A 62,480-nucleotide genomic window follows, 5' to 3' on the forward strand; every position below is an offset into this window, starting at 1 on the left:
TGTATATATACATACATATGTATATATACATACATATGTATATATACATACATATATATATATATATATATATATATATATATATATATATATAACATTGAGTGGTGTATTTCGTAACATTGAGTGGTGTGTGACCGCACGGTCGCACGGGAGAGCACGGTCGCACCTGAAACTATTTCAAATGCGGCGGTGAGCTCCAGTGCGGTTATGCGGCCTAATCTGCGCCGTCCAATTTCATTAATCCTACTGAAATTCCCGTATATTTAAGTAGGGTTATTATGGTAATTTTAGTATTTATATTACGGGAATTAGAATGGTGCATTTTAGTACATAGTGTGGTGAGTTTGAACCCACCTACCAAACACACCCTAATAATAATTTATGTTTTTTAAGGTTTAGATAGTTTATATAAAGTTTGTTAAGCATATCTCAAAATTAATAAGTGTATATGAATATTATACCTTTTATTTATGTCCTTTTTTTTTTAATAAATTTTTAATACATCTAATCTAATCTAAAAATATAATAAGTCTCAATCAAAATTATATCCCTAATTTATGTCCATGTTTATAATGCTAATCATTTTGTACATTGTGCTTTTAGAGTTGTATTATATAATTTTTTGGACAAAAATACCCTTACCGTTATAACTTCCGTTGTCTTTTTCATTATTGTTACTATGCACATGCATCCACCATATATTTTCTTATATTCTTTAATGATAATAATATTTGTAGACATTATATATGGAATAATATAATAAATAAAATTGATTTCATATAGATTTTAATTAATATGCATTTATTAGTTATTTTTAAAAATATAAATATTGGGCATATGTGTTTGCGCATAGCGTATAGAAAAAATCTAGTTATATTATAAGAGTTGTACTATATAATATTTTGGTAAAAAATACTCATATTGTTACAATTTCTGTTGTCTTTTTCAATTATTTTGACCATGCACACACATCCACTATATATTTTCTTATCTTCTTCAATGGTACTAATATATAGAAATTATATATTGCAGTGCTATATAAGTTATTTCTTAATATAAATATCAAATTTATAAAAATAATTTGTATTATTGTTATTGTTATTCTTAATAATAATAATAATAATAATAATAATAATAATATTATTATTATTATTATTATTATTATTATTATTATTATTATTATTATACAATTAATATAAATATTTGAAATCTAAATAATTCTAAAATTTTAATATAGAGTACTAATTAATATTTGACATCTATTTTTGCGCACCACACATAGAAAATTCTTGTATATATAATATATAAACATGAATGTGCAATACAATTATGTGTTTAACCTTTTAATTGAGATGGAACTTATGTTCAATTTTGAAATTAGAATCAACATCATGTCAAAGGCCAATGGTTCAAATCTCTACAACACCTAATAAAATAGACAAAATCGACTTGCACATGTAAAGAGATGTAATGAGTATATAATATATAAATATAAATGTGCAATCCAACAATCCATGTATGAACTGAATATTACAAATATTTGATTGTACTCAATAATATCGAAAATCTATGTTTGGTTCAAACATTAGAATGGGGGTTAACACTTGTGTGAGACCGTCTCACGAGTCTCAATTCATGCGACGGATCGGATATTTGATTAATAATGAGTCAAATATTTGATTAATGGGTCAGATTTTTGACCTCATTAATCAAAGATCCAACACGTCTTATTGAGTGAGACTCGTGATATAGCCTCACACAAATTTTTGCCTAGAATTGGGATGATAATTGAAATTAAATACTTAATAATGGGAAATTGGTAATGGGTTTAAGTAAAAAACAAAAAATCTTTTTTCTTTGATAGTAAATAGGAATTAATCAAAATAAATTAATTAAAAAAGTGAAGAGTAATTTGATTTATCCATCTGAATAAATCAAAGGTTGAGGTTTATTGCAAAATAAAGGGAATGGGTGAATTTCATTTTAAAAATATTTCAAACTAATTTAAAAGTTAAGGTTAAATTTACCAGGCGTTATTGTTTTACTAAAGCCTTTAATCATTGATAAATTTTTATGCGCGACTGAGATCATTCTTCACTTTTTTATAGTAGAACTATGTTCTCATTTGATCATGTCCATACATATGTAATACATATATATACACATATGCATATGTATATACATGTTAAAGTTATTTCATATTTAATGTATGAACAATAATTTTATTATTTTAAAATAAAAATATTTTATTATTTTTATTACATTGTTCAAAAGTAAGGAACGGTACAGAAACTGTAATGAATTTTATAATTGCAAAAGAAAGAGAATATAATAATATAATAACAAAAATAGGTAGTAAACATAAGTAATGTCTTAAAGTCTCCGATCAAATGCCCAGTCGTTATACTGTGGACCATGGTCCACAATGTATTGTGAACCATGGGTTATGGATGATACTGCAGTTGTGTAGAACTGATACTGCAGTTGTGTTGAACTGATACTGCAGTTGTGTTAAAGGAAATTGCAGTTGCGTGGAATAGAGGCCGTGTCATCCGTCTGGAACTGCAATTGTGTTGAACTGATACTGCAGTTGTGTTGAAAGGATACTGCAGTTGTGTTGAACGGATGAACGGCTTCTGTTCCGCGCAACTACAGTTTCCTTTCAACACAACTGTAATATCTTTTCAACACAACTGCAATATCAGTCATGATCATGGTCCATAATATAATTTGCGTCAAATGCCACCGCAATACATTGGTTCAAATAATTTATGTAATGTATAAAATGAAGTTACCTTCATCTAAATTAGACCCTACTCTCACGTTCTCACCTCCTGACTCTACTCTCACGGTCTCCTAGATATTTTTTTGAGGAATACAAGTTGATTATGATGATGGGACGTGGGAGAATATTTTGTAATAAATCATTTAATTTGGTCTTTGGACTCTTCATTACAATACTGAAGACTTTTCATGGCAGCCATCCAGACCATAGTTTCTGACCCGGTCTTCTTATTTACTTCCTAATCACTCCGAACCAAACCGCTTATCATTCATTCTTCTTAACTATACCATTATAAATACCCATCTTCATCATTCTCCCATTCATAATTCCAATTAATTAAAAAATGTATTCATCAGCTTCAAGCAACTATAATAAATCTCCGGCGCCCCACAAAGAGCCTCCGACTGGCATCCCGGTAGGTGGGCCACCACCGAATCAAGCCCCCGCCGTTTGGTCCTCCGGTCTATGTGACTGCTGTGACGATGCCTCAAATTGTACGTAAATTAGTTTCAATGTTTACTTCATATTATGACAATTATTATATCGATAACAACCTATACTTAATTTCGATTTCTCTCTTCCTCTCTATATACACACATATATGCGAGCATGCAAGCAACCAATTTTTTATTTTATTTTTTCAAAATATTTCATGTAGTATTAAATTTTTGCAGGTTGCATAACATGGTGTTGCCCGTGCATCACATTTGGACGGATTGCTCACATTACGGACAAAGGGGCAACTTGTAAGTAAATAACTCTTGCCAATACTATGGTCATAATATAAATCAATGAATATATATACCAAGTTATAAAATAAGATATAATAAGAATTTAGACAATGAACACCGCCAGAAAATGAAGATTTCTAGTCATATATATATATAGAATCATAATCAGGTGTGAATCAACCTTAACCGGTGACCGGTGAATTTGTGAAGGATTGCATCGTTATCTCGGTGTAGTGCAATCATATAGTAAGTGCAGTGCAATCTTTTAGAAGTTTGGATTTTCACACGTTAAAGTCAATTCGCACTTGATTATATATATATATGTTTGTATTCAAATGAGAATACCTACTTAGGTGAGAACGTGCGAACATGGATGAATGCACAAACTTTACTATATGAGTGCATACAATCTACTTCAGAGTCTTCATTGTCATCTAGACATACTTGAGAGTAGATTGTGTGCACTCATACTTGTTTGTATGTCTTCATTATAAACACTTTCTCACCGTATAAAATATAAATTGTATGAGGAAAAAAAATCTTAATTTTTAGCTTTTACTTATTTTGTTTATGTGGAATAATGCAGCTTGTTGCGCAAGTGGGGCCCTGTATTGTCTCATAGCAGCTTTTATTGGATGCCCTTGTTTGTATTCATGCTTCTATCGTTCAAAGCTTAGGAAGGACTATATGTTGCCTGAAAGCCCCTGCGGAGATTGCCTTGTTCATTGTTGCTGTGAAAGCTGCGCTCTGTGCCAAGAGTACCGTGAACTCAAACACCGTGGATTCAACATGTCACTTGGTATATATCTCTATCTCACTTTCACAACTTATTTTTTTATTTCATTAAATTACTAAATTAAACGTTAATTGATAGACCTAAATTGCACTTTTTTGCGTTATTCTGTTTGGTAAATAATCAGCCTATACAATTTTGGCTTATTTGACCACTATTAGTTGTTTGGTTAATAAGCTTTTTGTAGCCCCAAAATACTAAAATTGAAAAGGCTACTCAAAGTAGCCTTTTCAATTAGCTTTTTGAGAGAAGAAATTATACCAAACAGCTATCAGCTAACAACTAATCTATCAAACAACTTTCTACAATCAGCTAATATTATCAACAAATCATACCTTCTAACCCAAACAGCCAATCCAATCAGCCAACAGCTATTTACCAAACAGGGCCTTAGTGTACTAACGTATCATTTCTGTTTTTGAAGGATGGGAAGGAAATATGGAGAGACAAAATATGGGAGTTGGAATGACGGCTCCTGGAGTTCAAGGAGGAATGAACCGATAATTCAGTTTGCATACTAGGGTGGTTAAACTACATACTTTGTTCCAACAATTGTCAAACACATTTCATAATCTGTCTTAGTTTTAACTATGTGTGTGTCTGTCTGTCATAAGTTTTACATTTGCTTTGTGTGTACGTTCCAATGCGATAAGTTTTTAAGTTTAATGAATGTCCGCCAGGAGGACGAATCATATGGTAGGTGGAAGCTGGTTTTCCTTTACATGTTATGGAACATTTGGAAGGCTGGCCGGTGATTTGTTTGTGTTCATTAATAAATTTAAATTTTCTTCTAGTAAAACTTTAAAAATTTTAAGATTGTGTGTGAGCGTATGGCACTGCCCCAGAAAATTTATGTCTAAGGGTCAAAATTATATAAGAAATTTATCATGTCAATCAATATCACTACAGATTATACAACATGATATCATTATATATACTATACATAGTTATACTATGTATTATTGATAATAATTTTTACAATGCCAATTAATACTTTATAATTTTTCACATATTACAAAATACATACAACAATAATTTTGTATTACTTGTCACTCTTTTATCAAATTAAATAAAAGTTGTCATTTATTTTGTTGACAACATTTTTTTTTACATAATTAACTGATATTCAGTTTACTAATTAACTTAGTATTCTAAAATCTGAGGGACGAGGACGAAACTGTAAATCACAAATTAAAGAGCCAATATTAAAATTAGTTTTTTCAATTTCAAACTAGTCTTTTGAATTAGCAAATGTACATTCTAAAAGGAGCAAATACCAATTTTGGTCCCACGACTATTAGCAAAATGACAATTTTGGTCCACATGTTTAATTTCTACAAATTTTGGTCTCACGACTATTGTTTAGTACCAATTTTCATCCACGACTACTGTTTTAGTGCCAAAATTTATCGCGCCAGTCACTCATCCGTTTAAAACGTGCAAAAATTTAAAATTTATAAGGGTATTTTTGTCATTTTCAACTTAATATCCCAGTTTGAGCATGAACAAATGAATTTAAACCCTAAGATCGATCAAAATTTGTAGTTTTTCTACTCATTTTACCTTAATAACTAACTAATTTATTTATTTATTTTTATTTGGTGAATTTAGACTTCAATATATGTTTTGGGCTTATTTAATATATACATAGTGGAATTTAAAAAAAAAGGAGGGGGGGGGGGGGCAAAGGCCAATTTCCTCCCCATAAAAAAAGAATAGAGTATTGAACCGTAGTAACACACTCCATTAAAAACTAACCCATTCTACAGAGAAAGCTAAATTGTAATTCAATGGGAGATGAATAATGTAAGAATAAAGTGTTAATTTAATTCTAGTGTTTGGTTTACAGAAATAAATTATTGGAAATTTCAATTCCAACGTTGTATACATGGGAATTGAAAGGGAGTAAGTAGTATAAAGTGAAAATGACCATATTTTGTTGTTGTTGTTGTTATAAATACTAAATGACCAAATTAAATTTAAATTTCTCTTTTAAATTTCCTCCCCATAAAAAAGAATAGAGTATTGAACCGTAGTAACACACTCCATTAACAAACTAACCCATTCTACAGAGAAGCTAAATTGTAATTCAATGGGAGATGAATAATGTAAGAATAAAGTGTTAATTTAAATTCTAGTGTTTGGTTTACAGAAATAAAATTATTGGAAATTTCAATTCCAACGTTTGGTATACATGGGAATTGAAAGGGAGTAAGTAGTATAAAGTGAAAAATGACCATATTTGTTGTTGTTGTTGTTATAAATACTAAATGACCAAATAATTTAAATTTCTCTTTTAAAAATTTATGTAATACGTTGTAAATAAACTTAAGAATTGCATAACGAAAGCAATAAAATAGATAAAGAAATTTTGAGAAAACATATTTGATTGAGGTTGGCATACTGATTGGCATTCTATGTTGAGAGTAGAAGAAGAAGAGACACTATAGTTGAAAGAGAGAGGTCAAACATCAATTTTAGGTTAAAAAGATAGGGATAGTTTTGTCTCAAAGTTGTTTTTACTTCCTAAAATCCATGGAATTGAAATACCAAGGGGGGACATATGATTCTAATTCCATGAAATGAAAGGCTAGAATTTCAATTTCACACATAAAAAAGAATAGAGTATTGAACCGTAGTAACACACTCCATTAACAAACTAACCCATTCTACAGAGAAGCTAAATTGTAATTCAATGGGAGATGAATAATGTAAGAATAAAGTGTTAATTTAAATTCTAGTGTTTGGTTTACAGAAATAAAATTATTGGAAATTTCAATTCCAACGTTTGGTATACATGGGAATTGAAAGGGAGTAAGTAGTATAAAGTGAAAAATGACCATATTTGTTGTTGTTGTTGTTATAAATACTAAATGACCAAATTAAATTTAAATTTCTCTTTTAAATTTCCTCCCCATAAAAAAGAATAGAGTATTGAACCGTAGTAACACACTCCATTAACAAACTAACCCATTCTACAGAGAAGCTAAATTGTAATTCAATGGGAGATGAATAATGTAAGAATAAAGTGTTAATTTAAATTCTAGTGTTTGGTTTACAGAAATAAAATTATTGGAAATTTCAATTCCAACGTTTGGTATACATGGGAATTGAAAGGGAGTAAGTAGTATAAAGTGAAAAATGACCATATTTGTTGAGGGAGTAAGTAGTATAAAGTGAAAAATGACCATATTTGTTGTTGTTGTTGTTATAAATACTAAATGACCAAATTAAATTTAAATTTCTCTTTTAAATTTCCTCCCCATAAAAAAGAATAGAGTATTGAACCGTAGTAACACACTCCATTAACAAACTAACCCATTCTACAGAGAAGCTAAATTGTAATTCAATGGGAGATGAATAATGTAAGAATAAAGTGTTAATTTAAATTCTAGTGTTTGGTTTACAGAAATAAAATTATTGGAAATTTCAATTCCAACGTTTGGTATACATGGGAATTGAAAGGGAGTAAGTAGTATAAAGTGAAAAATGACCATATTTGTTGAGGGAGTAAGTAGTATAAAGTGAAAAATGACCATATTTGTTGTTGTTGTTGTTATAAATACTAAATGACCAAATTAAATTTAAATTTCTCTTTTAAAAATTTATGTAATACGTTGTAAATAAACTTAAGAATTGCATAACGAAAGCAATAAAATAGATAAAGAAATTTTGAGAAAACATATTTGATTGAGGTTGGCATACTGATTGGCATTCTATGTTGAGAGTAGAAGAAGAAGAGACACTATAGTTGAAAGAGAGAGGTCAAACATCAATTTTAGGTTAAAAAAGATAGGGATAGTTTTGTCTCAAAGTTGTTTTTTACTTCCTAAAATCCATGGAATTGAAATACCAAGGGGGGACATATGATTCTAATTCCATGAAAATGAAAGGCTAGAATTTCAATTTCACAGAATTGCAATTCCCTCCAACCAAACGCCCCGTAATAGTATAGGAGTGTTTTAGGTGTAAATTTAAATGGAAGATTTTATTTTTATTAATGGTATATATTAGTAATTTTAATGTATAATTGTATTTATGAATATGAAACTAAGAAAGAATATATTGTATTAGGAATTGTATTACCATATTTTAATATACAATTGTAGTATGAATAAGAATTGTATTACCATATTTTACAATATTACGCAACTTTAATAGTATAGGACTGTTTTGGACATGAAGTTAAAATGGAGGATTTTGTTATTTATTAATAGTATGGATTACATTGAAGGAAAGTATATGTATTGTTTTATTACGATTAGTAATTTTAATCTACAATTTTGTTACAAATATGAAAGTAGGAAAAAAATATTATATTAGGAATTGTATTACCATATTTTAATGTACAATTGTAGTATGAATAGGAATTGTTTTACCATATTTTACAATATTAGGCACACCTTTATAGTCTAGGAGTGTTTTAGGCGAGAAGTTAAAATGGAGGATTTTGTTTTTATTTATTAATTGGGTTAATTATCTCGTTGTCTAGTAACTCAGTTATAGAAATTATTTGTACAAATGATATATTTTCTATGTAGATATATAACAATTTTGTCATCTTTGTATAAAAAGAAAACATAATATAACTGTTTTGAATTACACATTATTGAAAACCTTTTTGTAGACGGCATTGGTAGTATATTATATATTGTTATTGTAAATTTTTATACGTATTTTACATCACTAATGAAGTAAATTATCCAGAATTATAGCTTTTTAGTGCTCTATTTCAGAATTATTGGAGTAAATTATCTTGGACCTTAGTACTTCATTGATTATAAGATATTTCTAAAGTAGGTATGTATATATTAGCTTTGTTTTCTTTTAAGTGTATAGATTAACCTTATTTCATTAATGTTACGTTTGATTTTTAGGCATGTTTTATTTGTTGTGTATTTTTGTCTAACAGTTGGACTGCATAATATATTAAGAGCTATAATTTTACCTAAACATGTAAAACTTAATTTGGCTCTTTAGGGTATACTTTATTTATCCTTACGATTTTATCTGTGTAATTAATTTGGTTAATTTTTTTAACATGTTATAGTTAGAGTTCTTAGAGTAAGATAATGATGTTTGCAAATAATATGGTAATTAGATGAAAACTGTATAACTTAGAATAATTGGATAAGCTAATTTATTTATTAACATTTTAAAAAAATACATTTAATTCCTACATACAAAACCTACATAAAACATATAAAAAATCTTTATAATTGTGCTCTATACAATTACAGCTTTCATGTTTTATAGTGTCTATCAATCTATGGTTATCAACTTTTTCCAAAATACTTGTTGTCCTATTACTTATGAATTCATACACAACTGGGAAAAAAATTCGTAAAGCACCTAAGTAAAAATCATATATTCGTTTATTAATATGTATGCAAGAATATTATTTAAACATTTAACAACAAATAAAGTACCAATTGCCTAAAATTTTACTTGTGATGTTGTCAAACACAACAGTTCAGTACATTCTCTGTCCAAAATTATGAATGAAATTATAGATTACTTGAGCTTAAGTCAAGAAGTAGATAAGTGACTCCCAATTATTAAACCTAATTGCTAGATTCATTAGATGACACTTAACAACAATGTGACTTGGTGCAGTGAGTAGTTCAATATGTGTCGAAGTGCAGTAAAGGATAAAGAAGATGTCAAAGCAGTAAAGGCACCAGAACTTGGTAGCCCAGTTCGGAATCTCAATTCCTACATCTGGGAGGCATCACTCTGATTGCCCAACTCTTCATTGATAAACACTTTGAAATGTACCACCAATTACAGTCGTGTATCTCACGGCAACTCTAGAAACACATCACAACACCATTCTAGAGTTCAACCTTGAAGAGTTGACAAGAACTTGATCTTCTGATCTTCTTGAATTGAGGCTCCCCCTCAATGAATTCATGAACGGCTTTCAGAGTGGATACTTGCCCATATGACTTCTTGGAGAAGATGTATCTTGAATCAAAGGTAAGCTTTGTCAAGATTTCTTGTAGTAACGTGTATGAGAATCTAAGTCTAGACTTTCAGAGTAATTTTCTCAACACCATCATAATGAGGTTCTTGCTCATATTTATCCTTGGTGAATCTGGTAGGCGGTTGAAGTTTCAGTAACCAACTCTGAACATCTTTTTCTGCCCTTGTTCAACACTTCGTTCAGTAAGTTGTCTTCAGAGTCTTTTCAACCTTCTGCACTACTACCTGTGCTAAACTACTGCTGGTCTAAGACATATTAGAAAACCTGGTTTCTTTGAACTATCTACTGAACTAAATATATTGTCACAAAAACTTGGTACAATTCAGGGAGTTCAAGAAAAACTCTTACTTAGTATTTTTATTAACAATGAATGGTGCATTACCTTTCACATAAAAAAACCCTTAATTTCATCCTATATCTCCAAACACCCTCCTTCCAACTCCTAGTACATTCATTACATCTATGCAAACCATCTTTTGGTATAAGTGTTTGGTTACAACCTGTAAACTTGCAAAAAAGATTACACCAATCCTGATCGTTTGCTATACCAACAATCATTGCAAGAACCTAATAATCACTATAGTACAGAAAATAGTGTATGAATAGTGTAAAAAAAAAAAGAGAAGGAAATAGTTTGCAGGGTATAGGATAAATCACTGTGTATATAAAAAAAAATAGGTTAAAGTGTCATTCCGCACCATGAACTATTACGGATTCTTCATGCCGCACCCTGATCTTTCATAACTGTTGTTTCGATCCATAAATCATTAAATTTTTTTCACCTAGAACTTTTTGCAGGTATCCTTCAAGTTATAGGTAATAATATGCTGATGTGGAGGTGCTTTGTTATTAACATGTTTAAATATATATTAAAATATTACATGGCAACCATTTCATCATTTCACTTAATAAACAAATGCACTAAATTCCTAAAATATCCAAATTGACCAACTCTGCACGGCCTACTTCGGAAACGACAGGGATCTGCTTCGAAGACGAACATGGCGTACTTCGAAGACGAACATGCCATTCCTCTACAAATCAGGTCCACCAGGAGATTTTCAAGATCGAATCGCCAGGAACTCTACACCTTGGGCACTGCTAGATTCGGCTGCTCCATCCTCAATGTATATGGGTATACCACCTTATGGTACATCTGTTGATAAATATGCTAGTGTTATTCATGGTGGTATTTTTGCAGATGGCATGAGTTTGGGCAAAACTCTCACCCTTCTTTCATTGATTTCTTTTGATAAATATGCTAGTGTTATTCATGTTGAGAATGCAAAAGTTGAACGTGATGATATAGATGAAAGGGAGCTTATGGATGACATGGATGGTATACTATATGAGTAACATCTCTGATATGCTTCCACAAGTTTATGGCACTGATGAAGCTTTTGGGTATAGATTTATGCAGTTTTGCTACCTATAATAATCTTTCTGTTGTTCTATTGTCACCTAAAAGAAGGTAATGAAAACATGAAATCTAGTTTGTGTGTGCAAAACACTTGTGAGTTCTAATTGAGATTTTTAAAAAGTTTTGCCTGTGAGTTCTTCCTGTGTAGCATTGATAGATTTTCTGTCGACACCATGGATTACGGGAGACTTAGATTTTGCGTTGTTTTATTATGGCCTCCAGTTACATTCACTGTCAGCCTAGAGTTTTATTTTGCTTGTTTTTCCATGTTCATATGGGTCACTGGCAATAAGTCTTCACCGGAGAGGTTCGTGTATTTTTGTTCTGACTGTTTGGCTAGTAAGAAGCCGGATCTTGGACGCTGGATTTGAAGATGATTAGCCCCAAAACATTATCGTTCAGATGCAACGATATGAAAAAGTCAACATCTGGATGGAGTAAGCTTATTTGACCAAGCAAAGACTCAGTTAAAAGAAATAAAAAATTCCACATCAGCAGGTTACCCGCGCCATGTCATCAGGGTTACCGGAAAACCTACAAAAAAGGTTAGGCGAAAAAAAAAATTGGTTTATGGCGCGAAATATCCCTTATTGAAGATCATGGTGTGGCATGAATAATCAGGAATGGTTCATGGTGCGGGATGACACTTTAACCAAAAAAATACAAACAACATTCAAAGTTATTAAAAAACTTCTTCAACAAAAATCCACAAATACTTGATAAAAAAAAAACAATAGTCATCAAAATTAAATTCAAACATCTTTCAACGCAACTTAAAAACTGTTTCATCAAAATAACCTTCTACAAAATTTCATCAAAACCTTTTGCAATTTCAAGGTTTCTCGAACTTCACAATATACTTGGCCTTCTTCCCCACATTTGATAAAAATGAATCATCCATAGTACGCTTAACGTTGTGGTTGGAAGATCCAGATTCAATAATTTGAATTTCAATATCTTTTTTGGGTTGTTCATTTACTTGTGTGATGACATCATCACCACCAGATGATAATTCCTTAAAAAAAATAAGTGCATATAATTTTTTGTCTAATATTTACGAAGTTAAAAGACTAAAATATAAAAATAGTTTATTCGACCACAATAATATATGAGAAGAGAAATTACCACAACATCGTACAATTGACTAATGACACCAAGATAAAATTACACACATCAAAAGCATCGTACAATTGACTAATGATGCGAATATTCAGTGTCCCATTGTTTATTATCTCATCTGCTATTGTTGATGTACTAAGTGAAACCTTTGTTGTAGGATTCACTTCCAGCCTTATAATAAAATTTAAGATTTTAGATATTATTTACAAACTATAAATATTATTAAATATTCAAAATTAGTACTCCCTCTGTCCCATTTTATTCGTCCTACTTACTATTCATTGGTCAAACCAACTCTTTCACTTTTCCTTATTTTCTTTAGTATATTTTACTTATTTTTAAATTTGACTTTTTTGTGTTTAATAGAACTTTTAGTATAGTTTCTAAATATATAAATTTTTTATTCTAATACTAAACTTAATATTATTAAAATTTGGATTAAAAATAATTCCAGTCAAGCCTCGTTAACCGAACCCGACACATAAATTGGGACGGAGGGAGTAATAGTTATAAATTAGTATATTTTAAATAGCAGTATTTTAAAATAGGTAAAATATTATTGAGTAGTGCAACTGGATGTGTGTGTGTGTAATATTTATATTTATATTTACATAATAATGCGATTACCGTGAATTCGAAAAGTATATTACCGTGAATTACGTTATTACCGTGAGAATTATGGTATAATTTATGTCCACCGGGAGAATTAGGTATAATTTGTGAAATTGGAAAAAATATTACCAATTAATAGATATTAATTAATTTTTATATAAAATTTTCTTACCAATTGAGCTTTATTAATTATTTTACCAAAAATTATTAAAGTTGAAAAGGAGGATTTTACTTTTAGATAGAATAGATAGATAGATTAATAATTAATAATTAATATTAAGAGAATAGAATTAATATTAATAGAATATATAGATTAATTAATTTATTACTGTATAATGTATACTAAATTTATTAAATATTAAATATTATACAATTATTAAATATTAAATATATTTCCTCAAAATTAATTTTCATTTATTATCCTATTTTATTTATTGATATTTTTAATAGACACCATTTAAAAATGAATATATTCTATATTTATTGTTCATATATTGATAAGTGCCAAAAGTAGCCGTATTTTAGGGGTCATTTAGGTGTGAAATATGCTATAATAGATGTCCATTAGGCCTAGAAACATGCTAAGATAGGGTAATTTCATTGCATATAGGTCTAGGGACTAATCTTGTGTGTTTCAATTTAATTTGCATAAATCTTGCACTTCGCAGGGCATTCCGGCGACACTTCAGTAAAATGGACGAAACTAGAGCTAGGAATGTCCGAATGAAGCGAGACAGGTGGCTATGGAACCGTATCGTCGAGAGCTACAACATAGAAGAAGACAGCAGAAGCAAACTTCACCACGCACGCTCACACGCGTGTGAGCCGCGTGGACGCGACACAACGCGGAAATAATTAGAGCGAGATTTTGGGGGCTATATATATGCCCTTTATAGGTTTTTTAGATTAGTTCCCTACAGCCCCAATAAATTTGAGATCTGATTTCTCTTTCCATTCCTTCCCCTTTGGGAAGGAAAATACACTCTTTTCCCTTAGATTAGAATAGATTTTTTAGATTAATGAAGATGGATTGAAGATGTCAAATTCACCATTCCTTTGGTAACATACTCTTTCCATTTAGATTGCTTCTTTAGATTTATTACATTGAGTATTTTGCTTTGTTGTTTGAATGTTCATCATGTTAGAGTAGATTAGTTTGGGTGTGTGTGCCCTTGTTGACCTATGGATTGATGCTTATATTTTATCTTATGATCTTGGTATTGTGGGAGTATGATTGATGTTTGTATGGATGATGTTGTTCAATCTTTGCTTCTATTTCCGGCCGGGGTAGCTAGTGCACCGAGTGGAAGTGAGAGAATGCGCGATAGCGGCCTCTCACGAGCCCAACTCATATATATCTCCGCTCTTAATTCGAAAGGATGAGATCCGAGAGGAGTGGTAGGCAAGGTGTTCGATAAAATGCCTCAACCGAATGGGGATTGAGAGTCTGAGTGTGACGCTACTCGGTACCAATACCGTGACTCCCTAGATCAATCCTTTGGCTTAGCATAGGCATGAACCCCCTTCTTTTATCTTTTGTATTTTCCATCTTATTTTACTTTCAAACCCTTCAACCAACTATGAACAAAACCTCCCCCCTACGATTCTTGTAACTCTTACCTTTCAACCTCCTAAATGCCAACACGTATTCGGTTCCCATTCGCCATCCTTGAGAAACACGACACTCGGGGAGTCTTGACTCTTCGTTTTACCACCTTCACATCCACTCCCACTTGTTGGTCCCAAGGGGATGGGGTACAAGTCTAGAGGGGGGGGTGAATAGACTTGTATAAGATTTTGCAAATCTTTTCGACCTCTCGTGTGTATTGAACTTAGGATGTTTAGGTTCGATACCTCACGAGGTGAAGACAAAGTTTTATGCGCAGCGGAAATATTATCCCCTTTTTGGTTAGCACGAGTTTTGGGTTAGTTCGAGAGGTGTGATTATATGCAGTGCAATCGAGAAGTTAGCGAGAGAAAAAAAAAGTAAATGCAAGAGAGATTTTTAAGTGGTTCGGCCAACCCGCCTACTTCCACTCTTCTTCCAGAAACTCCCTGGAAGGATTGCACTAAAAACTTCCCTTTCTAGTACAATAACGAGCGCTTGAGCTTTGATCACCAAGCCCGCCTCAAGCCTCAGGTTTTTCGCCGCTTCCATTACTCCACCCTCTCAGCACCTTGATCAGCCCCGCAGCTAGTTCTCAGCCAGGTTACTCCGCCTCTCCTCAGGTTTTTCTCCCCGCTTCCACCTTGTGCTGTGGCAAGCCTGATATCCTCTCGAAATTGAGCATCTAGTTCAGGATCTTCTTCAGGCTCGGCTTCATCTTCTTGTGCATCAACAGCTATGCCCTTTCCTTTGTCAGATCGACAAAGATTACTCCTGATTACTTGCATCTCATGGGCACGGTTTTGAAGCTCGTCGGCTGGGATTTCAGTGAGATCTAACCAGTTTAGTGCAAATCGTTCCTCAGCCTCCATCTCTGCTGCTCTTGAGATCAATTGATCAAAGGGACCTATTCTCCAGTTGATCCAGCGAAGTACTCTGGAGAAGTCGTCCAAACTCGATACATTCTCAACACTTTGATTCAATCGAGATGTGATTTCAGCATTCAGCTCATCAGAGTCAGCAGGTAGGATTTCTGTTGCTGATGCACACTCCACAGCTTGTTCAGTTATCTCTCGAACAACCGAGAGATCATGTGTCAACCCATCATTCAGAAAAGCTTGCACTGGGTTCCTGACCACAGTGCCCTGACCATCAGCAGCCACCACACAGTCTAGATCTTCAGCTGCTGGAATATCTACCTCTCGAACCACCTGTCGTGGTTCCTCAACAATACCCTATACTGGATCACTGATCCCAGTACCTTCAACTTCTCGAGCCTCCTCTTGAGGCAAACCAACAGATTCATCAACATCCTCAGCACCATCAACAGCAAGTATATCAACACTTAAAGTTCCTGACAGGGACTTGGTAGGGGGCACTCTCTCAACCTCAGTGGCCGGTGTAGCCTGAGGTTCCCCCTAGGCTTGTGCCCTGTCCTCAAATGGTACTTGTATAACGGACGGTGTCACCTCTCGAACCTGGGTGACAGCAGCAGTCTTGGTCCTCTTGGCCTTCCTTTTCAATTCAACCCTATTGACTAGGGTGTCCAAAAGCTCGTCATCAGAGCGCTTCTCCTTAGCTGGGGCTTTCCTTTTGCCCCTTCCCTTAGGCTTTGAGGGTGAAGATGCATCCTTAGCACCTTTTGCCTTAGCTTGAGGTTTCGTTCTACCCATATAGGTATTCCGATGAACCTCTCGCCCTTCCCTCAGTTCGAAGCCCTTCAGTCTCAATAGAAATTGAACAACAAAGCCAAAACCAACCTTTTTGTAGATTGTCAGGTCGGAGTTGGAAACTGAGCTCTGCACTTGGTGTTTGAGGCAGTCGAAGATGATGTGAGCCCAGTCCAACTTGTTGTTGTTCCAGATGGCGTGGAGGATTTTCAGAGTGTCCAGATTGACTTCGTCTGTTCCGGACACCTTGCCGAGGATGAATTTTATGATGAGCTCGGCGGCTAGGGCAAACCTCTCCTTCAAATGAAATCTGCGGAGGGCAGAGGATGCTCTGGGTGGTGCAGTCTCCAATCGGATTTTGTCCCAAAACTCCTGCTTATCCATGTTGTAGTCCGATAGGTGCTTGACTGCCTCCTCCGACGTAGCAAAGTCGAATGCTGCTCGTAAATCACCCACAGAGATTGTTATGTCTATTTCGTTGAAGCGGCTTTCAATCTTGCCCTTCGTGACCTTGGCATGAGCGAACCATTCTGTGTAGTCGAGGTCATGAATGGTTCGGTAGTCATGCGTCATGTACCGCATTAGTCCTGCCTTCTCAAATTTCTTCAAGACTCTCTCCGCCATTGTTGGATTTGGCGAGTGGGTGATGAAGCCATCTTTGTCAAGGATGCTTCCCGCCTTGACTTGTTTAATCTGAGAGCGTATGTGGTCTAGCTCTCTCTGGTATGCACTGGAGGATGAAGATGAAGATGAAGAAGATGATGATTCAGACGCCATTGAAGAAAGTTTGTGTGTTTTGGAGGGAATGTGTACAGCGTCTAAGGATTTGGGGATTTTGGGTATATGGTTTTGAGTTTGAATCCGGGTAAAGAAGAAGGATTTTGCTTTTATATTAGGCGGATTCGGGTTGGATATATGGGTAGGGTTGAGAGTTTGACCCGTGGAAGGATCCCGGTTGATTTAAAAGATGTGAGAAGTCAGAAATACCCCTGATAACGGTCAGCTTATAAGGTATTTTGGTAAGGGTATTTCGGTAAAGTATAGAACGGTTTAAGCTTTGAGACAGTGGAGTATTGATATTTTAAAATAAGCATGCTCCCACTAATCAAGATAATGCCCTTAAGTGCGAAAAACCGTCAGTAACCGATGACCACGTGGCTAGCATTTATGTCCAAAGATAGCCGTTCCACCTCATATATCCGTTGAGCTTATCAAATTCACCTTTCGAAGGTGAATGATCTTCCTCATGAGTTTAAGGATCTTCCCCCTGAGTGATTGATCCCTAAACCTCCTTATTCTTCCGTCTTGATCTGGTTAAGGATCTTCCCCCTGAGTGATTGATCCCTAACCCTCCTTATTCCTCCATCTTGATCTGGTTAGGGATCTTCCCTTTGATCCCTAACCCTCCTTATTCCTCCTTTCAGAGATATCAGTTTGTTATCTTTCGAAGTGACCTCTCGAACTACCCTTCTTCGAGACATAATGTATGTAGACAAACTGATCGGGTGACCTCTCGAACTACCTTTCGAACACAGATTGCGAGAGAAACAAGTTTGATTCATTTAAAAGATATCACTTGGAACATATCCTTAAGTTCATTTAGTGATTTCCAGATACATTACATATGAATCAATATCCTATTAAATTCCCTAGAAACTTTTGTTTGGCCTTGGTCAGCCTAATAGGAATCTATCGTTAAGGCGGGAACTAGCCATCTAAAGTCCTATTTGTCTAATAACAGAACTGGGGGTGGCTATTCCCTTTTCTTGTTCTTCTCTCCGGAGCTGCTTACTATAGTTGGGAGTGACCATCTTCATCGCTAATCCTCTTAATGTCTTTGGATTAGGTATGATCATCCCTTTGGCTGCTGCAGACCTCAGAAAGTCCCATCTGGTCTTCCTCTCCGTTTCCCTTGGTTCTCCATTTGGTTGAGGAAGGCCCTTTTCCAGAATGTGCAGCAGTAGGAGTCCCTCTTGTGCAGGACTCTTCTCCCGATTCCAGTATCCCATCGTTGTGGATCTCCTCGTATTTGGGGATCCATTCACCTTGGATGGGAATAGGATACTTGCTTGGATTATCAGGAAGCTCCGTAATCTGTTCACCCTTCGTTGATTCTGGATAGTTTTCTCCTTGAAAATCTTTGGACTTGACTGCCGGTTTCTTTCCTCTATAAAAGAATGGAACATCATCTTTTCCTTTCTTTTTCTCCATGGGAAGTTGATGGTATGAACTTCTGAAAGAAACCCTCTTATTTATAGCCCAATAGGGTTACCACTGTTGAGTCACGGGATGCAATATGAATGACCATTCAATGCTTGTGTAACTCCAAAGCTGCCATAAAGTTGATGAAACCGCCCCTCACATGCGAAACAGTTCATGGCACTAAATACAAGAAGATAAGATTTGACCATTCAACCCAACTCTATCATTCCCAATTCTAACCTTAGTTGAGAGAATCTATTTTCACATAACGCTTTTGTGAAAATATCTGCTAGTTGCTCCTCCGTTGCAACATATTCCAAAGTGATGTCCTTTTTCTCAACGTGGTCTCGGATGAAGTGATACTTAATATCAATATGCTTTGTTCTGGAGTGTAACACTGGGTTGTGGGTGATGGCAATAGCACTTGTATTGTCACACATAATTTTAACCTCCTTACACTCAACACCATAATCCATTAGCTGTTGCTTCATCCATAAGATCTGAGCACAACAACTTCCAGCTGCTACATATTCTGCCTCAGCAGTGCTTGTAGCTATCGAATGTTGTTTCTTGCTAAACCATGAGACAAGTCTTCCACCTAGAAACTGACATGTCCCTGATGTGCTCTTTCGATCTATCTTACAACCGGCAAAGTCCGCATCTGAATAACCCATAAGTTCGAAAGATCCACCTTTCGAATACCAGAGCCCAACACTCTGCGTACCCTTTAGATATCTAAGAATCTTTTTGGATGCATTTAGGTGACTTTCCTTAGGACTTGCCTGAAATCTAGCACATACACCTACTGCAAAGGATATGTCTGGTCTACTTGCAGTTAAATAAAGAAGAGATCCGATGATACCTCGATAAGTGGTTTGATCGACCTCTCGACCTTCGCTGTCGACATCGATACGTAGAGAGGTTCCCATAGGTACTTTGACTGAGGATTTCCCTTCTATGTTGTATTTCCTGAGCAGATCCTTGGTGTATTTCTCCTGGTTGATGAAGATACCTTCCTTAAGCTGTCTCACTTGTAGTCCAAGGAAGTAGTTGAGCTCTCCCATCATGCTCATCTCGAACTTTCCTTTCATCAAACTGGAGAACTTCTCGCACAAGTCTGGATTGGTGCTACCAAAAATGATATCGTCCACATAGATTTGCACCAATAAGATGTGATCCCCATCCTTAATTCTAAACAATGTTTTGTCCACTAGGCCTTTGGTGAACCCACACTGAAGTAGAAAAGAGGATAAGGTATCATACCAAGCTCTCGGAGCTTGTTTTAAGCCGTAAAGTGCCTTCTTCAACTTGTATACTTTGTCAGCTCCCACGTCCTTCAAGAAACCCGGAGGTTGTTCAACGTACACCTCTTCTTCGAGAAGTCCGTTCAGAAAAGCGCTCTTGACATCCATTTGATATACCTTAAAGTCTTTGAAGGCGGCATATGCGAGAAAGATGCGTATGGCTTCGAGACGTGCCACTGGAGCGAAGGTTTCATCAAAATCTATTCCTTCCTCCTGACAGTAGCCTTTGGCAACAAGTCTGGCCTTGTTCCTAACAATAACTCCATCCTCATTCATCTTGTTTCTGAAAACCCACTTTGTACCAATGACATTCTGATGATGAGGTCTCGGAACTAGTTCCCAAACGTCGTTCCTCTCGAACTGATGAAGTTCCTCTTGCATTGCTTGCACCCAATCTGCGTCGCTTAGAGCCTCATCGATCACCTTAGGCTCTATTTGAGATAGAAAGCAAGCAAACATGCTTTCTCTGTAAGCTGATCTGGTTCGAACTCTGTCACGTACATCTCCGATCACTTGATCAGCAGGGTGACTTCTCAGCCATCTTAGGTCGGGTTGCGGCTCCTCAGTTGATACTTCCATTGAAGGTTGAGATATGGGTTGAACATCTATGATCTGGTTTTGATCAACTGAGTCAGGCGCTTTCTTCTTGGTAGACTCTTCATCATCTGATTCTGACTGGAGTTCTGCTACGTCTCGAACTATCGACTGCTTGTCTTCGAGAGGTAAGTTTGATCTCTCGATAGACTCTGGCTGATCTTCCTCAGCAGCTTCCGTTGTCTTTGATGGTTGATCTGTTGATGCCCTTTCATCAAAGGTAACATGTATGGACTCTTCAACCACCAAACTCCGCTTGTTGAAGACTCTGAGTGCTTTGCTTGTCGATGAGTATCCCAGAAATACTCCATCATCTGCCTTTTCTTCAAAAGTTCTTCGTTGAGTCTTCCCATTGTTGTGAATATAGCATTTGCACCCGAATGAGTGGAAGTGGCTTACATTCGGTTTTCTTCCATTCCACAACTCATATGGAGTCTTTCCAACTCCTTTTACTATCAAGGACCGATTTTGGGTGTAGCACGCTGTGTTGATTGCTTCTGCCCAAAATCCTTGTGATATGTTGGCTTGCGAGAGCATGGTCCTTGCGGCTTCTTTGAGAGTTCTGTTCCTTCTTTCAGCAACCCCGTTTTGTTGAGGTGTTCGAGCAGCTGATAGTTGATGATGAATTCCGTTCTCGTTGCAGTAGCTCTCGATTACTTGATTAACGAACTCTCCACCTTGATCTGACCGGATCTTTAGTATCGAGACTTCCTTTTCAACTTGAACTTGTTTCAAGAGATTTGGTAGGGCAATTTTTGTCTCGCTTTTCTTGGTTAAGAACACGGTCCAAGTGAATCTTGTGTAGTCATCCACTACCACAAGAGTGTACTTCTTTCCCTTTATGCTGGGTGGATCCACTGGGCCAAATAAGTCCATGTGAAGAAGACTTAATGGTCTAGTGGATGATGTATCGGCTTTGCTCTTGAAAGAGGATTTGATCTGTTTGCAACGTTGACATGCCTCACAGATTTTATCCTTTCGAAACGTCACTTTGGGCAGTCCTTCCACTAAGTTCCTCTTAGTAAGCTTGTTGATAGTCTTGAAGTTCAGATGACTAAGCTTACTATGCCAATCCCAGCATAAATCTTCCTTGCTCCTTGCTAGCATACATAGGGATGGTTTTGCAGACCTCCAATCCACTATGTACATGTTTCCTTTCCTTGCTGCTTCCAAGACGACTTCGAGAGATTCCTCGTTCATAATCTGACATTTGCTTTTGGTGAAGACAACTTTGTGGCCCTTGTCACAGAACTGGCTTGTACTAAGGAGATTGAACTTGAGCCCCTCAACGTAGGACACTCCTTTAATAACCAGCTCATTCTTTTGGATTTCACCAACAGCTCTTGTGCGCCCCTTCTTCTCGTTGTCGCCAAATGTCACCAAGGGACCTTCGATAGGTTGGATGTTCTCAAGCAGTGTTAGATTTCCAGTCATATGTCTCGAACATCCACTGTCAATGAACCACACGTCCCTGGTGTCCTGCAAGGAAATCAAGCAAGTTTAGGTACCCAAACTTTGGGTCCTGGTGGGTTAGTGAGTTTAGGCATCCATTTATACCTTGTGCCCATTATTCCAGGCCTAGGCGCAATGTAGCCATTGTACGTTTGATAATTATAAGGAATGCTAGCAAAGGTTTTAGGCCTCTTTGGTGCATAAATCAACTTAGGTAGAGACTTTTCGACCGGCTTATGCACCATGCCTTTCATACGCTGTTTGGTCATGTGAAATTGCTGAAAGTGAGGTTTCTTCCAGAACTTGTGATTTGATGACCAATTCTCACTAGATGGATAGAGTCTTCCTTTCTCCATCCGTGAGTTCCTAACTATGTGGATCTCAGACCTTCCATATTTGCCTTGAGGTGCATTATATGGAGTGTAGCTCTTTTTGTACTTGGAATGGCCTTGCGAGAGATAGCAAGGTGATCTCTCGATATTGTTTACCCGGCCATTCTTCGTAGCTTTCCTATACTTTCCATTGCTGGTGTATAGGGACGGTTTATGAATAGCTACTCTGGTCTTTTCTGTTGGTCCTTTATGACCTTTATTTGGTTTGGGTTGAGATCCTCCATTTCTTGAAGTTCCCAAACCATTGGTCTGTTTATCTCTCGAGAGATGGTCTTGATGGAACCCTAGACCGGTTCTATCACTTGTAGGTCTGTGATCAACCACCATTTTCTCCATAGCTTTGGAGGAATTAGTGTATGATGCTATGACCTTTCGAAGATTAAGCTCTCTCGTCTCTCGAGCTTTGCACTCTTCAGATAGTAGGATTACTTTGGCTTCTAACTCACTTACTTTGAGAGTCAGCTCCAAATTCTCTTTCGAGACGTTCTTAAGCATATCTCTTTCAGCAGTTAGCTTGCTGTTTTCATCCATCACTCTAGCATGAGTGCTATTGGCGATGTTAAGGTTCCTTCTGAGCGATTCCAACATCTCGAAGGGGTCCTCATCGCTTTTAAATGAAGAACAACGAGAGGTAGAAGTAGAGCAGCGAGATGTAGGAGTAGAGGTTACCTCGTTGTCAATGGCCATTAGGCATTGATTCTCCTCTTCCTCGGTGTATAAGCAGATGAGCCCCCTCTCATCCTCTGAGCTGCTGCTGCTTTCGCTGGAGCTCGACGTCTCGGACTCCTCGATTGTCCTCTCGAATTCTTCAGCAACAAGCGCCTTCCTGCGCTGATACGTCTTTGATGATCCTTTGAAGCCACCTTGTGTTGGCTTCTCCCTGGATTCCTCTATTCTCTTGGAATCCTTGCCTTCTTGGCCCTGATGCTTGCTTACTAGTGGGTAAGGGCATTCGGCCTTGAAATGTCCCGGTCTTCTACAGTTGTAGCATAGACCCTGATTTTCCTCCTCCGTCCTTCTGGATGGATATCTCTCATTTTTCCTTCTTGAGGAGGAAGGTGAACTTTTGTTGCTCTCCTGGTTCATCTTCATGTATTTCCTGAACTTTCTCACAAAGAGAGCAAACTGTTCGTCAGACATAACATTCATAGGATTAGAGTCTGACCTTGAAGATGTGGATGGTTGCTCAGCAACAAGTGCTACGTTTCGTCGATCCACAATGTCCTCATCTCTTGGGAACATCTCGAACTCGAAGGCTTTGAGATCCCGGAAGAGTTTGTCTGTTGTGGTTTCCTTCAGATCTCGGTGATCTCTCATCGTGATCACCTTTACTTCCCACTCCTTAGTGAGGCCACGTAAGACCTTCAGGTTCAGCTCCTTTTGTGGGATCTCCTTTTCAAGGTCACTGATCTCGGTTGTGAGCTTCATGAACCGAGACTCCATGCTGTCGATGCTCTCTCCTGGCTTCATCTTGAAGTCTTCGAACTTCTTCATGGCCACGGTGAGCTTGTTTTCCTTTTCCTGTTCGTCACCTTCACCAATTAACATCAAAGTATCCCATACCTCTTTTGCCGTTTTGCACTTCCTCACTTTTGGGAAGATGGTTTCGTCTATAGCTCTGAAGAGAATATCCTTGGCAATATTGTCCAGGTTGTTTCTCTTCCTATCATCACTGGTCCATTCTTCCCTAGGTTTTGGGATGTACTTTGGTGTTTCTTGGGTTTGAACTGCAGCAGTATTAACCATTAGGATCTTGACTGGTCCAGAAGTTATAACCTCGGCCATCTCATCATGGAGGGCTGATAAGTACGCAAGCATGCGTGTTTTCCAGTCGTCAAACCTGCTAAGATCAAAGAGAAGATGTCTCGACAACATGCTGTCCATATTGAAAAATTATCTCGTGCTTTGAAAATATTTAAGAAGATTTTTCAAAGAAGGATCTCTAGGCAATATAAACAAAGGTTTATATCGATCAGAGAACTTGCTCTGATACCAATTGTTGGTCCCAAGGGGATGGGGTACAAGTCTAGGGGGGGGGGTGAATAGACTTGTATAAGATTTTGCAAATCTTTTCGACCTCTCGTGTGTATTGAACTTAGGATGTTTAGGTTCGATACCTCACGAGGTGAAGACAAAGTTTTATGCGCAGCGGAAATATTATCCCCTTTTTGGTTAGCACGAGTTTGGGTTAGTTCGAGAGGTGTGATTATATGCAGTGCAATCGAGAAGTTAGCGAGAGATAAAAACAGAAAGTAAATGCAAGAGAGATTTTTAAGTGGTTCGGCCAACCCGCCTACTTCCACTCTTCTTCCAGAAACTCCCTGGAAGGATTGCACTAAAAACTTCCCTTTCTAGTACAATAACGAGCGCTTGAGCTTTGATCACCAAGCCCGCCTCAAGCCTCAGGTTTTTCTCCCCGCTTCCAGTTACTCCACCTCTCGAGCACTTGACCTTTGATCACCAAGCCCGCGTCAAGCCTCAGGTTTCTTTCGCTCGGACAGCAGCCAGGTTACTCCGCCTCTCCTCAGGTTTTTCTCCCCGCTTCCAGTTACTCCACCTCTCGAGCACTTGACCTTTGATCACCAAGCCCGCGTCAAGCCTCAGGTTTCTTTCGCTCGGACAGCAGCCAGGTTACTCCGCCTCTCCTCAGGTTTTTCTCCCCGCTTCCAGTTACTCCACCTCTCGAGCACTTGACCTTTGATCACCAAGCCCGCGTCAAGCCTCAGGTTTCTTTCGCTCGGACAGCAGCCAGGTTACTCCGCCTCTCCTCAGGTTTTTCTCCCCGCTTCCAGTTACTCCACCTCTCGAGCACTTGACCTTTGATCACCAAGCCCGCGTCAAGCCTCAGGTTTCTTTCGCTCGGACAGCAGCCAGGTTACTCCGCCTCTCCTCAGGTTTTTCTCCCCGCTTCCAGTTACTCCACCTCTCGAGCACTTGACCTTTGATCACCAAGCCCGCGTCAAGCCTCAGGTTTCTTTCGCTCGGACAGCAGCCAGGTTACTCCGCCTCTCCTCAGGTTTTTCTCCCCGCTTCCAGTTACTCCACCTCTCGAGCGCTTGACCTTTGATCACCAAGCCCGCGTCAAGCCTCAGGTTTCTTTCGCTCGGACAGCAGCCAGGATACTCCACCTCCCTTGCTTAATCCAAAGCAAGACGTTGTTGATAGTCACAGTTGAATGTAACAATCTCCAATCTGACCACAAGCTATCGTTGAATCAACTTTGATGTAGAGCAGCTTTGGTCACCTTCTGGATGTATGACAGTTTAGCTTTGTAACTCTCTTCGAACACTAAGATGTGTTCTCTCGCTGTATTGAATATCAGGATGATATTCCAAGTTAAGCACTTTGCACTGGAACGTTTTTATCAGACACCTCTTGTTAACCTCTTGACCTCTTTCACAAAACCTTATTTCTTCTGTGTCTTTACGTCCTTATATATGAGAGTAGAAGAATAGTTCCGTTGGAGGGAAAACTATTCCGTTTGAAATTGGTCTCCCACGCCGAACATGGGTCTTTGCACAATTTCAGCATTTTTCATGGAGTAGTGGTCTTGTAACTTGAGCCTTTTGTTTTGTAGTGAATATTCCATATTCCACTTTCTTGAGCTCATGCTTCACTTGCTTCTTTTGGATAAAGTTACTCTTTTTATGTTCCCATCATTCCTTGTTTGGGGAATCTGACCACTTCAGGATTGGTGCACTTCTTGACCGTTTGTGGTGGAGGTCTGACGTGTCATCCACTTCCGTCCATTTTGAAACCTCCCGCTCAGCACCTCTTCAATATTTTATCTCCATGATATTCTTCTTCTCCAAACTTAGAGTATTTTATCTGCACATGTTGACTAACATTCAGCCTCTTGGAGAAGTGCCGGTTTATCGAGACCATAAAAGATGTCTCGACCACTTGATGTTTCAATCCCATGTATCGAGAGGTCTATCTCTCGAATATTCTTTACGTCTCGAACTCGATAGGTATATCGAGAGGTCCTTACCTCTCGAACTTGGCTTGTGTCTCGAGACTTAGTTGATGTCTCGTAGACCCTTATTCCTCCAGAGTTGTCTCGTGCCTGCTTCTGATCTATCTGTTTGCTTACAACACGAAAACTTCTAAGTTGTTCAAACAAGTTTACCTTAAGCTTAAATATTTCCCGAGTTGAGCTCAAATTACCCGGTTGTATTTTCGCTCTTAGTTTACTTATCGAACTTACATTGTTTTGCCTATGTATCGAGACTTGGGGATTCTTACTTAACAGTTGGTATCATCAAAACCTATTACATGATGTTCCTAACACCACTAAACTCACAACATCAAAATGGCGCTGTTGCCGGGGATGGCAAACGGTTCTTGAATTGTGTTAACATTTTTGAAGTAGATTTTTAAGAGTTCTTGAATTTCTTTCTTTTTGTTTTTGTTTATATTGTTTTCTTATTGTTTGTTACTTGATTGAAGAAGTGAGCCTATTATCTTTGAAAATCTTGCTACTCACTTGCAACTACTTTTAGTTGCGAAATATTTGTTGTTTGTTAAGCTTTGCGCAGGAAATTTTCTTCATCAAATCAATTGAAGCTTAGAAAATGAGTGCTTATACATATCCCCATGGTTACCCATACCATGGAAGACCATATACAACAAATATTCCACCCCAAACTTATGAACCTTACCCATATTATTATCCAAATCCTTATTTGTACCCACCACCACCATATTCACACCCGAACACTTACTTTGATCACAACCAACAATCATATTCATATGCTTCCTCATCTATGCTTAACTATGAAAGAATTGAGATACCCACATTTCGAGATGAAGAGGAATCATTGAGTTCTATAGCTGAGAGGATTAACAACCAACTTATTCAAGTCATGAAGGAGATAGATCCAAATTGTGAACCAGCATTAAAGGCCAAAATCCCTTCAACCGTTAAACCTCCATTCCACCATGACCCTCCACCAAATCATAACCTTGAGAAGAATTGGTATTCTCATTCTCACACTAATCCTAGTTATCCACCCCCACCACAACAAAATGAAAAATACCTTTACAAAACACCACCTTTTGTGCAAAATTTCACTCAACCAATGCCCTATGAGAGACAACATTGTGAGTACCTTCCACCGGTCAATGACGAAATCCAAATCTTGAAAGAAAAAGTAGAAACATTCATACAAATGGCCAAGGAAGATACCATCAACCTAAGAAATGAGATTAGAAGTGAATTGAAGAAGAATCTTGTCGCTCTTCGCGAAGAAGGACTTCCGCTGGACAAACTCGAGACTAAAATGCTATCAATGTCGGAGGAGTTCATGAAGAAAATGCTACCACAAGTTGATGACCATTTCATGGGAACTAACCCGACAATGGAAACCTATCCGCGAAGTGAAGGCGAAATGAAAAGAAAGGCTAAAAATGAAAAGGTGAGTGTAAAAGAACAAGAAGAACTTGATGCCCCGGTATTTCAAGAAGTTTCGACTTTCGAGTTGAACATACCACAATGGGAAGAGATTGAGAGTGAGGACGAGGATCACATTGAAATTGTGTAGGAAGACAAAGAACCCACACGAGGTAAAACTTTCCCTCAAACTCTTATTGAATGTTCTTATAATGTTTGTGAGGATGACTCCTTTACAATCCATGATAATCTTGATGAATGTGATAAAGTTTCTTTTTGCTCATGGGAGTGTGATTCCTTGGAACTGTGTGATGATAATTTGGGGAGTGAGGATGATATCCAATCTTTTTATTCTTGTGAAAGTGAGTTTTATGAATATGATGATCCTGTATGGGAAGATGAGAATTTCTTAGAAATCGTAGAAGAAAAGCAGGATCAAGGAAAGAGAGTTGTCACCCTTGACAATTCGGTAGAAGTTGTGTCGGGAGAAATTTCTCTAGATAGGATAGAAGGTGGAGAGTGTGTACATTGGGGAATCTTTAAGGAAAGAGTTGCAGGGGTAGGAACCTATAGGGAGAAAGGAGAAGAGGGGTATATTATCTTTGAACACCTTGAAATAATACCCCGAGCTTACTTATCGTTGAATTTTATTTTCCTCTCCTTAGTTTCCAAATTCAAGGATGTTTCCCATCTTCGGGCATACCTTGAATCTAAAGTTCACGGGACGCTTGGTAAGGTCCCAAAATCAGTGTGCTTCGAATGATACAGCACACCACGTCTGGCTAGGAGACGTTAAACCATGGCGCACTTGGGAGGCAACCCCAACGCTATCCTTAGATTAGAACTTTATTTCTTGTTTACTTTTTATTTCTCTTCGTTTATTAGCAATTTTTCTTTTTAGAATAGCCTTGCTTGAGCTAACAATGCAGGTGATTTTGGTGTTAAGCCATGACGAATGAGTTAAACTGGTTAAAAAACGGAAGGCAAAAACCAGGAGACGAAGAAGGTGATCAGCACTGCTGTCCACGCCTGCTCACACGCGTGGAATCTTTCCAGTGTTGATCCACGAGGACCTACACGCGTGTGAGTCGCGTGGGCAGGTCCTGACAGATTTTCGTGCATTATATTCTTTTCATCCAATTTTATGAGTCTCCAAGGTTTGGCAGTGCCAAGAATCATCTCCTATTTTGATTTACATATCTTTCTTATTGCTTTTGTTTTAATTACTTACCTTGTTTTGGGATTTATGTTTTTTATTATGAATAAAAAGACTTCTGTCTAGCCATTGCACGCCAATTGGTTGTCTTCTTGCGCTAACATTGTTTCATGTAGCTTGGAAAACGAAGGCAAAAGATATGCTAGAAGCTTAAAGTGTGGAAATGAAGGGATGCTTACTTGGTTGTAAACCTCTTATCCCTTCTACTTTTTATGCCTCGTTTTTCAATTCTAAAGTGTGGAAATTGAATTGTTATACGTGTTCCTTGCATACTTGATAAACACATGCTATTTTGCACCCACAAAATGCTATATTGTTGATACCCCACACCCCCGGAAACACTTCTAATGTGTGGAAAGGGTTTGATTGATTTTGAATGACCGTGCTCCTTTGTTCCACTTGATCTTAATGGCAACATCGAGGACGATGTTTGTTTTAAAGCGCACGTTGTGCTTATAATGTCTTGTTTGCTTGATTGATTTATTGGTCTTGTCTTATGGGTGTGTTTTATCTTTGGAGAGTGTGTCATTGTTCACATTATCTAGATAGAATGTTAATCATATGCCAAAAATAAAAAAAAAATTATCTTTGAATATCCATGGGAAGTACCCCTTCTTTGACCAAATGAGCTTTAAATTCTTGAATGCTTGCATGATATTCACCTCTTATTTTCCTTAGACCTTAGTCAATGATCTCTCGAAGTGGGAGTGTGCACCCCTTAATTTTAGAAAGATAAGTGAAAGCGAAGCCCGGAATTGAACTAATTTTGGTAGGGCATGGGGCAAAAGGTGAGCCTATAAGTGAGCTTAGAGTGAAAAATCCCTTAATCCCAAGAAAAAGGAATGAGGGGTTGTATGGAGAAACAGTAGAAAAGGCAAAAGGCCAATCCTAGAGATAAAAACTAAGGAAAGCCATCTCGCTAGGTTGTGTTCAACCATAGTCTTCATAAAAAGCAAAAGCTATACTTGGAGTCGGTTGTCCACATAAAATGTTCCTAGGAGATGAGAAAATAGAGCGGAGGTGAGCCGCTTCGCTAGGACTCGGGCACCCATTGCACTGTCTTCGAAAAAGCATGAAGCTCCATTTGAAGTCGGGTCGCCCGATGGCGTTATCCTAGGAAGTGAGAAGAAAGAGTGACCGCCCAAGCCATTGGCGGTGAGCGGTCCATGTCCCTACCCTCACTTATTTTACGCGTTGGGCTTTGGCGTTTAGTTGAAAAGTGGTTGGTGGAGGTGTGCACATCGTTCCCACTAGGGGGCTCGGCTTGAAGGCCTTTGTAAAATTTGAGGTGAATCTAATTTGGATTGCATGCTTGGTTGAATGAAGGGTGTGTGCGTTGCATTGTCCAAATGAGACCATAGGGGTTTTGTTTCGTTTGTATATTCTTAGAGTGTATGGCATATGGTTGCCATTCTTGTAGATAATGTGCGTTATTTCACCCACTCCGGTGGCTACACCGTAGACTTAATAGTGAGCCGCGTGGACGCGACACAGCGCGGAAATAATTAGGGCGAGATTTTGGGGGCTATATATATGCCCTTTATAGGTTTTTTAGATCAGTTCCCTACAGCCCCAATAAATTTGAGATCTGATTTCTCTTTCCATTCCTTCCCCTTTGGGGAGGAAAAATACACTCTTTTTCCTTAGATTAGAATAGATCTTTTAGATTAATGAAGATGGATTGAAGATGTCAAATTCACCATTTCTTTGGTAACATACTCTTTCCATTTAGATTGCTTCTATAGATTTATTACATTGAGTATTTTGCTTTGTTGTTTGAATGTTCATCATGTTAGAGTAGATTAGTTTGGGTGTGTGTGCCCTTGTTGACCTATGGATTGATGCTTATATTTTATCTTATGATCTTGGTATTGTGGGTGTATGATTGATGTTTGTATGGATGATGTTGTTCAATCTTTGCTTCTATTTCCGGCCGGGGTAGCTAGTGAACCGAGTGGAAGTGAGAGAGTGCGCGATAGCGGCCTCTCACGAGCCCAACTCATCTATATCTCCGCTCTTAATCCGAAAGGATGAGATCCGAGAGGAGTGGTAGGCAAGGTGTTCGATAAAATGCCTCAACCGAATGAGGATTGAGAGTCTGAGTGTGACGCTACTCGGTACCAATACCGTGACTCCCTAGATCAATCCCGAAACCCAATTCCAAGCTACCTACGATAATCAATCCTTTGGCTTAGCATAGGCATGCACCCCTTCTTTTATCTTTTGTATTTTCCATCTTATTTTACTTTCAAACCCTTCAACCAACCATGAACAAAACCTCTCCCTACGATTCTTGTAACTCTTACCTTTCAACCTCCTAAATGCCAACACGTATTCGGTTCCCATTCGCCATCCTTGAGAGACACGACACTCGGGGAGTCTTGACTCTTCGTTTTACCACCTTCACATCCACTCCCACTAAACTCACAACATCATATATCAATTGATTGGTTGTGATCCCCTAGCATATTATTAAAATATTATAATTATTGCACATAATAATTTATCGGAACTGGATGTGCATGTGTTAATAACGTATTATAGTTGTTATTAACGTGAATTTGAAAAGAATAAAATAAATGATTATTTCCTCATTGGTGTAGACTTAGGAAACAGTATTACCAATTAACATATATTATTTAATTTCCATATAACATTTTTTACCGATTAAATTTTATTAATTATTTTACCAATAAATTATGTAATTAATATTAACAAAAGTTTGAGCGGGAAATTTTGAAAGGAGAATTTTAGTTTTATATATAGTATGGATTTAGTATCGAACAAAAATACATATTTTAGATTTGTTTATCTCACGTAATCTACAATGCACTGTATTATTTCTAAATAACCTTCAAGCAAGCAAATTATGATTAAAATAATTTTACTCAATATGGATAATATATATATATATATATATATATATATATATATATATATATTTATTTATTTATTTATTTATTTCTAGAAAGAAGGGGCTACCCAAATGTTGAGTATATGACTTAAGAGGCATAAACGCATTTCGCCAGACAGGATATCCCGCTGCGTCATCCTCTAGAAGTGTAACTACTTCATCCGAAGTTTGATCGAGAATGTGCATGCCTTTCGAATACTGCTTGGATAATTGAGCAAGGGCATCAGCTACATAGTTCTGTTCCTTGGCAATAGTTGTTATCTTCTAGTGTTCCAAGCCGTTTAGCTCTCACCTACAAGCTTTTAGAATGTTGCATGTGACGCTATTCGATATATTCCCATGGTCAAGAGCTTCCGTGATTTCCTTGGAGTCACTCTCTATAACAACTCTTTTGATACCCAACAAGTTGACAAGTTGTATACCTTTCAGTAGTGCCCACGCCTCGGCTTGGAGAGGAGGACAGGATCCTATGTTGTGAATGAACCCACCTATCCATATGTCAATGTTATCCCTTATGACGCCTCCGCATCCTGCACTGTTTATGAGAAGTCAGCAGCTCCATCAACATTTAGCTTTACCAATCCTTCTTACGGCTTTGACCACTGTAATTTCCTCTAGGAAATGACAGCCTCCGTATTCTGATTGTGGTTGGCTCTAGAGAATGCTCTGTTTATCTCGCTTTCTTGGTCTATAATCTAGGCCACTTTAGTTTGAAGGGGCTTAATCAAGTTTTTAAAAATGGTATCATTCCGCCATTTCCACACTCACCACAAAGTTATTACAAACAAACTGTTGTCACTACTTGGGGTGGTTTTTCTTCCACTACCTACTATACCATCGTCTAGCCATTTGATGAACGTTAGTGGTTCAGCTCTTATATGGAAGGTATGGAGAACTGCTCTCCAAACAACCTCTATCCTTTGCTTATACATCTTTAATAATTTGCTTACAATACCAGCACTTGTCATTGGCTGTCACCCCTATCCTTTGCCTATACCTGTTAGTCATGAGCCTACAATGTCTTACAAGCCATAAAAACAATTTGATACGATTTGGAACTTTCAGGTTCCAAATGTTATTCCATTTCGCTGCTTCAATAGAGTCTGTTAAACCAGTAACTATGTTATACGCTGAGCATACAGAAAATTTACCCAATGATTCCTTCTTCCAACCAATTATGTCATTAGCATCTGGGTCATCAACGACGATTACAACAACTAGCTTGTTTTGCATTTCAGTGGGTAACAAAGGCATTAATTCACTCCAGTTCCATCCTACATTCATTTCCCAATAGCTCGCTACCATCCTGCATCGTTTTGCATGGAACAAGGGTCTAATAGCTAACCTTTCCAAGGGATATCCTCTCACCAAACTTCAAGCCAAAACAAGGTCTCTTTGCCATTTCTTATTATAAGTTTCTTAATCCCTTTTTGAAGGATTGGAATAGCCTTTAGGATCCCCTCCCAAGCATTTGACATATTGTTTTTGGGTAGCCATTTTGAGCAATCCTCAGGGTGTAATGAATATTTTGCTTTAAATATCTGGATCCACAGAGAATCTTCATTTTGCATCATCCGCCAGCCAAGTTTAGCAAAGAAGGAGCCATTCATATGTTCCAATCTACGAATCCCCAGTCCTCCATTGGCTTTATTCAAGGTTACTATTTGCCAATTCACCATGTGACATCTCTTTCCTTCGTTTCCCCACAAGAAGCCCCTTATTAATTTCTCTATGTGGGGAATAACTCCAGTTGGCAATAATGTTGATTGCATTGCGTAGAAGGGGATGGTCGACAAGACAGACTGAGCTAAAACTTGTCTCCCCGCCATAGATAGTGATTTGGATTTCCACCCAGCGAGCTTATTCTGAATTCTGTCTAGTATGCTCGTAAAGGATTCATTTTTCAATCTTCCATGAATTGAGGGTATCCCCAAGTATTTTCCCAAGTTAGTTACTTTGGGGATTCCCATTAGCTGTACAATCCTCTACTCTTCCTCGGGCTTTGTATTCTTTGAGAAAAATATAGTTGATTTTGAGGGATTGACTCTCTGTCCTGAGCTTCTGCAGAAGGTCTCAAACCAGCTCTTCATTTCTTTTGCTTGCTCCAATGTAGCTTCACCAAAAAGGACCATATCATCTGCAAAAAATAAGTGAGATAGATGATGACCTTGTCTAGTAATTTTAATCTCTTTCCACTTACTTCTATTGACAGATTGATTAATAATGTGGCTTAGCCTTTCTATGCATAAAACAAATAAAAGAGGAGAGATAGGGTCTCTTTGTCTAATTCATCTCCCCGGCTTGAACCAGTCAGATTGTAATCTATTCTAGAGGATTACTAGTATTGCCGTAGAAATGCATGTCCCAATATTCCTCCTCCAGTTGTGACTAAATCCTATGTCATATAGAGTTTCATCAATAAACATCCATGACAGCCTATCATAGGTTTTTTCTAAGTCTATCTTCATGATCATCTAACCCACTGAACCTTGCTTGGTATTCATTGAATTTAGAACTTGGAAAACAAGTATATTATCCGAAATCTGTCAACCCGGAACGAAACTAGTTTGATGAGGATCGATAAATTTCATGGCTATTTTCTTAAGTCTGGTTGTCATTGTCTTGGTCAACAGCTTGTTTGAGACGTTACACAAGTGAATAGGACGGAGTTGATTAACTAACTCTAGGTTATGGACTTTGGGTATTAGTTAGATGTGTGTATCATTGCACCCTTCCGGAATCTTCCCATCATTAAAAAAATTCTAATGCAAACTTGATTAAGCTTTCACCAACCGTATTCCACACCTTCTGGTAAAAACCTGTAGTAAACCCGTCTCGTCTTGGAGCTTTACACAGTTCCATGTCAAACATGACTTGCTTAATCTCTTCTGCAATAAAGAGCTTATTTATCTCATGCCAATATGCTTTGGTTAGTTTAGGGAAACATCCAGTTGGCTGCTCAGGAACAAAGGGTAGTTGCTCCGTCACCGAATCTCTCTAAGGAATGTCTTCTCCGATGGTGACCACTTGTTCGCTGGAGGATCAGGATTTGTTAGCACGCAGTACCAAAAAGACGAAGAGGGGATGAGAAGTAGAGGGGCTAGAATGTCGCCATCTTTGGATGCTATTGTTCAAGAAACACCGTTAACAGGGAGATTCAAATCACCTGAGTCGGCGCAATGGCGCACCCCCGCGGACACCCCAAGCCATGTATAGACTCGGAAAAAGAACACCGAGCAGGTAGAGATTGAAGAGGTTTCAAATGATGATGTGATGACCGATGAAAACAAAGATCCGACTTGCCCTGTAGTCTTGGTCACGAAGGAGGAGAAAGAACAGCTACGCCGTCCATGGAGTCGATCGTTAATCCTAAAGGTTCTGGTAGAAAGGTTAGTTACTCGTACTTATTGCAGAGACTTCAACGCATGTGGAAACCGGAGGCTCCCTTTGAGCTAATCATTCTGGACTAAAATTTTTTCCTAGTTAAGTTTGAATCCCTCCAAGATTATGAGTTCGCCAAATTCGAAGGTCCCTGAATGATTTTGGACCACTACTTGGTTGTTCAAGAGTGGAAACCAAATTTTGATAAAAAAGAAGACAAAACAGAGAAGTTGTTGGTCTGGGTTCGCTTTCCTACTCTGCCCATTGAATATTTTGAGGAGGAATTCCTTATGAAGATAGGTAAGAATGTAGGTTGCCCCATCAAAGTAAATAATGCAACCAGCCTAGTCTCTAAAGGTGAATTTACAAGGGTATGTATTGAGTTAGACATGTCCAAACCACTCTTGTCAAAGTTTACATTGGATGAGAAAGTATGGCCGATAGAGTATGAAGGAGTACATCTTGTGTGTTTCAATTGTGGGTTATATGGCCACAATTAGAATCAATGTGGTAAAAGTAGTACTGATGGAGTCTAAGAATCTGGTGGGAATGGTGTCCCAATGGAAGACTCAAAAATTTGCCCAGAAGTAGAAAAGCCTAGGGTTCAGCAATCTGCTCCTATTCTAGCTGAAAAGTTCAAAGAGAACTATGGTCCTTGGATGTTGGTTTCGAGGAAGCCTAGAAGATTTACCGGACCGGGGGGGGGTAATCGTCAAGGGATTGCACCACAAATGGTCATGAACCGACAAAATCCGACACTAGTTGTGGAGGCAGGAGGTATTGGTCAAAATCACGATTTGCACCATTGGATAATATAGAAGGGGAAGACCAGGTGATAATATAGGAATTGGTTGAGGAAGGTATTGAAATACGATATCCGAGACAAAATTTGTCGCTAATCAGAACTAATAATCGGCAGTATCATAGGTCTAGGGAGCCACGCCAAGGTGAAGGCTATCAAAGAACAATAACTGTAACCAGCCAAGCGAACCAGAATATAGAACCTACACGTGGTACTTATAGAGGCAGAGGAGGTAGAGGTGGTGCCCCAAAATAAGCTGCAGCTGAGGTAGAACATATAGTTGTTAGGGGGTACAAGCGAGGTGGCCACATAACCAGTATGATCGTTTACCGGGGAAATGATCAACTGAATTCTCCACCAACGGCTGATCTTGACCCTACCATCATGGATGATCCTTTGGATGTTGCAAGGGTCTTCACTCATCAAGATGAGCCTCCAGACATAGAAATGGAGGATGGTGTTAGGAATGCTGGCCAAAATGGCCTTGGGGAGATGAGTCAAATGCGCTACTAAGCGCTGTTGTTTTTTCTATTGTTTAATCATGATTAGTTTAGTATGGAATTGTCAAGGTGCGGCATCAAGGTCATTTGGTCGCACCTTAAAACAATTTACTAGGATGTATAACCCCACAATTTGGTGTCTTTTAGAACCAAAGGTCTTAGGTAATCAGGCGAACAAACTTTGCTCAAAGTTTGGTTTTGACGAATGGGTGCGTGAAAGTTGTTTATTTGTGGGGTGAAAAGGATGGAATATGAAAGTTAAAACGAAGAGATAAACTCCCCGATTGTCGATCTCGAAAGAAGAAAATCGGAAGATTACCTAGCGTTTATGTAACGAATGCATAGTGGTCACAAGACGATGTCATGAGTGCACAAATGAAAATCATTTGTTGATAAGAATTCTAACAACTAAGATGAACAAGTAACGGAACAATCAAATGAAAGAAACAAGGGAAAGAGTCGTGTTTGGTTGTGATGCCTCATCGTGTGTCTATAGCAATAGAACATTGATTCACCTAAATTGGTTATTCAAGGTTGTTTGATCTCAATTCCTTTTTACAAGTAGTGTACTAGGACTCTCTAGCTTATGAGTGCTTATTAGGCAACCAAAAGCATTAGAGGCATTTCTCGAACATTTAGACTTCAACACCTTCCTACTAATCTACACTTAGATCTACATAGGAATTCAAGATTGCAAGGAGTTAGCCTCAAGACTAATCGCAAACATGCTTAGATTAAGGCCTCAATCTTCCAAGAGATTGGCCAAAAGCCCTTAGAATCCAATCAGCACTACAATCAAGAAGCAAGAATAAGGATTCCAATTATAGCAATCAATTTCCACAATTGAGAATTAAAGATCAACACTAGGCATCACAACTTTGCACAATTCAATCCCTGTAGAGAAATTAGCTACTCATCCTATGCATTGAAATCACAAAACCTAATTGCATGTAAGGAATTAAAATTGCAATCAAAATTGAATAGAACTAGAATTGAAATGAAGATTACCTAGGAGAATCTAATTACAAGCTTCAATGTAGAATTGTTCTTCAAACTTGAATCAATTGATGAAAGTCTTCTAGGATTTCCTTTCTCTCTCTACAAAGCTCTCTAAACTAAATTGCTAATCTAAAATTATGATTAGAGGGTCCACGTGGACCAACACTGGAATTTGTCCACGTGCCATCCACGCGTGGGGGACACGTGGCACAGTGTTGTCCCAGTTTTTCATCGTTTCCCGACTTTTCCTTCCGCCTTTGGTCAATTTTAGCTCCATCTTATTTGGCCACCAAACCCTGCAAATTAGTCTCCAAAAATATATACAAACAAAATACTAGCAAAAACGACAAAAACCATAAGAAAACAACATCAAACTATACACAATACACTTTGGGTTGCCTCCCAAGAAGAGTCACGTTTTACGTCCTCGGCTAGACACAACGTTCTTCCCATTCTCAACCATATTCTTTTGCATTTGGTTGGATGCACTTGGGCACCCAAGTGTTCTTCCACACCAATTTTGTTCCCACCTAGGTTTGGTCTTGGTTTTCACCTTGACCATTGCTTTTAGCTCTTCCTTTCCTTCTTTCTCAACATTCACCTTCACTGTCTAGGCTTTCTCCCCATCAAATCTTAATGTAATCTCGTCCGCGCCCACATCAATCCGGGCACGACACGTTGCCAAGAACAATCTCCCAAGAATCAATGAGCCAAAAGGCTCCTCTCTCCCCATCTCACAAACCATGAAGTCAATCGACACAAGAAAGTCACCAACCTTTATAAGCACATCCTCCACCAAGCCCTTTGGATACAGAGTGGTACCATCAGCTAGACGGAGTGAAAGGCTAGTTGGCTTCAAACATGGTAAGCTCAACTTCTCATAAACATTCAATGGCATCAAGTTAATTGAGGCTCCGAGATTGGCAAGAGGCTTAGGAAATTCCATGTACTTGATAGAACATGGAACAACGAAAGCTCCCGGGTCACCCTTCTTTTTGGGGCAACCCATAGTAACCAATGCCGATGTCTCTTTGCCTAGACAAGCAAAATCCTCAAAGGTATCATTCTCAAACAATTCACGCCATTGAGCATCATAAAAGAATTTTTGCATAAAAGCGTTAAATGTACCTTTCCTTGCCATATCCTTCTTCTTCGAGGTGATTGATTCGTGCTTGGAAAGCACAGTCTCTTTGCCTTTGCTCCCGAGATCACAAGAGGTGATCTCTTCATGGTTCTCCTTCACATCTCCTTCTTGGCTACAAGAGGTAGCCTTGCTTTCTCCTACCATTGGTTGAATTTCACAAGAGCCATTTTCAAACATTCTATCAAGGTTTTGACTATAAGAGGTAGTCTCTTCTACTTCTTTTCACTTCTTTCTCTTCTCACAAGCACACAACCTGCATATGATTTCCATTGGATCACAATTGAGATGGTTCTCTTCTTCCACCGCGGCTATGACACTCACCCTTTCCTTAGGATTGTTTTCAGTATTACTCGGGAGTTGACCATAATGCCTATCTGGCGACATCATTTTGAACATTTGCGAGATTTGATTCTTGATGGTCTTAAGGGTGGCTTTGGATTCTTGCCGTAGTCCCGATATCTCTTGACGGATCTCTTGGGTAATCTCTTGCTTGAGATTAGCCCTATCATTTTGAGCTCCATTATGGTTCTAGACAATCTTTCATCGACTTCTCTAATGTCATCTCGCCTTTGTTGAGCATGATCCAAATGGGAGTTAAATTTCGGTCTATAATGAGACATTTGAGCACCATGTCCTTGAGGTGGGCCATAAGCAATTCGGCCCTTCTCACCTTGACCATAGGTGGGTTCGCCACCTTGGTTATAGCCTTATCTCCCTTGGAAATCTCCATTTTGATTCTGTCCTTCGCCTTGCTTCCACCCTTGATTTTTACTTTGATTTCCCCCACCATAGGCATTAAAATTTGCTCCTCTTTGATAGTCCACCACCTCCACATGCTCCGATGAAGAGGGCGATGTGCAAGCGTTTATATCATGAGGTCCACCACATATGCTGCAATAGAGCGCCAATACCATGCACGACTTTGCATTCACCTCCATCTTCTCTACCATAGATTGCAGCCTTCTTATCTTGTGGTTCATTGCTTCAATTTTCGCCTCATTAGCTACATTGCCCTTTAGTTCATACATGTCGGCGTGATCATTCCTCTTGTCATACCAAAAGGAAGTATTACGCGAAACCCGCTCAATTAGCTCCTTCGCTTTGGGTAATGCTAAGGAAACAAATGCTCCCCTTGATGAAGAATCAAGGAGCATCTTTCCCTCGTCCGATAATCCTCCATAGAATGAACTCACCACATCCCAAGAATGCATAAGATCGTGTTGGCATTGTCGCTTCAAGACCTTAAATCTCCTCTAAGCCTCACCCAAGCTTTCAAGACCTCCTTTCTTAAATTCTTGGATTTATCTCCTTATCTTCATTGTCTTGGTGAGAGGAAAGAATTTGTTCATAAATTCTTTATGATGTTATTGCCATGAGCGAAAATGGTGGTCGTCTTGACTATCCAACCAACGAGAAGCTTCCCCAATAACGGAAAATGGGAATAGCTTTAGCCTTATCACCTCATCGCTCACGCCTTCTTGGCGAAACATGCCGCAAGCTCTAATGAACTTTGTAATGTGCACATGCGGATCCTCCGATGGTAGTCTAGCGAACGGACTATTTTGGACCAAGGTAAGAACGGAAGGATGCACATGGAAGTTAACATTCTCAAGCAGTGGTATGTAGATTGAGTTGTGCATGTTGAATTCGGGGGGTCATATAGTCAGCAATCGACCTCTTTTGATCATGGGGCATCTCATTGTATTCCTCAACTTGTAATGGATCCCGATGTCCTATGTGATCAACATTAGGCCCTTCTAATGTAGGCTCCAGTGGATTTGGTATTATGGGTGGGTTGTTTGGAAGTGGTGGTGGTGGTGGTGTTTGACTAGGGACTCATCTTCCTTTTTTTTTTGGAGTACGGACTCATCTCCCTTGTGAACCTCTATTGGCACTTGTGGAAGCCATATCCTTGGCTTGGATGTTCTTTCTTCGAGTTGCCTTGTTTATTTCCAGGATGTATGGAAGTAAGCCTTGATTACATTTTGCCCTTGTGTGCATTCACCTTCAAAATAGCACAAGAAAGAAAGCAAACAATCCTCTTTTGACTAAAAGTAGTTAAGAGAGGGTAAGTAGCAAGTAAAAACAAGAAATTGAAACAAAAAAGACAACACTCTATTCACACAAGCATTCAATCAAATAAAAGCTAAGTAATGACAACCTATTGCATCCCCGGTAACGACGCCATTTTGAAAGTTGTTTATTTGTGGGGTGAAAATGATGGAATATGAAAGTTAAAACAAAGAGATAAACTCCCCGAGTGTCGATCTCGAAGGAAGCAAATTGAAAGATTACTCAGCGTTTATGTAACGAATGCATAGTGGTCACAAGAGGATGTCATGAGTGCACAAATGAAAATCATTTGTTGATAAGAATTCTAACAACTAAGATGAACAAGTAACGGAACAATCAAATGAAAGAAACAAGGGAAAGAGTCGTGTTTGGTTGTGATGCCTCATCGTGTGTCTATAGCAATAAAACATTGATTCACCTAAATTGGTTATTCAAGGTTGTTTGATCTCAATTCCTTTCTACAAGTAGTGTACTAGGACTCTCTAGCGTATGAGTGCTTATTAGGCAACCAAAAGCATTAGAGGCATTTCATCGAACATTTAGACTTCAACACCTTCCTACTAATCTACACTTAGATCTACATAGGAATTCAAGATTGCAAGGAGTTAGCCTCAAGACTAATCGCAAACATGCTTAGATTAAGGCCTCAATCTTCCAAGAGATTGGCCAAAAGCCCTTAGAATCCAATCAGCACTACAATCAAGAAGCAAGAATAAGGATTCCAATTATAGCAATCAATTTCCACAATTGAGAATTAAAGATCAACACTAGGCATCACAACTTTGCACAATTCAATCCCTCTAGAGAAATTAGCTACTCATCCTATGCATTGAAATCACAAAACCTAATTGCATGTAAGGAATTAAAATTGCAATCAAAATTGAATAGAACTAGAATTGAAATGAAGATTACCTAGGAGAATCTAATTACAAGCTTCAATGTAGAATTGTTCTTCAAACTTGAATCAATTGATGAAAGTCTTCTAGGATTTTCTTTCTCTCTCTATAAAGCTCTCTAAAGTAAATTGCTAATCTAAAATTATGATATGGAAAAAATGTGAATCTCCTAAAAATTTCTTAACTAAGTCTTTAAATAGCCTTCCCAAAATTGCCCCTAACTTTATTTGCTCCGCACCTCCGGTCCATGCGGGCTCCATGCGTGGAGGCCCGGCGTGGTTTAGCACTGGAATTGATCCATGCCGGCTCCACGCGTGGAGTGGTGTCTATGCTGCCCTGGGCTTTTCTTCCTCGCTTCGTTTGCTCGTTAAGTCCTCATGCCTTGTCAATTGGTTCCCGGGACCTATAGAAACACTCAAATACACCAAAGATATAGTTTTGCAATAGTCCTAAGCATTAAAGCACAAAAACACCATAAATAATTCACAAAAGGATGCTAAACGCTACTAAATAGTCCCAACTTAGACCCTTGATTCTAGTTATCTTGAGTGTTTATCAGTGCGAGTAGAGGGTGTATGCTTTTCTAGATGCATCTGGATTCTTTGGAAAGATTTGGTTGATATTGTTATTTTAGATACTCACCCTCAATTCATTACTTTGCAGGTGGATGACAAAAGATTGAAACCATGGATATTATCTATAGTGTGTGGTAGTCCTAATATTTCTTTATGCAAGAATTTATATATTCTGAACTTTCTGGTCTTGAGTTTAATTCACAGGAGTAATGGCTAACAATTGGAGATTTCAACTCTGTAACTAGCATCGACGAAGTGAGCAACCCGGACTGTTTCAACATGACTAGATGCTCGACATTTAATGAATTGATTTTTAGGGAAGGATTACTTGATCTCGGCTTCTTAGGTTCGAGATTTACATGGATGAGGGGGAGTAACACTCCATCATTTAAAAAAGCAAAACTGGATTGAGCTCTTTCCAATATAGAATGGAAATTGTGTTACCCGAGATGGACATAAACTCAAATAAAGACATTATGACTCAAGAGTTAGTCAAATGGAATAAAGAGGTATTTGGGAATATTTTCCATAGGAAGAAAAGGTTGCTTGCAAGAATTAGTGGAATACAGCGCAGCCTAGCTAAGCGAGTTAGATCGGATTTGTTAAAACTTGACAAAAGATTACGAAAGGAACTAGAAGACACTCTCTACCAAGAGGAGCTGATGTGGTATCAACGATCGAGGGAGGAATGGATCACTTCAGGAGATCAGAATACACGGTTCTACCACCTGTTTGTGGCGATTAAATGAGGAGGGAAATTGGATCACAGACCAGAGGATGGTCGAACTCTTATGTGGTCACTTCAAAGGACTATAATGAATATATATGAATTACCTTTTACATATTGTAACACATTTAAATTCAATCCTTTATTTTGTAAATCTGTTATGCATCAAAGAGCGTACTACATTGGTACATATAATAATAAAAAATAACATAGTAGCTTTGCTTTTACTGTAGACGACGCACCAATCCCCGAAGGCTGCCCTTCTATGCAGTAGAATTATTTCTGAAAAAATAAGGTAAAAAAATGAAATTTAGTTCAAATACATCTTTTGATATCAAAGTATTAAAAAAACAATACATGAAATTATTTCTAACTATGTCCTTTAAATTGGGAAAAAACTAAACAATTTGTGGTATTTAAAGCGAGAGAATAAATATTATATTATTTTAAAATAAATTTAAAAATTAAGATAGATAAAGTTGAATTGATGATGTATTATTTTTAAAAGACATATTTTATGAGTAAATACACAATTTAGTCCTTAACTATAGTGATTTTTCTTTATTTAGTTCAAAATGATTTTTTGTACTTAATTAGGTCCTTGACTTTGATGGTTTTACACTTTTACCCAATTGAGTCCTCACTGTTAGAATAATCAAGGACTAAATTGAGAAAAATAAGTATAGTTGATGACTAAATTGGGTAAAATCACTATAGTTGAAGATTAACTTGGGTAAAACTAAATTCAGTACTAATATAGGTGAAATTACCAAGTTATTTTAACAGAGGATTCAATTGATAAAACCATCAAAGTCGATGACTTAATTAAGTACAAAAAGTTGTTTTGGACTAAATCGAGAAAAATCTACTAAGTTGATATTAACTCCTTATTTTATATTGATAAGTTAGGAAAACATTTTTGATGCCCTATGTATTGCTTTTTATAAGATAAATAACATTTTTATTACTAAATTATTTTGGACTATGTAAATAAAACCTCTAATTGTAACAATGTGAACTAGTTACGATAATTTTGAAAACGGTTAATTATTGTTAGTCACTCACCAATTGATTTTGAACTGTTCATACTAGACATTAAAATTTACCAAAATTAATATTTGACTACAACCACTTTTTTTTTTTTTAAAGGATTACTACAATCACTTTTGATTAGAGTATTTTATTAAAAATATATCTGTTTGCTAAATTTCAAAATATTGACCATCATAAACATAAATGGTGATCCAACCAGATATCAGGTGTGTTTGGTTGACAGGTTTAACTATTAGAAATATGTATCAAACTCATCATTGTTATTGTTTGGTTGACAGGTTTAATTTTGAGAACACTATTATGAGTTTTAATTACCCCTTAATTGCAAAACTTATTTCCTAATAAAATAAGGGTTTCATTCCTTTCTTCCTCAACCGCTTCCCCAACTATTAATAATCACCAAAACTCATTACCATTACCAAGTATTTGATACCCATTTCAATACCAATTTCAATGTGCGAACCAAATACACCGTCACATTTAGTTCTCAACTGCTGACTACTGTGGCATTCTCACATTTCATCAAAACTTTTTAAATTTTTGTCACATTACAGACTTAACTTTCATTTGTCTGTTATAGTTATTTACTTTTTTTTATATATATATTTTGATTTCACTGCTTAATAAATATAATTAACATATAATTTTATCACTCAATTAAAAAAGTTTATGAGAAAGGGAGAGAAATCATATGTTAAGGCGAGGGGCTTGAATGATAAAATTAAATGTTAGAAATCATTATTAATTGTTGACAAAATTTTCAATAATAGAGGACTAATTAATAATTGAGGCAATTAAATAAAGAGTTAATTATCAAAATGATCTACTATAACAAAATTACCGATTTAGTCCTTGACTATTTTTTTTAAATCTATTAAGTTTCTCAACTTTAAAAATCTTAATCAATTTGGTCCTCCGTTTGTTTTGCTGTTAGACATCCGTTAACTTGGAACCAACTTAGTAATTTTGCTATAGCCAAGAGACCATTTTGGTAATTAACTCTCAGCAAATAAAAGTTCAAGATATGATTGAATAAAATTAAAAGAATAAGACTAATAGAGACAATGTTATAATAGTTGAAGACTAAAAATGAAATTTAGGGGATTACGCTTTTATCTTTGATGCATGGTCTTTAGCCAGTTGATCAAATAAGCTTCCATCATACACACCTTTCACCCTTTCTTTGGTGAGCAATCCATCCCCGTTTTTAGCAAAGAGATGCAGTAACTTCCATTCAAATGCGGCGAGAATCCTGTAAGTTAAAAACTCTCGATACACTTGGTCAACTCACTAACAAATTAAAAGCTCAAAATTAAATTTAAAAGGCTTATTAGTGAAGCAAAATTAAAACCTTTTCACTTTGTAGAGATTATGTTCAAAATTTTAAAAGTTGTCAATTTAATACCAAATTTTTATATTTTGTAGCAATTTTACCTAAGTATACTATACAACGTACCATTAGAATGACCCTATTAAAATTTGTTTACTTGAGTTCGACTATTCTTTGACAATAAGCCTCTACCATTAGAAGTCGTTAATGACAAATTCTTTTTTCACAAAAATTTCTTGGGAATAAATCTCTTAAACTAACCCATTGTGAGGTTGGTTTAGAATCACATTTACACACTTGCACCCTAAGCTTTCATTTCATATTAATTGCTTGCTTTTGTGCAATTTCCACTTTCATATATATGGACCTTGATTTGCACCTTTGATGAAAATTTTGCACAATAATGATTTATGCAATGTAAAGTGGTATGCCGCGAAATTTACTTTCTTGGTATGATGCAAGGCAAAAAGAGAGTTTTCTTTCATGGTGAGCAAGAAAAAGGCATGAGCATTGTAAGAATGCGGAAGAGCATTGTAAGAATACATACCATCCCGAGTAATCATGTGGTTCCCTTTTATCGCTAATCAATTTATCTACCTCCTCCGATGTTAAGGCGTTTGTAAAAGTTTGTCCATATATGTTGAAAATTTCTTCTATCTTTGATTCAACAAAGCTATCATTATTCAAAGAAGTTAATTAAGTGAATAATGCTTGAAAGGAATGGACATTTCTCAACTTTTTTTTATAAAATTATGGGTATATAATGTATTACAATAACAAATTATAACATTAAAATTAACACCTCTAATACAATTAATGAATATGCTCCATGAACTAATTAACCATAATGCGCCAAACAGCAGACGGTTATGTGGTCCATTAAGTTAGCAGCATTCACAGCCTTATATATTCACTATTAACTATGCATATTTGGTCACAGTAAAAGTTATTATACTTCTCATCTCGTTTTGTGTGCTGAGTTTATCATTAATTAATTAAGTCAATGTAAATCTTCATTATAAATTGATTAAAAAAAAAAGAGAGAGAGAGAACTCTAAATACTTAATTTATATCTATTTAATTTTGTCAAATAAAAAAATATGTATTAACTTTTAGGGAAAATGATCAAATAAACTTAATTTTGCCCAGAAGTCAATTAGGTCTTTAAATGTTGGTGACATGTAATGTCCGACAAGTTATGGAACGGCTACAAACATGGTCGGTACCAATATTGTACGGCCTTTTTTTTTTTTGAGTACTACTGACTCGATTACAATGTAATAATCCTCTACTGAGGCTCGAACCTGCCCCCTCAAACATGAGGTGCAACCGAAAGCCACTACCGGATGCCACTAAACCACAAGGTCATTGGCAGGCTCTTCACTATTTGTTACCATTGATATTATAAAATATTCCTATATTTTAAATTTTGATATTCTTTCAATAGAATATAATGTACACGTAATAACACTCATGCAACATCAAATTTCAAACAAGCACGCATATATATATATATATATATATATATATATATATATATATATATATATATATACACACACACACACGTATGACGGAAAGAAAACGTACTTTCCCTCTCTATCATAGGCACCAGTGTCACTGCCATGCATATCAAGTTTGACGTTTTCAATCACAATGGGGAAGACAGGAGAAGGCAATTTTCCCTGCATGCATGTCATCCAAAGTCTTATATCTTATAAATATGTTGTAATCATTGAGCATAATATATATATATATATATATATATATATATATATATATATATATATATATATATATATATATATAGAGTAATGAATTTGTAGTCTCTTATTTAACTGATACAACATGTATTTAATGTACAATTTTACTATCAAATGAGATCCGAATCTTAATGTAGATAGACAACCATGACGGTCTACTTTGTTTAACAGACAATGCACAACTATTCACCAATAGAAGATAGCATTAGAGAAGAAGGTGAATGCCCCTTTTTTAAATTAAAAAATAAAAGATAAAATAACATTTTTTTAAAATTTAAAAAATGTTTTGTTTATTTTATAAATAATATATAAAAAATTAAAAATATTTTTATTTTGTTAACAAAATAAAATAATAAATAAACATTTAGCATCCGCCTAAGCCTAGAACACAACGTGTTAGCCTTATATCAACAGTGACTAGGTGAATAGGTCATATTAAGACTTTTTTGAATACTACTAACTCTATTACAATGCAGTATCTGTTCATAACTACTTTCTCAACCTATTGAAGCACAAGAGTCAGTATTGTCTCCACTAAGATTCGAACTCACCACCTCCCATATTAAGACTTAGTTGTACAATTTTATCGGTTGAGGAGGCCTCATTAGTGCCTTTTTCACTTAAAAATCATAATTACACTATTCGTTATACATTAAGGGAAAATTTGATATTTTTTTCAAAATAAAAAAGTTAATAAAATTGGCAGAGGTTCTCTAATAGTAGACAAATCAAATATATGGTAGCCTTTGATGCTACAAATTATATCATGGACCATGGTTCATATTGCATTGTAGATTCTAATTCAAAATAATATTCAGATTATGTGCCTGTAATATTATGTTTTTATAAATTAATTGAAGGCACATAATATGTTAAGTACATACACATTTGACATGTGTGCACTATTGTACATGTGTGTGAATTTGCTTGTTGCGGTGCATGATGTGTATGTGTTCATTTTCATGTGAATACGTACACAAAGAAATCTTAAAGTATCCACAGTATAATATATGAGTGTGGTGTTTGGCGTGTGTGCACACGACTATAGTGACATTTTACGGTGTACACAATGTTGTGTAAGAGTGCACACAGTTATCTAGAGCACAACACCACATGTTTGTCTCACTAAATTAAAGCACCCCACATTAACAAAACAATCAGATCAGATTTTCTTATATTTAATAATAATAGCAATAATTTATTTTATTTAAATGAAAAAATTTAATAATATAGAAACTACTCCAATTTTATCCTTGACTTACTATTTGGACAGAAGTTTAGAATTTTGAATTAGCTATTTGTCCCTTAATTGATATTAATGGAAATTGGATTGCTGATTATGTGCACGAAATTAAGGTCTTTGACTTTTAATTATAGCAATTAATCACCTATTTTCTGTGGCTAAGATTTGTCCTTAGTTTTTACGTGAGAGGGTGTTCCATGTCATGTAAATGCAAGCGCATATATAGGTAGAAAAAGTGGCTACAAAAAACTTACCTAGTAGGTAGTTCCATTTTGGTTTTGGATTACCTTAATAATTGATAAATAAGGTTATCTTTGGAAACCTAGAAAATGCCTTCCAGTTATTTTTTGTATTTCAATTTATAGGCACTCAAGAAAAGGGAAGTCAAAGAAAAATATTCATTTTGGAAAATATGTTTAATTCAGTAGAAAATATTTTGCTAGTTTTTTTAGTCGGAAGACAATTTTTTAAATTTTTATTTCCATTTCTCTTTCGTCTAGCTCTTATTTTTAAGTGAGTTTCATGATTATTATTACTAGTACCACAACAACAATCACCACCACCACCACTACCAATACCACCGCACCACAACACAACCACAGCATCACCACCACTATGACACCACCATCATCACTACCACACGACCACCACCAACACCAACAACACCACCACCACCACCACCACCACCACCACTACTACCACAAATAACACCACCATTGTACCACATGAGTCATGAGAACAAGATGTTTGGTGAAATACCTTTTAGATACTGATGAGTCATGAGAATGTCCTTGTGTGTCCTAAGAGCTTGGAATGACCTTGGGAAATGTTTCTTTCCATTTAAAGACATCCATTGTCAAATAGTTGACTCTCATTCTTGTTCTTAGTTGGGTCACATTATCTTAGCCTAATCTGAATTCATATTCTCTTCCACCTTTGTACTTTAGAGAGCATAAGCTTGCATCTATTTTCAATCCTCAAGAGAAGAATAATTCACCCTAAATACTCTTCAATCATACACTAAATGCTCATTTTTTTTTAAGATACATTATTTGAGTATTGAAAATTCATTATTTGGTATACTACCATATAATGAACCTTCCGTGCATAAATAATGTATCTTCAGTATATTAAAAATGAACATTTATTCATAGTCCATAAAATAATTTGGCCCTATACTCCGCATAGGTCCAATTCCTCAACGCACCCTCACTCATTGTGTGTGCGATGGTGTGTGTGTATGTTTGTGTGTGTGTATGTATGTATGTGAAAATTAAACCACAAGATTATTAGGAAACATTACATATGGAATAACATTTCTATTCCTTCAAAATCCATTATATATGTTAATCAATCATGCTGTTAGAGTTAATAATTTTTATTTTAGAATGATTTTTATATTTTAAAAGTTCTACATAATTGTTGTTAATACGGAGTATTAAATAAAAAGTATAAAATAAAAATTTATCTTTAAATTATTTAAATATCAAATATGAAATTCTTGTTAATAATATTTTTGAAGAGTATTTATTTTGTAAGAAATATGACATGACAATGATAATGTGTCGTTGATTGATAGAGTGATGGGGTCAACATACAAGGCACTCATGTGACATGGCGAAATGTATGATGTAGCAATGACAGCATAAAAAGATAAATGACATGATAAAAAATGCTTTAGTTTAGAAAATAAATATTTAAATTTCCCTAGTTAAAAAAAAAAAAAAAAAAAAACCCTAGTTTGAAAAAAAAAAAAAAAACTCTTTTTTCCACCAATATCTATTATATCATGATCTTACCATATTCAATTTAAAAATGTAATAAGAGTGAAGGTTGATAGTCTTCATTTATATGCAGTTTTTCTGTTACTTTTATTTTTTTTTTGTACATTATTATGCTTTACGAGTTGTAACATGCTTTTTATTATTCTTGGATAAATATAACCACTCCACGTTGTTATAATTTTTGTTATCTTTCCATTACTATTATCATGCACATATATCCACCATATCTTTTATTATATTTTTCTAATACTAATAATACATGTACACATTAGATTAGAATTATATGATAAAAAAATTAATTTAATTTACATTTTGAATGAGTAAGGATTCGTTAGTTGCTCCTTCTGTGTAATTTTATCCGCCTATTTATTATTAATTGGTTAAATAAACTATATTTTTGGTTTATTATTTTTTTTATTTTAAAATTATTTTTTTTATAAAATTTTTATGGTTTAGTAGTACATTTAATGTGATTTATAATATATAAATTATGTATAATAATACTTAACTTTTTTTTTAATACTACTGACTCTATTACTAAAACTCAGCTTAATATTATGGAAAATTAAATTAAAATATATTTGGTCAAATTTCATTAACTGAACTAGACACATATATAAAATGAGATGGAATGAGTATTTATCCAAAAAAATAAATATAAAATTTATGAAAATGACTAAATGAGTAACATTATATTATTATTATTATTATTATTATTATTATTATTATTATAAACATTATTGTCTTTTCTAATACTGTTCAGTTTCGGTAATTGGAATTAGGCACAAACTTTCACACATCTCACATCCCTTACATTAGTGTGTAGGGAAATACTACTTGACTCCCAAATTATACCCCCTACTTTTACTTCATCACTCAAAAGTTTGATGTTAACACTTTCCTGGAGACCCACAGGATGAAGATGAACTATCATATTTTGACACGTCAGGAGTAAAAGTGATAGATGGAGTAGAAAATGGGAGTCCATTTAGTAGAACTCAGTGTGTGTATTACAATATCAATTTAGCTATACCAAAAATTCTTTCAAGAAAAAAATAGGAAGATAACAAATAAAATAAAGTACCAATTTTCCAAATTTGGGGTTTTCTAATGTTTTGATAATACCTTATATAATTAGATATACGGAGTACTTAATTGTATCAAGTATTGTTAATATAAGTAGTGTTAATAGTATTGGGAATAATGATATGCACGTATTATATTTTGTTGTGGTCAACATTGTTATCACGATAGAAAAATAATAAAATTTTATTATATAGAAGTAAAATGTAATTATGTCTATATCTTTGTGAATATTGTACAGTATTGTTAAAACTTTTGTCTCTATATATAATATATGTATGTATATCTAAAGAAAGAGATAAACTTACTGGTCGAGATTTGGAACTGAGGGCGAAATGAAGGAAAGTGGAAAGAGCAACAGAAGAAAAAAATCCACCGCCAATTTTCCGAAAACCTAAATCATCAAATTTTAAATGTTAAAAAAAAAATAATGAAAAGAGAAAATAGAATAAGTAGTGAAAACAACCTTGATATGTTTCCCAAGGATAAATGATGCCATCCTTGTTGGTATCAAAGAACATGGCATGCTTTTCCAAAGGGGTTTTCTCATCATCTTTTTCCATTCCCTTTCCTGCATTATTATATTCCATTCTCATTCTTGAGTATAGCCCAAAGTGTCATCAAAATAAAGGATTATTTGGAATAGGGAAACTATAAAACTTGCTTACCATATGGTTTAGTACTGCTTGAGGAAGCCATATAATAAAGAGGGATTTTTGGTGGCCGGTTTGATATAATTTCTTAGAGTTTTGGGATTTCTACAGACTTGTTGATTTTCTTAGTGTATGGTTTTATATTATATGCATTGTGATCTGCGTGTGAGAATGAATACGCGTATATGCGGCAGTAGTAGTGAATTGAAAGAATGCGTTGCCAATGTATTTGGTATTCAAAACAGAAAACTGAAGAGGTTAGCACGTAAGAGAGTACTAGTGATTGCAGGGAAATAAAGTATGCAATGCACCCACCGTTATTTAAATACTGAAACTACATTATGGCCCTGTGTGGTAAATGGCTGTTGGCTGATTGGGTTGGCTGTTTGGGTTAGAAGGTATGATTTGTTAATAACATTGGCTGATTGTAAAAAGTTGTTTAATAAAATTAGCTGTTAGCATCAGCTGTTTGGTATAATTTCTTTTCTCAAAAAGCTAATTGAAAAGACTGCTTTGAGTAGCCTTTTGAATTTTAGTATTTTGGAGTTATAAAAAGTTTATTAACCAAACAACTAATAGTAGTCAAATAAGCCAAAATTGGCTGATAGGCTAATTATTTACCAAACAGGACCTATATATTTTGTATTCTATCAATACATAAATTTTTTTTTTAATAATATATTAAAAATAAATCTTTTATTTATGGTTCACACAACTGGATAAACCACAACTCACATAAAAATTTACCAAGAATATGTTGGCACTAATACCTCTATAGATCATGCAAAAAAACCTTCATACGACAAACTATTATAGAACTACAAACATGATAAAGTTATGATTATTTTAGGAAGACTTAATGGGCCGGGCAAGTCGAGACCCTTTAATTTAGACCCAATACATTTAGGTCTTGCAGAAAAATAGACTTAATAGGCACTCAGACAATGTTGTGCATGAGTGCACATATTTGCTCAAAGCATTAACACATCCTTCTACTATCCTCATGCTCCACATGTTTGTCTCACTAAATTAAAGTACAGGAGGTTAATAAAATAATTAAATTTTATATATATAAATAATAATAATAATAATAATAATAATAATAATTTATTTAAATGAAATGATTTTAGTAATATAGAAATTCATATTTTGTAGCTACCTTACCTATTTTGAAGGAATTTTAGAACTTTAGTTGTACAGATTTGCCATTTAATTGATATTTATGAGTGATGTGAATTGCTTATTAGAAGCATGAATTTAGTGTTGATCAGCTTTTAATTATAGTTGTTGATCACTTATTTTCTATGACTACAATTTGTCCACGGTTTTCATGCAATGTGAGCATGATCATATATATATATATATATATATATATATGCATGATATGTAAGAACGTGCGAACTACTATATGAATGCACAATCTAATATTCCAAGCACACAATGCATACAATCTACCTTGGAGTAGATTGTGTACATTTATATTGGTTCCCAGTTCTCACGTTCTAACCTAACGGGGTGGTTCTCATTTGAACACAACTGTGTGTGTGTGTGTGTATAAGTGTAGGATGAAATGAAAACCATTAGTTTCGTGCAAACGGAAAAATTAGGTATCAACGGTTACAAAAGCAACGATTACACGTTGCACAATTGTAATTACAAAGTAATTAAAGAACTTTCACCTCGGTTTTTTGAAAAATACTTTATAGTTTGTTTTGATAATATTTTTTCAGTTGCATAATCCCTTATGCGCGAATGCACAATCTAGTATCAGCGATTGCACAATCAGGCATTACAAGGATACACAATAGGTAGTTTGCAATTATAATAAGAGGGATACTTCTTATTTGATTGCAATCCCCTCTCTCTTATCTCTTATATATATACTAGTCTTTTCTATGCGCGATGTGCAAAAACATATGTCCAATATTTATATTTTAAAAAATAAGTAACAAATTCTTATTAATTAAAATCTAAATGAAAATTATTATTTATTATATTAATCCAATATATAATGTCTACAAATATTATTATCATTAAAGAATATAAGAAAAGATATGGTGGATGCATGTTGAAAGTGTACAAAATGATACACGTTTTACGTACCTTATTATAATTGACTAATTTCTTTGACAAATGTTAGAATTTAAGAATGTGTGTTTTTTAGACCATACCCCTATCTGGCTCTATCTTAACATTCTATCTCAGGATATTTTCGTGCTGGATCAGAGTCAGCGTATATCTCAGCGTGTTTCTCTAATAGATTTCAGTTGTGTTGAACTAGTTTTCGGCCTGAATTAAATTGAGTGGATATTATTATTCAAAGGATTTCTTGTCAGCATTATCATGGGAAGTTGGTTACGATATATCTAGTATAAAAGGGTTGGATTTCTATCATTATGATTCACTATAATTTTCATTATAATTATTCGAAGCGTTATTTTCTCTATATTAATCAGTTTACCAGTATATTTTTTATTGTGTTGAAGTGATGATAAATAGATGTTGTGAAGATTGAAGTTGGTTTATGTGGCTAAGGCCATTGTAATCAAACTCCTTGTAGTCTTGGTGAACATCTAGTGGATTGGGCTGACGTGAGTTGCTCCGATGACATAGAAGTTTAGCTCCAAACTGCGTAAACAATTGATGTGTTCCTAGTTCTACTTTCTTGCCTTTAATTTGTTTATGTTCACTCGAAAATCAACATTAATTAATGGTTCGTTAATGTGTTAATTAAAATCAAGTAGAACTATAGGCTTTAACTTGCATTCAAGACCCACGGTATAATTTCACATGCGCATGGTAAAGTTAATGGAAAAGATAACGGAAGTTATAATGGTAAGGGTATTTTTTTGTCCAAAAACTTGTATAGTACAACTCTAAAAACACAATGTACAAAATGGTTAACACTAATAAATGGACGTAAATGAGGGATATATCTCTGATTAAGACTTATTATATTTTTAGATTAGATTAGATACACACACATATATTTAAGAAGACTCACACAAGAAGTTATTCAGAGGAGAAAACCAAAAATATAATCAATTTCTATCGTCCATCCATTTCGGAAAAAATCTAACGGTTCTAAAACAATGATAGAAAAATGCAGTAACATTTTGATAATTTTCTCTAACTTTAAAATTCACTTGACAACACAAAAAAGTGTACTTTACAAAGTGTACTCTAGGGTACGGTATTGCTTAGTGTATTTTCAAATAAACTTTAAAAGTACATGCAATTACCACAAACAAACTTTAAAGTGCACTTACCAACACTACATGGTGCATTTTTATATAATAATAGATGGATTTTGTAGTGTTGTAAAGTATCTTATGTTGTTACAAATTACACTTTAACGTTTGCGTTACTCTGTATTTATTAAAAATGGCACTGCATTTTTCATTCTATGTACTCTAAAATCATTGGCATACAAGCTCTCTCTCTCTCTCTCTCTCTCTCTCGTGTGTTTATAGATTTAGGATCAAATTAAATGAGGACCATGTCTTAGGTGAAAACATGTGAACCTGCATGAATGCACATAATTTACTATACGAATGTACACAATTTACTCCAGGGATAAATTGTGTGCATCCATAGAGTAGATTGTATATATTCTTGCAGTAATTTGAAGCTTCATTCTCACTTAAGGGGTGATTCTTATTTCAACACAAGCCTATGTATATATTTCGTGTACCTGTAGTTAGATTAGATTGTAGGGTGGAAAGAACAGAAGATCAGCCAAACATTGCTTTTCTTGACAATACTAGTCCACATAACAAATGCTAATTGAATCTGCTATTAAAGAAGAGAAAAGCGTCGGTATATAATGCATGGACCACTTGAAATTAAATTTCATGGAAGTTTTAGGATTCTAGGTTTTGAAAGTTTTGTACGCAAATAGCAGATGCATACAAGATGGATGTATCACAGATTGAGGACATAAAGTATTATATCTATGTAAATTTAATGAAATTTAATTTCTAGTACGTGGTCCATGCATGCATTATATTCCGATTCCACGCGTTTCTCTTCTTTAAATTAGCAGTACTGTTGTTATGTGGACTAGTTTCTTCAGGCAAAGCTATGTTAGGCCGATCTTCTGTATTTGAACAATATGCACTAATAGCAAATTGAACAGAAAATGTAAAAAATTGCGCAATGACAACCTTGTAAATAACGTACTTTACGTGTCTTTATTTATTAAATCAGACACACAAAGTCTAAATTAAAAAATGTTGGAAAAATTGTTGCTGCTATCTGTAATACAAAAGAGATACAAAATAATACAGAAGAACAAGGGAACAAAATCGGATCATCTGGTATCTTCAGACGTGTAATCACTTTCTTATAAGCTTTAAATCTCCATTAGAAAAGCAACAGGGTTCCAGATTTAATCTTATGAGATACAAGAAGATGAATGAAATTCTTAAGTTGCTTCAATTAAGAATTTCCTGGAAAATTGTAAGACTGTGAAATATCAAGGTTTCATGCAAATCAATTGCATGTATATTTCCATATGATATATGCTTCGATCTGTTCTTCAGATACCACTCTTAGAATTTATAGAGATAAATTCTAACTGTTAGGAGTAGTTACTTGGAAGTTCACATCAGTTAATAAACCAACTTCCAAAGATATATATAAAAATATAACTTGGGATTTATTTACGTAGCACTCTGATCCTTATGCATGGAATATAATTTAAATAATTATATCCACAACTTAAATATTTCAAATACATGTGTACATGTAATTAACAAATATTAAGTCCATAGCCACATGCACAATAACTGGACAGAACTTCCCCATTCGAGAGGTAACCTTTCACGTAAATCTTGTAACCTTGCATGAATAGTAATTCAATAAATTACCCACATATTTTAGTATCTTAATATCTCAAGTGCATGCCTGCATGCAAAGCTTGAAATGTCAAATATAGATACTCACATGCAAAGTAACTAAACTTTATAAAAAGGAGATTCATCCCTTCGAGAGGTGAAAGCCCAAATTAAAGGTTCAGGCTTCGCGAGAGGTAAACATAAAGAAGAGCACCACACTACATATATATACATTAATGTCTTATCATGCAAGAACTTATGCCAAGAAGACACATAATATATATTAAACACAAGTGCATGAACTACAACTCTTCAGCTTCCTCAAACCATTTCCATGATTAAGATTTTGTTTCACAAATCACAAGGAAATATTTATGAAGTTCGAGACATGGCTCCAGCGAGACATTGCTGCACAAAGTATGTTCGAGAAATAACTCTTGCGAGACAGATTTCGCGAATCGACCTCTCGCACGACCTCTCGAACACCTCTCGAGACCTCTAAAGCATCCCAAAATAATCTTTACCAAACTCAATAATATTTACTACTCCACAACTCCAAATATTATTTGAGCTTTCATGGTAGACATCTGAACCATTAATCTCCATTACTGTACAAATATCCAACAAAAAATACGCTGACAATATACATCTGTAGTAGCCTACTACAATCGCGCATTGTATAATTTTTTCCAAATTTTTGTTGCAATAATACGTGTATGTACTATATACGTACAAATGTGTATTGTATTATTATTATTATTATTATATATACTAGAAAAAATAGATCCGGAATGTGTACGAATTGAATATTCTTAAAAGCTTCTGAATATTGAATCAGATGAATTGTTAATCTCAATGATAAAAGAGCAGAGAAGAGAAAGGAATTGTGCGATTCATTGTGTGTAGGGAATGATCCCCTGTGTTGAAGGGTTAGAGCCCTTATATAGGTACATATCATGATCCTTCAGGAATAAAAGAGTAAATTGTCATTTTGGTTCACTGACTATAGGGGTCTTGTTAACTGCAATCCACGACTTTCAAAACTGTTAATTCATACCTTAACTATGTAATTTTTATCAATTTTGGTCACTCCGGCCAAATTCACCGAAAAACATTAAAAGGTAAAATAATGAGGGTATTTTAGTCAATTTATGCTTATTTCCTTTCTTCTCCGACGTCATCTTAGGTTTCTGGCGATCGTTTTTTGTTTCTGCACATCCTCGCTTCAATTATTGATTATTAAAAAGTAGCATGTTTTTCTCAACTGTGGAAATGTTGAATTCGGCACTAGAGCTGCATTTTTCGGGTTTTAATTTCTGCCTATTTTATTCCCAAATCCAAGTTCCGAAAGTCGATTTCTTCGAATTTCAACTTTACTTTCATGGCTTACTCGTTTTGGGGATTAAGCAGCTTAATTAATTGCTAAATAATATTTCTTCCACAACTTCTTCATTGTGGGGATTAATTAGATAAAAATATTTTATATAATAATTATGGAGAACAATAGGTTAGATATGTTTTCTGGTTACGGCAAGAAAAGGAAAGACCTTTTCACACATGGAAGTGATGAGGAGTGCTACTTGCCTGCTATTCCTAGTTCAGAAAGGCCTCAAGATGCAGATGTTCATTCCATTGAGCAATCTTATGTTGAAAGACGCTGTTGTTCGAGTAGAAAACAAAGTTTTGGTCGCCGGAAACATAATAGCCAAGAGGGACTCGTCGGAGAAGAAAGGAAAAACAAGTAAAAAGACTAAAATACCCTCATTATTTTACCTATTAATGTTTTGTGGTGAGTTTTGGCCGGTAATTTGCCCGGAGTGACCAAAATTGATAAAAATTCCATAGTTAAGGTACGAAATTAACAGTTTTAAAAGTCGCGGATTGCAATTAACAATACCCCTATAGTCAGTGGACCAAAATGACAATTTACTCAGAATAAAATATTTTTAAAGGACACTTGATCATGACTCGATACCGAGCAGATGCACGGAACGTATAGGGGGTATAATCGGGGAATAACCACTAGTTATGTATGTTTGTATGTATGTCTGTGTGTGGGGGTGGGGGGGGGTCAAGTGCGAAAGACTCCCCAAGAGAAAAATGCGCACAAATCTCAGCCATTAAATTCATTAAGATCTACTACTCTTAAAAAAACTACACTTCGAATTAACTAAAACTGTGCACTTGAAAGCACAAAAACATGCACTTGAAGACTGAAAAATGTGCACTTGAAGGCCAAAATTCTGCACTCGAAGCCACAAAGATGTGCATTCAAAATAATTTATGGTACCAAAAGAGAAGTTATTCAACTTAAGTCTTATTGAAGCAATTACCAATACAAATTTATTGTTTGTAAATCTCACAAATTCTATTAAAAATTTAGTTATAGATTATTGAAAAGAAGACAAAACATATAATAAACATAAAACACTTGCCCGTAATTGTACACTTGAAGGCACAAAAATATGCACTTGAAGGCATAAGAATGTGTGCAATTGAAGGGCAAAATTCTGCACTCGAAATCATAAATATATATGTTTAATCGAAGCAACTGAAGGCACAAAATTGTTCACTTGAAGGCACAAAAGTGTGCACTTGAAGGCCAAATTTTTGCGCTCAAAGGCACAAAGATATGTACTTAAAGGAGAAACTATGTACTAAAACAAAAAAGAGGCAGTCGAATGAGAGAAAATATATACTTGAAGAAGGTAAAATGTGCACTCGAAGAAAAAACATGTGCACTCGGATATAAAGACAATCTGACTTACTTACTCAAAATTACAACTATGCCACCACGTGTTTTTTAATTCATCTTCAATCTGAACTGTTGATTTGGGCTATATCTATGGTTGAGATTTATCCATATCTTTTTACCTAAAGCTTTCTTTCGCATATGATCCATATATATATATATATATATATATATATATATATATATATATATATATATTTTAGATAACCCACATTCTTTGATCCATATATATATATATATGCACAAAAAATAGGTGTCCAATATTAATATTTGATCAAATGAATGGTACGTTCAAATTATTTTGATTTTAGTATCTTTTATGACTTCCCTTCTTTACCCTCTATTATATTATTTTCTTTTAAATAACCCACATTCCATTAGTATTAACTTTCGTAAGGGAATATTCCGTTAACTTTTAACTTACCCATTAGTTTCTATAAGGTCTTAGGTTCGAATCTCATCCCTAACAGAGTTGGCATAATTGTTGAACACCTAACATATTTGTAGTATATGTTTAACAATTATGCCAACTCTAAATGTGATGAGGTTCGAACCTAATACCATTCTTATTGAAAAGTATGTACTTACTGTATTACTTACTCTTATTAAATTAAATAAATTAGTAGCTACAACAACAACAAAAAAATACATATGTATTTCTTTAATTTATGATTCATTATCAAAAAAATTAAAATAGAGATACATTAATTATATTGTCTTTATTTTCTACAATGCAAAGATTTCTTACTTTTAAATTCATTGATTAAATTATATTCACTACATTGTTCATTGTCATCTTTTTACACTATCTTGTAATTAAATATCAAATGTATAATATAAAATAATGTTATATATTTATTTATCAAGTATTCTATTAATAACATTGAAAAAATTTTTAAAAAAAATTATTTGAAATCAATCATATTAACTATTTGGAGGATTTATTAACAAAGAAGACATTCAAAAAACCTAATAAATTGAAGCGGGAAACTACCATGTAATATTTTTGAACTATATCACAGCTGTTCACTTTAAATGTCAATCGTATTTCTTTATTAATATGATTTAAAATGTATAAATATTTAGTACCGTATCTAATCTTATTCATTAAATAAACTATGAATTTCTCTATTAGTCTATCCACAATAATTCATTCTACCATAATGGTTTAACCAAAAGTACCTCGAGCAGAGCACCTAAAAGACTTGTATTTTTTATACTGATAATAATATGTAAATGGTAATTAGATCATTATCTTACATAGCTATATTTAAAACTCATTATTAAAAAATGTCAATATAAGGCAATAGAACATTGTGACGCATTTGACTCATTGAAACAATGCTGAGACTACAATATTACTGGAATCAATTTTTCAAATCTAGAAAATGAAGAAATTTTAAAAATAGATACCATTGCAACATTCATTAATCATGTATGTAAAATACTTATTGTGTATCCTTTAAATACATTAGAACTAATATAAATTTACAATTCATTTCATTTTCTACACTCAGCCTGTTAGGATTAAAGGCAAAATCAGCATCAATCCTGACATAAAAAATAATTGGTATAAAGGATATAGTCATTGTTTAAAAATATTTATGTACAAAGTGGCAAACTATTTAACTGCATGTATTGTGGTGAAAAGGCAGCATCGAGTACTCTAAGAGTATTAACAATTCAACAAAAACAAAAATTCACAAAAAAAACACACACTCATGCACACACAAAATCAAGTACTACATTTATTCATACTAATTTCAAAACTATGAACGTCCAAATGAACATGTGCAAAATGAATGTCAAAACTGTTGATGAAATTGAACATATTGCGACATCAGTATTCGGACTACCTGCAAAGTCATTGTTGTTACTATCAAGTAAACAAGTTATAAAACTAGAACAAAAGGTATTACTCGTTAACCTTCTACAAATATAATAAATATTAATATTTGTTCAATACTTTCACATGAGAATGTACGATACACATCTGACAGTACATGAAACACGTAGGAAAAAAATTACCACTGTCGAATATCAACAAGCGCTTGCAAGATCAAGAGTTCATAGTACAACTAAGATCCAGTTATATACACAAACACAGCGTACAAGACAAATTCACAGCTATCCCGGCCTACACTATAATCTCATTGCACGACGCTGCACTCTATATTATCACCAGTAACCCAATTGCACATGACACATTACGAATAGATAAATAAAAACTAGTGTGTGTGTGTGTGTATAAAAGATGTGCTTCTCCAGGTACAAAATGTGCACTATTGTTGACCGTTGATATAGTCCAAATCAACAGCACAGATGAAATATTAATTAAAAATCGCTCAGTAGCATAATTATAATTTTGAGTAAATCAGCTTGTCTTTAGTATTCGAGTGCACATTTTTTCTTCTTCGAGTGCACATGTTTCCTTATTCAAGTGCTTATTTTTCTTCTTCGAGTGCATCTATTTTGTTCAGTGCATAGTTTCTCCTTTGAGTGCATCTTTGTGCCTTTGAGTGTAAAAATTCACAATTAATTTCCTTCGAATTTTTCCTTTTAGTGTTTTTTTTTCTCCATTGCCTTCTAGTGATCCTCTTTATGCTTTCAAGTGCTCAATTTCATGCCTACAACTGTATGTGTCTTACTATTATGTAAAAAAAAAAAAAAAAAAAAAAAAAAAAAAAAAAAAAAAA

General features: G+C 35.5%; 2 protein-coding genes across 2 annotated transcripts; one reads left to right on the plus strand and one right to left on the minus strand.

Annotated features, from left to right (window-relative positions):
• Positions 1 to 3,045: 3,045 nt before the first annotated feature.
• Positions 3,046 to 5,108, plus strand: LOC116015259 (protein PLANT CADMIUM RESISTANCE 3-like). The gene is made up of 4 exons (XM_031255288.1): positions 3,046 to 3,279; positions 3,460 to 3,531; positions 4,103 to 4,315; positions 4,734 to 5,108. The coding sequence occupies exons 1-4, from the start codon at positions 3,129 to 3,131 to the stop codon at positions 4,811 to 4,813; spliced, it is 516 nt and encodes a 171-aa protein (XP_031111148.1). The 5' UTR covers positions 3,046 to 3,128; the 3' UTR covers positions 4,814 to 5,108.
• Positions 5,109 to 45,442: 40,334 nt separating this feature from the next.
• Positions 45,443 to 52,131, minus strand: LOC116015881 (probable peroxygenase 7). Its single transcript, XM_031256048.1, has 5 exons — positions 52,008 to 52,131; positions 51,850 to 51,935; positions 47,259 to 47,353; positions 46,216 to 46,341; positions 45,443 to 45,590 (listed from the first exon to the last, which is right to left on the minus strand). The coding sequence occupies exons 1-5, from the start codon at positions 52,129 to 52,131 to the stop codon at positions 45,443 to 45,445; spliced, it is 579 nt and encodes a 192-aa protein (XP_031111908.1).
• Between the last annotated feature and the right edge of the window lie 10,349 nt (positions 52,132 to 62,480).

This window comes from Ipomoea triloba, chromosome 4, assembly GCF_003576645.1.
Source record: "Ipomoea triloba cultivar NCNSP0323 chromosome 4, ASM357664v1".
Lineage (NCBI taxonomy): Eukaryota > Viridiplantae > Streptophyta > Magnoliopsida > Solanales > Convolvulaceae > Ipomoea > Ipomoea triloba.

Coding starts and splice junctions, on each gene's coding strand:
- LOC116015259 (XM_031255288.1), top strand. CDS start 3,129: ATGTATTCATCAGCTTCAAGCAACTATAATAAATCTCCGGCGCCCCAC. Junction 3,532..4,102: donor TACGGACAAAGGGGCAACTT/GTAAGTAAATAA, acceptor GGAATAATGCAG/CTTGTTGCGCAAGTGGGGCC. Junction 4,316..4,733: donor TGGATTCAACATGTCACTTG/GTATATATCTCT, acceptor CTGTTTTTGAAG/GATGGGAAGGAAATATGGAG.
- LOC116015881 (XM_031256048.1), bottom strand. CDS start 52,131: ATGGAATATAATAATGCAGGAAAGGGAATGGAAAAAGATGATGAGAAA. Junction 47,354..51,849: donor TCAGTTCCAAATCTCGACCA/GTAAGTTTATCT, acceptor ACATGCATGCAG/GGAAAATTGCCTTCTCCTGT. Junction 46,342..47,258: donor GCCTATGATAGAGAGGGAAA/GTACGTTTTCTT, acceptor GAATAATGATAG/CTTTGTTGAATCAAAGATAG.